General features: G+C 38.1%; 4 protein-coding genes across 4 annotated transcripts; 2 read left to right on the forward strand and 2 right to left on the reverse strand.

Moving 5' to 3' along the window:
- Positions 1-8,117: 8,117 nt before the first annotated feature.
- On the reverse strand, positions 8,118-36,920 carry LOC140137041 (MAM and LDL-receptor class A domain-containing protein 1-like). Its single transcript, XM_072158700.1, has 18 exons — positions 36,854-36,920; positions 36,032-36,217; positions 33,044-33,309; positions 31,745-31,832; positions 30,970-31,107; positions 29,934-30,193; positions 29,083-29,311; positions 27,348-27,470; positions 25,569-25,778; positions 24,284-24,350; positions 23,683-23,744; positions 12,845-12,991; positions 12,395-12,624; positions 11,415-11,499; positions 10,444-10,590; positions 9,634-9,788; positions 8,900-9,086; positions 8,118-8,260 (listed from the first exon to the last, which is right to left on the reverse strand). Exons 1-18 carry the CDS (start codon positions 36,918-36,920, stop codon positions 8,118-8,120), a joined length of 2,790 nt encoding a protein of 929 aa, XP_072014801.1.
- Positions 36,921-37,787: 867 nt separating this feature from the next.
- Positions 37,788-46,534, reverse strand: LOC140137042 (thyroid hormone-induced protein B-like). The gene is made up of 6 exons (XM_072158701.1): positions 46,528-46,534; positions 44,822-44,968; positions 44,343-44,497; positions 39,879-40,065; positions 38,600-38,731; positions 37,788-38,283 (listed from the first exon to the last, which is right to left on the reverse strand). Exons 1-6 carry the CDS (start codon positions 46,532-46,534, stop codon positions 37,913-37,915), a joined length of 999 nt encoding a protein of 332 aa, XP_072014802.1. The 3' UTR covers positions 37,788-37,912.
- A 2,379-nt stretch (positions 46,535-48,913) lies between these two features.
- Positions 48,914-49,447, forward strand: LOC140137043 (uncharacterized). Its single transcript, XM_072158702.1, has one exon. The coding sequence runs from the start codon at positions 48,914-48,916 to the stop codon at positions 49,445-49,447; it is 534 nt and encodes a 177-aa protein (XP_072014803.1).
- Positions 49,448-49,907: 460 nt separating this feature from the next.
- Positions 49,908-51,131, forward strand: LOC140137045 (uncharacterized). The gene has a single exon (XM_072158703.1). The coding sequence runs from the start codon at positions 49,908-49,910 to the stop codon at positions 51,129-51,131; it is 1,224 nt and encodes a 407-aa protein (XP_072014804.1).
- The last annotated feature ends 20,958 nt before the right edge of the window (positions 51,132-72,089 follow it).

Genomic DNA, 72,089 nt, shown 5'->3' on the forward strand with positions numbered 1-72,089 from the left:
AGGGACTCAGGGTTTCAATTGACAAGTGCATTATCAACAGTCTTCATTTTCACGTGCATGAAATCTATAAGCTTAACTACTGAACATACGGGCCTATGCACCCCCCCAATCATAATTACTCACATCACTAGTATCACAGGGTCAGGCTTTCAATTGACAAGTGCATTATCAACAGCCTTGCATTTTCACGTGCATGAAATCTATAAGCTTAAATACTGAATATACAGGCTTATGTACCCCCCCTCAGCACACACACACAATCATAATTACTCGCATCACTAGTATACACAGGGTCAGGCTTTCAATTGACAAGTGCATTATCAACAGTCTTCATTTTCACGTGCATGAAATCTATAAGCTTAACTACTGAACATACGGGCCTATACCCCCCCAATCATAATTACTCACATCACTAGTATCACAGGGTCAGGCTTTCAATTGACAAGTGCATTATCAACAGCCTTGCATGTTCACGTGCATGAAATCTATAAGCTTAAATACTGAATATACAGGCCTATGTGCCCCCCCCCTCAGCACACACACACAATCATAATTACTCACATCACTAGTATCACAGGGTCAGGGTTTCTAGTGACAAGTGCATTATCAACAGCATTGCATTTTCACGTGCATGAAATCTATAAGCTTAACATACAGGTCTATACCCCCCCCCACAAACACACAATCATAATTACTCACATCACTAGTATCACAGACATTCAAATTCCATCATGAAATCTATTCGGCTTTCACAGTACACTGATTTTCAAGTTCAAACGCTAGCTCTTCAAAGGTGCTGAATTCGACCATCGTGCAAATCGCCAGATATCGTATTCAGGAAATTAACATAAGGGCGCACATCACTGAAAATGAAGACAGTTTTTCTCTATAAAAATGCTAATTAAAATCATTTAAACAATTTTTGATATCTGCCATCTGTGATACACTTGTAGGATTTAATATTACTAATCATTACCAATCCAAATTTATGCAAATTTCTGCTCATTTTAATGCTTACTTTTAGAATCTATGTTTTTTCTTAGAATAAAAATAAATTAAGATTTGTTCCAAGTCTACCATGTTACAATACTGATAATTCAATAAAAAAACTTTTTAGACTGCAACAAGTCTGTCCTAAAACATTGTATTTATTTGGATAATGAATTGGAAATTCAAAATCATATTTGCTACACAAAGTAAAATTATTTGAAGTTTGAAATATATAGTGGACAAAATAAAGTCCAATTTGAAAGAATTTAATGTTCTAAGGTGTGTGGCTCAAGGCTTGGATAGCAGTTATCCATGTTTGACCAATGCATGCATGGATAGCCCTAGTGAAATGGAGATTGGATAGCTCTTATCCATAGTGCTGAGTGACCAGCATGGATAATTGCTATCCATTTTGCCTCTCAGTTTACATGTGTTTGGCCCAAGGCTTGGATAGCTCTTATCCATCCCAGTGCTGACCAGCATGGATAATTGCTATCCATTTTGCTTGTCAGATTACATATTACAACAGAGATGATTTTCATTTTGGACTTTACTAAGTCCAGATTAATTTTAAACTTGAAATTAAATTTATTTTGTGTAACAAGTATGATTTTGAATGTCCAATTTATTATCCATTCCAAAAGGAGCACCCCCTTCCAAGGCTATATGATTAGGATTTGGACTAAGGTTAGGAATTGATATAGGATTAGGGTTTGCCTGTTAAGGGTATGTTAGGGTTAAGGTTGGGATTAGGGTTAGGTTAGGGTTAGGATTAGGATTAGGGTTAGGATTAGGGTTAGGATTAGAATTACGGTTAGTGTTATGGCCCATGTTTAGGGTTTAGGGTTATAGGGTACCGTATGTAGGAGGGTCTGCAATTACCTTGGATAAAATACAGTTGTTTGTGGGTGTGTGTACATCTGTACAGGTACATGTATGGCTATGTGAATATAGGCCTGTGATTCATATGAAGAATGTGCATGGTCTTTTTATAGTACAAGGACAAATTGGCCAATGCCAGAGGCTATATGCATACCAATGTGTGTACATCTACAAATGAGAAATTTTTGGTGGTTTGCTTTTCATTGCAAATTGCAGTCATTTGAAATTATCGCAGTTTTTTTAATTGCAACTTCCTACACACAAAATGGCGTTTAATTTACTCGCAACATTACGCGTCTGGTAAAGCCGTGAAATTGTGCCTATTTAGAAGATATCTCATCATTTGTATAATGTACATCATCACTATACTTGTCCATGTTATCAAAGATATGGCTATATGCAGCTGTGAATTTCAGCCCCCCCCCTTATGGCCAGGGTACCACGGGGATGGGTGGCTGGGACTTATACCAGGGCTAAATTTCAAAATGTTAAAACTCCCGGCCAAGTCCCGGACCGACGGGAAACAACACATGGCCGGCCCTACAGGGACAAATTTTGTGTCAATGCCCGTCTGTTATAATAAACTGCCCGGCTATTTTTTCCGGGTACTCTGCACTGCAGCCAGGGGTTGGAGTGGGTCAGGGACTCAGGGTTTCAATTGACAAGTGCATTATCAACAGTCTTCATTTTCACGTGCATGAAATCTATAAGCTTAACTACTGAACATACGGGCCTATGCACCCCCCAATCATAATTACTCACATCACTAGTATCACAGGGTCAGGCTTTCAATTGACAAGTGCATTATCAACAGCCTTGCATTTTCACGTGCATGAAATCTATAAGCTTAAATACTGAATATACAGGCTTATGTACCCCCCCCCCCTCAGCACACACACACAATCATAATTACTCGCATCACTAGTATACACAGGGTCAGGCTTTCAATTGACAAGTGCATTATCAACAGTCTTCATTTTCACGTGCATGAAATCTATAAGCTTAACTACTGAACATACGGGCCTATGCACCCCCCCCCACAATCATAATTACTCACATCACTAGTATCACAGGGTCAGGCTTTCAATTGACAAGTGCATTATCAACAGCCTTGCATGTTCACGTGCATGAAATCTATAAGCTTAAATACTTAACATACGGGTGTATGTCGCCCCCCCCACACACACAATCATAATTACTCACATCACTAGTATCACAGGGTCAGGGTTTCTAGTGACAAGTGCATTATCAACAGCATTGCATTTTCACGTGCATGAAATCTATAAGCTTAACATACAGGTCTATACCCCCCACAAACACACACAATCATAATTACTCACATCACTAGTATCACAGACATTCAAATTCCATCATGAAATCTATTCGGCTTTCACAGTACACTGATTTTCAAGTTCAAACGCTAGCTCTTCAAAGGTGCTGAATTCGACCATCGTGCAAATCGCCAGATATCGTATTCAGGAAATTAACATAAGGGCGCACATCACTGAAAATGATGCCAGTTTTCTCTATAAAAATGCTAATTAAAATCATTTAAACAATTTTTGATATCTGCCATCTGTGATACACTTGTAGGATTTAATATTACTAATCATTACCAATCCAAATTTATGCAAATTTCTGCTCATTTTAATGCTTACTTTTAGAATCTATGTTTTTTCTTAGAATAAAAATAAATTAAGATTTGTTCCAAGTCTACCATGTTACAATACTGATAATTCAATAAAAAAACTTTTTAGACTGCAACAAGTCTGTCCTAAAACATTGTATTTATTTGGATAATGAATTGGAAATTCAAAATCATATTTGCTACACAAAGTAAAATTATTTGAAGTTTGAAATATATAGTGGACAAAATAAAGTCCAATTTGAAAGAATTTAATGTTCTAAGGTGTGTGGCTCAAGGCTTGGATAGCAGTTATCCATGTTTGACCAATGCATGCATGGATAGCCCTAGTGAAATGGAGATTGGATAGCTCTTATCCATAGTGCTGAGTGACCAGCATGGATAATTGCTATCCATTTTGCCTCTCAGTTTACATGTGTTTGGCCCAAGGCTTGGATAGCTCTTATCCATCCCAGTGCTGACCAGCATGGATAATTGCTATCCATTTTGCTTGTCAGATTACATATTACAACAGAGATGATTTTCATTTTGGACTTTACTAAGTCCAGATTAATTTTAAACTTGAAATTAAATTCACTTTGTGTAACAAGTATGATTTTGAATGTCCAATTTATTATCCATTCCAAAAGGAGCACCCCCCCCCAAGGCTATATGATTAGGATTTGGACTAAGGTTAGGAATTGATATAGGATTAGGGTTTGCCTGTTAAGGGTATGTTAGGGTTAAGGTTGGGATTAGGGTTAGGTTAGGGTTAGGATTAGGATTAGGGTTAGGATTAGGGTTAGGATTAGAATTACGGTTAGTGTTATGGCCCATGTTTAGGGTTTAGGGTTATAGGGTACCGTATGTAGGAGGGTCTGCAATTACCTTGGATAAAATACAGTTGTTTGTGTGGGTGTGTGTACATCTGTACAGGTACATGTATGGCTATGTGAATATAGGCCTGTGATTCATATGAAGAATGTGCATGGTCTTTTTATAGTACAAGGACAAATTGGCCAATGCCAGAGGCTATATGCATACCAATGTGTGTACATCTACAAATGAGAAATTTTGGTGGTTTGCTTTTCATTGCAAATTGCAGTCATTTGAAATTATCGCAGTTTTTTTAATTGCAACTTCCTACACACAAAATGGCGTTTAATTTACTCGCAACATTACGCGTCTGGTAAAGCCGTGAAATTGTGCCTATTTAGAAGATATCTCATCATTTGTATAATGTACATCATCACTATACTTGTCCATGTTATCAAAGATATGGCTATATGCAGTTGTGAATTTCAGCCCCCCCCTTATGGCCAGGGTACCACGGGGATGGGTGGCTGGGACTTATACCAGGGCTAAATTTCAAAAATGTTAAAACTCCCGGCCAAGTCCCGGACCGACGGGAAACAACACATGGCCGGCCCTACAGGGACAAATTTTGTGTCAATGCCCGTCTGTTATAATAAACTGCCCGGCTATTTTTTCCGGGTACTCTGCACTGCAGCCAGGGGTTGGAGTGGGTCAGGGACTCAGGGTTTCAATTGACAAGTGCATTATCAACAGTCTTCATTTTCACGTGCATGAAATCTATAAGCTTAACTACTGAACATACGGGCCTATGCACCCCCCCAATCATAATTACTCACATCACTAGTATCACAGGGTCAGGCTTTCAATTGACAAGTGCATTATCAACAGCCTTGCATTTTCACGTGCATGAAATCTATAAGCTTAAATACTGAATATACAGGCTTATGTACCCCCCCCTCAGCACACACACACAATCATCATTACTCGCATCACTAGTATACACAGGGTCAGGCTTTCAATTGACAAGTGCATTATCAACAGTCTTCATTTTCACGTGCATGAAATCTATAAGCTTAACTACTGAACATACGGGCCTATGCACCCCCCCACAATCATAATTACTCACACCACTAGTATCACAGGGTCAGGCTTTCAATTGACAAGTGCATTATCAACAGCCTTGCATGTTCACGTGCATGAAATCTATAAGCTTAAATACTGAATATACAGGCCTATGTACCCCCCCTCAGCACACACACACAATCATAATTACTCACATCACTAGTATCACAGGGTCAGGGTTTCTAGTGACAAGTGCATTATCAACAGCATTGCATTTTCACGTGCATGAAATCTATAAGCTTAACATACAGGTCTATACCCCCCCCACAAACACACAATCATAATTACTCACATCACTAGTATCACAGACATTCAAATTCCATCATGAAATCTATTCGGCTTTCACAGTACACTGATTTTCAAGTTCAAACGCTAGCTCTTCAAAGGTGCTGAATTCGACCATCGTGCAAATCGCCAGATATCGTATTCAGGAAATTAACATAAGGGCGCACATCACTGAAAATGATGCCAGATTTTCTCTATAAAAATGCTAATTAAAATCATTTAAACAATTTTTGATATCTGCCATCTGTGATACACTTGTAGGATTTAATATTACTAATCATTACCAATCCAAATTTATGCAAATTTCTGCTCATTTTAATGCTTACTTTTAGAATCTATGTTTTTTCTTAGAATAAAAATAAATTAAGATTTGTTCCAAGTCTACCATGTTACAATACTGATAATTCAATAAAAAAACTTTTTAGACTGCAACAAGTCTGTCCTAAAACATTGTATTTATTTGGATAATGAATTGGAAATTCAAAATCATATTTGCTACACAAAGTAAAATTATTTGAAGTTTGAAATATATAGTGGACAAAATAAAGTCCAATTTGAAAGAATTTAATGTTATAGACTGATAAAACTTACGAAGATGAACTCCAAGTTGATATATTGAAACAAAAGTCACAGTTTGTTACCCAAATTTGTTGCAATATTGTAACAAATTCAGACTTTGATTGCCAAACGGTGAGGGTGACTTTGTAGAGTCTGCGTTATTTCATGATAAGCAGAAGATACTACCAAAGTTTTTCATAATATAATTCCAACAAAAGACTCACGTTTTCCATATAGTTTCGGCATTCCAGTCTGTTGCCTTTCTCAATGGTGTCTGCCAATCGATCCTTTGTTGGATGGCATGACGTCATCGGGAGATGATGACGCCCTCAGGATTAATTGGTCATAGACGTGACTCAGTTTGTAGGCCCCTGGACTGGATTGCCGAAACTGTATGTTTTTTTATTGGAATTATACTATGAAAACTTTGAAATCTGAATATTGTATTCCTGATGAATCTCATCCAAAAAATATAGAAAAAAAAAGATACTAAACTTCAGAATGTCAAATTTAATTTCGACAGTCAAATGCTAATAGATTGCCTTACTTGTATGATCTAACATGTATGAGTTTACTTTGATCAATTCTCTGTTATTTTAAGTTTAATTAATTGACCTGGAAGTGCTGTGTTTCTGCGAGTTCAATCTGGGCAAATTTCCAATCCGTGCCATCAACACTCTGCTGTCCCGACAAAGACCACCTAACAGTTCTATTAGTGTATTCAACATCTCCTGGAACTCTCATCACATATACAGATAAATCACCTGTATCGTTACCCCACATATGATACCAGAAGGTAAAACACTGGTTAGAGGTAGGGGTTATCACAGGAGATGATAGACGTGCTGTTTCATTAAAGACTCTGGGATCACTTGATTCTGTGTACATGTAGTACCCTGCAATGTATGAATGAGAGATATAGTTAATGAAAGATCACATACCGGTATTATAACTCGATTATAATTAAGAACTATCTAACACACAAAGAAATGAGATCACTGTGCCATATGTATAGACCAGCATTTGTTTGAAGGGAAAGTGAGGGGAGGATGAAGCTCAAAATCTTCAACTATAATACAAACATAGTATTATTTCCCACTTTGCCTGTGTACACGGTGTCCCTGAAAGAGCTATATCGTCGGAAACTTATTTTTGGGGGTATTTTAATGCCCAAACCAAACATAACTAAATAACTGATGTGGTTGATGAATAAATCGGCTACCACATACTTTTTAAATTTTGACAATTGACCCCACTGTTCTTGAAATATAAGAATTTTACGAAACTCGCTCATTTTCAATTCTTACCACGGATTCAAATATCAATTAATGATGTTATATTAGGAGGGCCAATAATACTACGCATAGGCGTTTATTGTCATTGTTTGATATATGTATATCTGTATATCAAAAACAAATTGTCAAAATTCAAAAAGTATGTGATAACTAATTTATGCGTCAACTATATCAACTTCTTAGTTCTGATTGGTTCGGGCATTAAAAAACCCAAAGATTAAAGTTTCCGACGATCTGGTTCATTTAGGATTTTCTAGGGACACCCTTTACCTTAATGTCTCATAAAACAAATTTCGTAACTGAGACTGCAAAAACTCCGCATCGAAAACGTAAGTATAACACTTACACTGCTTGCATTCAAAATGAGCGCGATGACACATGGTGTCCAATCGGACTGACTCACTCATGCAAGAATATAACGCTCGCAAGATCTGTAAACATTCATTTGCAACTATACATATATGCTAGAGATGTTGGATTTTTCCCCTGATTTTGTCTTTCTTATTTTGCTTCCACATTTACCTATAATGTTTCATAGTGTACAGTCAATACCTACCGGATCCCGTTGTATGATCACGAGAAGGACCTGTGTATAAACTGGGTGTACTACCAGTAAAACGTGTCCAGTCAAAGTCATCATCCTCCGATTGTAGCCAGGTACACGTATCATCTTCAAAATCACATTCACCTGAGAACACAATTTGAATCATACAGAAGATCATTGGTTGAGATATGATCAGTGGTGTTGCCAGTGAGCATTTGCCCGAAACCTGTCCTTTCCCTTCCCACCCAACCCTCATTTCCATATAACCCATTCCAAATGGGTCAAAATATCCGTTTGAGGGGTATTCTCCAAATTTGACCTCACAGATAGATTCACTAAGTCATTTTCAAGTTATGAGGCCCAAAAGTTTCCATAATTCCAGAGTTAAGACCCTTAAATGACGTATATGCATACGTAGCGGCAAACGTAAATAGAAAGCAAAATTATACTTCTACGCCACTCAAATTTGGTACACTCACCAGAGCGCTTTCACCGGGTCAACCGGCGTCTTCAGCGGATGTTACTGCTCAGAAGATTTGTTGCTGCTAGCGATAATGAAGGGACACCTCTGATGACGTCACAGGTGTTGATGACGTCAAACAGGAAGATGTTGTGGCGCCCTCTTGGTTTCGGGGGTCAGGAGGTTGTCACAGACAGGGTCGATGTCTAACCATTTGTCACGGCGTGACAGAGCAATAACATCCACTGAAGACGCCGGTTGACACGCTGAAAGCACTCCAGTGAGTGTGGTACAGTGTAGGATGTATGTATGTTATATCTTACCAGGTGGATCACACTTTCCAGCTCTATAATTCACATCATCAATAGCTATATCACTGGTATCTCCTCCAATGGTAGCTTCAAAGACAAGTTGGTATGGTGTGGTATTGTGGACAGTTACAAAGCCAGTAAACCATTTGTTACCTTGGTTACCAGTCCGACTCCATAGATCTGTAGATTGACCATTAAGCTTCAAAAGGAATATTGCATCAATGGACACATTTTACAGTAAGTCATATTATTAATATAAGTCTTGCTGTATCCAGCGTTCGAAATAAGGCGCGTCCTTGCGTCAAATACCCGTGAAAGTAGGCGCGGACCCGCAAATTTCCTACGGTACGGGTCCGCGTGACCCGTAAAAATTGAACTAAGCAAAGAGCACAAAATCCTAAGTTTGTTGTTCCACTGGAAAAACTGGTTCACATAATACGTCCAGCTCCCTGACAACACTTTCGTTTTAGTTTCACATAACGTTTTCAACCCGGGTTTTCAATTTTCTACAATCTACATACCGTGATCGCCTTAGCTAATTCTCTCTCTTGAAATATCAAAGGCAAGGGTCTGGGTCGGACCCTTGAAAATGGGTGAGAACCCTTGAAATTTCAAAGGGTGGATTTTTTCTTATTTCGAGGCCTGGCTGTATCACTATCTGTTTTCCTATAAATATTTTAATCGGTTAATTTAAGAAAGAAAGTACCGATGGCTCCCAGTGGCCTAAAAAACTTATTGTCCCCTACCTTGACACTCAATGAGCCTGTATCTGCCCCATACATATGATATCCAAAAACCCAGCAAACGTCAGGCACACCAGGATCAGGGATAAATGATGGTGCTAAGATCCTGGCTTTATCACCTACAGCTTGTCCAGTAGATTCTGTGTAAATATACTTTCCTGGGGAAAAAAGACAGCATGGTATCATGTATTCATCTATAACAATCCGGAAGGCATCTCAAGTAATATTTAAAATATTACAAATTCTGTTTTAAAAGGGCATTTCGTGATCCACAGCATCATCATCCCACTTTTCACAAAAAAAGTTGAGATTTTTATATCACTGGAAACCTCTGGCTACATAATGTTTATTTACAAAATATTTCTTGCAGATTAATTCGTTTAGCAAAGATATCGTGAAATTTTAATTTCGTTCTGGTGCACCAGAACGAAATTACAACACATTGACTATGGAGCAGTGTAATACACATAATCATGCATAACTCGCAAACGCAAAATCGGAATCAACTGAAATTTTGGGAATAATCTTTTTTCGTGGATATCTACTGAATAATGTCATAAAGAGAGGATGCTAGGATCACGAAATACTCCTTTAAATCACTTTCTAATATAATATCCTTTATTATATTAAGTTCATTGAGATATGATATTGCATATATGATTATTTCATTATTTATGTGTTAATGAGACATCCACCTGTATCAGGTGTAGGTGTGGCGCCACTTAATACTGTCTACTCAAAGTCATCAGTATCATCTTGTGTATAGCCACACAAGATTATATAACAAAACATTGCACAGTATCATTTTCTTACCATAATCAGTTCCGTATGAGACATCGACTGCAGGTCCTGTGTTATTTGTAGGTGTTGCACCACTTAATACTGTCCACTCAAAGTCATCAGTAGCATCTTGTATATAGCCACACAAGGTACTATCCTGGAACTCACATGACTGGGTTCCTGGAAAAAGTAAAGTAATTTAGTCAAAGAAAGTGTCCAGAAAAGTAGACAGACCAGCAACAACATTTATGTGTTATCCCAGCAAACACCAAATATTTTACAGAAAACTGTATCACTCACAGGTAAAGGGTATAAAACGTTTTAATAACATTCAGAAAACATTTTTGAAAACTTTATGCAAAATGTTTTGCAAATATACACTAAGCCAAAAAACAAACTTATAATTTTTCACAAGGTCATTACTTAAAACCCTGTGCATCAAAATGAACCAAAATTGCACACAGGATTACTTCAATACTCTAGTCTAAACAAATGTCAGTAACCAAGCAGTTGTCCAACTGACACAACAGTAAAATGCACTGACATGGAACAACTTCCTGGACCACATTCACAGCACAATAAATGGTCAGATGTTACCATTTTGTTGCATTTTCAGTACAACTCAAAAGATGACACCAGATAGTAGAGAGAATAATAATAACAAATTAAAATAAAAACATGGGATCTCTGTGATTCGTATGTTTAATTATTTTATGACAATTCTCTGTAGGACAGCATTTGTGGTGAACAGCGCAACATACGCTTTTCAAGTTCTTCTAGATCTATGCGCGTACAAGATCCGAACAAAATTAATGTTCTTCATATATATTTTACTTAGATGCTCCCACAGAAGTATCAGTTGTTCGCCCGTGGATATCATAAAGGTCAGTTTTTAGTTTCAAAAAATATATTTCCGTCTATTTGTCGTCGACATATACACATGTGCCAATATGATCAAACTAAATTTCCACTATGTAAACGAAATTTTGCCACTTAATATTCACCTTCACAGTTCCCATAGTAAATGCTCAAATCATCCAAAGCAATGTCACCAAGGTAACTGTCCCCAACAACTCCTTCATACGATACCTGCGAAAAGTAGATATTAAAGACAACTAATTTGGCTGCTTGATGATTATCAAATAAAATTAATGTTGACGTAACGTGGCTATACCTCAGGCTCCTCGGGCCATCCGATATGTCAGGGATTGTTAGGTTCATCGTGTCGCTGATTCAGGACCGCTCAATTTCAAGGAAGGAGGAGGCTCCGTGTGGGCGTGCCGTGGGGCTCTGTACACGCGCATAAGCTTTTCAATATCTGTGTCTCCTACGTTCCTGGGTGAGAATTTCGGCGGTGCTCTTCAGTCCTCACATGGTGTCCCTGGACTTCAAGAGCTTGATGAAGACACCATCAGCTGGCTGTGCAGGGACCTAACTGTCTAGCTACAATGTACATAATAGGTCTCACACGCAAGAAGGAGAAGAAAGATTTTGGTCAATATCCACTTACTCAAGGGTACCATCAAATTTCGACAATTTTGATAACTAGGAACAAGTTCTTTTGTATTTGTTCTTTTCAAATTCCTGATAAAGTTTTAATTTTCCATTTAGAATGTTTGTATTTCAAATTAGGATTTAAAAGATTTTCACTCTTAACAACATGAATAAAAGGATGTAAAAGTAAAATACTGTTCACCATAACGGTTCCTCTGGTACCACTGGAATTGCCAATATCTTATGTAATTTCTTCAATGCTTCAATGATTCCAATATTTCTGACATTCCAACCCTCCATTATGACATTTCTTTCTCCATCTCTCTTTGTAGTTTCCAGCAATGACATCCACCTCTTCATCTCCGAGTTCAACAACAACAACAAGTTCATTTTTGAGTTGGTTTGCAAAAAGCAACATTTTACGATCTTTTAATACATCAAAGCTCAATAACTACCTGGAAATCATCATTTGGTAGATGTAATATCTGGCCTCTGTACCAGCGATCTTTCCTAGTTCCAATTCTCTGCCACACAGGGTACCAAGTTGTCCTGCAATCTTAATGTACACATTCAGAGTGCCTATGCCGTCACCATACATGTGGTACCAGAAATCAACACACATCGTAGGGTAGGAGAAGGGCACATTGGCTGACTCAATACGAGCGTCATCTCCTTTGTAACGTGGTGAGGATGCCTCAATGTAGATATAATAACCCTGATCTGTATCACAAGGATGGGGAAAAAAGAGCATGATTTACGATTTACGATGGTGTTTCCACGCAAGCAAAGAAACTTGGAGCAAAATGGTTTAAAGGTGACCAAAGATGCAAAGTACACCGAAGATAATTGACCTAAAAGTCAAATAAGTAGGCCATACATAGCAAATAAATTATGTTACTTTACAAATAAATTCTATAACGCCACTGGCATACATACTCACCTGTTCCTAAGGTATGATCCTTTGAAGGGCCTGTGTCAGTGGAGCCAGTACCACCTGCATTCCTGGTCCAGTCAAACTTGTCATCCTTTGCTTGGATGTAATTGCAGGTGTCATTCTGCTCAAAGTCACAGTCCCATTGCGTTGTGGCTATGAATTGAAATTAAACAAATACTAAAACGAAGGATGCAACTTCGAAATTTGCCAAGAGATATTTAGATTTAGAATTAAATTTGTTAAATAAGAAGTCTTGTTTTAAAAAAATAGTAAATTTTGGCAATATATCCGATTTAATCTATTTTATGAATACATTTGAATTTGAAAACCTTGTTCGATATTAATGAAACAAACGTATACACTTAATTTAAGAGTGAAAGAGTGATCTCAGGGATCACTTACCAATATGGAGAAAATTTAATTATTTCAACAACAACAACAGATCTGGAAGTAGCATGTGTTTCAATTCCATTTTGAAAGTACATATTATTTTGTCTGAAAGGAGGGTTGACTGCATTGCTTTTCCTGTAAATGTGTCATATTTTACTTTTTTTGCTTCAGGTCACTCCAAAAGATTCCAATACGGGAAAACTGGGAAATGGGAAAGAACTGGGAAAATTTACAGAGCAAGGCATACCAACTTAATATGTGGAAACACATGAAATCAATACAGAAAGAATCCATTGGGAAAATTGTAATCAAAACAAAAAACAAATGTGGGCACCGAAGTAATTATATAGAAAAGTTTAAAGTTACCAACTATAATATCCGTAACACCTTTTTACACCAGAACAATTATACCTTTCCTTCAACATTATGAGTACATACGTGGTGGAACAGATATCACCACCTCGCCTGTTCCCGAATGTGCACCTACTTCCGGTAGATGCAAACAAAGCAAGAAAAGAAGTTCCAAATTAGTCAGCATTGTAATTCCAAAATATCTTATATCCCAAGAAACATTTGCATTTGTTTTTGATACAAATCAATTAATATTGTATACTACGTGATTATTCATTATTATAGTTTATAACCTGCAATTGCTGGCCCTGTATACATAGTATTGCTTTGTGCATTTAACTTTGTACATTTGACTTTGTACGTTGACTTTGTACATTGTAAATACTAACTTGATCTTGTCCATCATAATTGAACAAGATAATCAGTGAATAATACAGGGTGTCCCTGAAAGAACCGTATCGTCGGAAACTTAATTGTTTAAGCATGATGCGTCTGTTTTCATTGATAGATATATTCACTCCGTCGAACGGGTTAAAAATTAAATTAGGTAGTTTCGTAAAATTCGTTTCTTTCAAAACGGAGTGGTCAATTGTCAGGTATGTGATAGCTGATATGTTCCTCAACGATGTATTATCGTTCTAATGTGCACGTGCTCGCATGTATATAGGTCCACTTTGATTTTTTTCCTTTACAATAATTTACTTTTTTGCTCCTTTGCTATCCGACTGATATGAATTGACTTGTTCCTGATTCAACATAGTCAGTCTCGCGTCCTGTCCTGTCCTGTATTGTTCTGTGATGTTTTGTTTTCCCCACCATCTCTCAATTTTTTTTTAGTTTTTGTATTTTATATAAATTTTTTGGTATGATATCACGTACTCTTTGTATTTATTCTGCACTTACATTAAACTCGTATTGAGTGTACCTGTCTTAATTTTGTATTAATTATAGTTTATTACCCAACTCATATTGAGTGTACTTACTTAAAATGCAATCTTACAAAGTGTATCGTGTTTTAATTTATTATACTGTATTATTTATTAACCATTTTCTATTATTGTTGTTGCTATGTAATATGGAAAAGCATATGTGAAGAAAATAATTTGAATTGAATTGAATTAGTTATTTAGTTACGTTTGGTTTATGCGTTAACGTACCCAAAAATCAGTTCCCGACGATACAGTTCTTTGAGGGATACCCTGTATAGGGGTGTTCACATGAGATCATGATAAGTAGTTTCAAACTCGTCATTATTTGATTCCTTTATAGTTTTTCTTATTTTAGTTTTAACTTAATTTAATCCACCAAGGTGACAGAATTTACCTTTTCGGTAAATCACATCAACCTTTGCGGTAGACCTGTGATGTCGTCACGCCGATGCGCACATCGTTACTGCGCACTTCGCGGCTTTGAAATGCGCACGTCACATATCGCCGGATCAGCTCTACGTACAGGAAACGGATGGTATTTCAATAAATTCGTGGTTGTTTATCTCATGTTCTTTTATATTCTGATATCATCCGCCAAATACGTTTCGATGTTTTTCCCAACAAGGTCAAAAATCTTAATTGTTCGTCGGCTTTTCATCCTAGCTACATACACTGTCAACGCTCGCGTTTAACGTCGCAAATGTAACCTTTCTGCTTTTTCGGAGGAAACAACAATTTGCAACTCTTAACTCATTGCTTAAAGGTGGATTTCGTGATCCTAGCATCCTCTTTTTTGACATTTTTCAGTAGATATCCACGAAAAAAGCTTATTCCCAAAATTTCAGTTGATTTTGATTTTGCGTTTGCGAGTTTTGTATGATTATGTGTATTACACTGCTCCATAGGCCACTGTTGTAATTTCGTCCTGGTATACCAGAACGAAATTCAAATTTGACGATATTTTTGCTAAACGAATTAATCTGCAAGACATTTTGGTACATAAACATTATGTAACCAGAGGATTCCAGTGGTATAGAATCTCAACATTTTTTTGTGAAAAAAGTGGAGGGATGAGGCTGTGGATCACGAAATGCCCTTTTAATAATAATACTAAGTTACTTCCTGTCTTACTTCATTGTTGGCAACATTAAATTTGGATACACTATCCCTATGTGAATAAGTAATAGTATTATCAACTGCAATCGAATTTAAGAATGATGGACGTTTTATGATGTCATTAACAAACACATTTAAAGGAGGATTTCGTGATCCTAGCATCCTCTTTTTATGACATTTTCAGTAGATATCCACGAAAAAAGCTTATTTCCAAAATTTCAGTTGATTCCGATTTTGCGTTTGCGAGTTATGCATGATTATGTGTATTACACTGCTCCATAGACAATGTGTTGTAATTTCGTTCTGGTGCACCAGAACGAAATTCAAATTTGGCGATATTTTTGCTAAACGAATTAATCTGCAAGAAATATTTGGTACATAAACATTATGTAGCCAGAGGTATCCAGTGGTGTAAAAATCTCAACTTTTTTGGGAAAAGTGGGGGATGAGGCTGTGGATCACGAAATGCCCTTTAATACAATGAGCCAAGTATTGAACCTGGGGCTATTCCACATATTATATTTTTATACTGAATTATATCAATTTGTAAGCACTCTTTAGAAAAGTCATAGTTCATTGAATTTACAAACGTATGACAAAACAGGCAAAAAAGGTAACTTTTTGCACAATATTTGCAATTTAAAGACAATTGACCATTGTTCATTAAAATGAAGCTAGTATATGGACAATATAAATGTGCTCTTTCATTTAATGACATAAACTCTAAAAAATATTGTATGGAACACTTGAGGTTTTGACTTTAAAAAGCTTAATTTTGGTCAAAAATTGTGCTGGGAACTGGGGCAACAAAGTTACCCTATTCGCCTTGCTATTGAATAATGTTATCTGTTGAGCTAATGAAAAAAAGTGTTTTTATGGGGAAGTGTTAGCTTTTGTTCGATATAAAAACAATTCTGATTGGATGAAGGAAACACCTGAGGTTTAGACAAAAACCAATCACAGATTTCTATTTTCCACTAGATCTCACACAGCTCTTATGATGCTATGCACTCAACCGTGTAGTAAAACACAGTCCGCGTAGAGTCTAAACTCGTTGTGCTTGGGTTGGAAATTTCTGTATGTGTATCGAGGTGGAAACTGCGCGTAGATGCATTTATAAGAGTTTTTGTAGTCAAACGTTTTCATATGGAAACATACACCTGGATATCATCTGCATAAATATGAAAACTTATATGGTTCATACGTAAAATGTCCCCAACTGGATGAGTATATATTGTATATCCCCTGGGTCCTAAGATGGCTCCTTGTGGCAGGCCAAAATTCAAAACATGCTCGTTGGAGAACTGTCCTGAAAAACAAATACGGTTTCTTCTGTTTTTGATATAAGTAGCAAACCATTTTAGAGCGCGACCCTTGATACGAAAAGTATGACAAAGCCTGTTGACAAATATGGCGTGATCGATTGTATCAAATGCAGCCGATAAGTCGAGCATGGCGAGAAAGACTGCATTCTTGTTGTCAATTCTCGCGTTTCACAATAAGGGCGCCGCCAGCAGTTTGCGATGTAATCGTGATGTATCATGGAATTAGGTCGACATCCAAGTCCGCGCAATACGAATATTACCATGCTATTACATAGGAACACGTGACAATATTTTTTAGTTTGTCAATATAACGGTATTACACGTTAATCGATAGAGAAAAAATTAATTGTGCACATTTCAAATTATTAAGTATTATTGAGTATCGATTCGCGTGTAACACCTTTATTTTGACAAACTAAAAAAAGACTGTCACATGTTTCCATGTAATAGCATGGTAATGTTTGCATTGAGCGGGCTTGGATGTCGACTTTTTCCCATGATACATCACGTTTACATCACGATTACATCGCAAACCGCTGGCGGCGCCTTATTGTGAAATGCGAGAATTGCTGAGAAAATGTCATTCTATACCCTAAGCAGGGCCGTGTCGGTAGAATGCAATGGTTTATAAGCAGATTGGAACGATTCATTTAGGTTATTTTGATTGAGATGCTCAGTTGACCTACTAGGCACTACCATTTCAACAACGCAAAGTCAGGGCGCAAATTTAAATAACAATACGCTATTTACATAACAATGGGTCATATGCTAATAAATATCTGTTGCCGAATCCAGGAATTGATCTGTGAACGAAGACCGGTGATTCCGATGTCAATTACGAAAGTTTCAATTCAAATATGGTAACACAAAGCTATGCGCTGACGCACTGCCATGGAGATCGGGATGGGACACTTATCAACAACTGAGAGGGATTGAACTGGCACGCGTCTGATAGACCCGTGGTACGCGCAATATAAAAGGCAACCACGGGGCAACCACTCGATTCCTATTGTCCATATTGCGTATATTGTCGCGTGCGGTTTGCAAATGTTTGCACATTATTTATCTAGGGAAGCCTCTTCAAATATCACCGGGCTGCCAAGCTGCGTTGATTGGTCAGATGCACTATCGTTGTTGTAGTCGCTCACACAAACGTTAATGCAGTGAGAACACGAACGTGGTATATAGAAAAATCGCGTGATCCAGGATCGGTTAAAATGAACTCACGCAAAGTACTGGGAAATGAAGGCAAATTGCTTACAGATTCGAAGGGTCCATGTATTGGGTTAACTTTGAAGTGAGTAAATCCATGAACCCGAGGGAGTGTGTAGCTCAGTGATGAAATTAGGGCATGAATGTCATTTTTAGATACAATATACACATTATTTTCATACAATAAGTTCTATTCTATTGTCATATAATTAGACTACAAAACGAGATAATTCTCTGCGATTATTATACTGTTGATTTCAAATTAATTATAACATTTTTCTTTATTGCATCATATTCTTTTAATATAATGTACCACAGTTTAAAATTCTCCATTCCACTGATTTAGTTCACATATATGTAAAAGCTGACGAATCAGCCTTTCGGCTCAGTGTCGTTATCAACAGTCGGCAAACTGCCACCAATCGTGTACACCGTTTGCTGCAAAATAAAAGTAGTTAAACACAAGGTTAGCAAATACTCTTGCATTCATATTAATGGTATATATCGTTATGATCACCTCATACTGACGAATACTGCCAAACTATAAACCGTCCGCATATCCCTATGTATTGTTCTGACTACAGAGGGCGCCATTATCAATTCTTCAAACTTTATTTAGAACATAGGGAGACAGGCTGTACTTACATCATGTGATGGTGTATAACCATACATATACACAGAGTTGTCCGTTTCACTTTTATACTGACGAATACTGCCCAACTATAAACCGTCCGCATCCCTATGTATTGTTCTGACTACAGAGGGCGCCGTTATCAATTATTCAAACTTTATTTAGAACATAGGGAGACATGCTGTACTTACATCATGTGATGGTGTATAACCATACATATACACAGAGCTGTCCGTGTCACCTTGATAAATTACTTGTGCATCACCAAATTTCCTACAAAAATGTACAAAACAGTTCACAACATCAAATATCTTGTTCAGTGATTACATAAAATCATCAAACGTGAGTGACTTTGACTTTGAAGAAGTACTGTCCAACGTTTCCTGCGGGAATCAAGCGGACAGGAAAATACTGTGCGCCTGTTGTTGGTTTACTTAGTCTTGCTTATAAAGGTGGCTTGTAATTGCTGTTTTAATGGCCCAGTTACAGACCCTTGAGGGAGGCCATACTCCAAATGTATAACTTTCTGATAAGTACCAAATACTAGTATTTTAATTGATCTATTGTCAAGATAGGAGCTATACCAGTCATAATGACTAAAAATGCACCCAGAGTCTAAACTAAATGGCTGAAAATGCATCCCGAATCTACCGCACATCCCCATACCCAGGGGCGTCGCTAGACCAATATGATTCGGGGGTGTACAGCATGTTTTGCCAACGGAAATTATTTTTGGTTGACCCAAAATAATTGTAGTCAGGGCGGCGCTGGTGGTGTGTGGGGGAGGTGTCAAAAAAATTTCTACTAATTTTTTAACTGGTAACTATTATAACATTAATAATAGGTCTATTACGTAACAGCAGCACAATTTCGTAACACGTTAATCATTTATATGACTCTTGCGATTTACCGACAATCACACATAGCTTTGACTACATTTGCCGACAGTCACATGGTTTCGACGACAACAGTCAATTTTGGCTCATTACCCCCCCCCTCTAGCGGCGGCCCTGCCCGTACATCACCTCCACTAAGAACCTCCGAGGCCCTTTCCCCGGGGAAAGTACAAAACGAAAGTAATCAACAAATAATTACGGATAATATACTTACTTTTGTTGCTGCCTTATACATAGATACGTAATTAGAACCAGTAATTGTACAAAACAGACTACAGCAATAACAATCATTGCTATAATCGCTCCATCTGCAATAAATATATCACAATAGATCAAGACAGGCAGACTATGCATGCTACAGCAATGATTGATGCAATCATTCCGTCTAAAATGAGAAGAAATATTTCACTGATTATTAAAGGAACACTCCGGCAATGACATGCCTTATATGTTAGAAAAATATTTATCAAGCACGAATCACGTGGTTTCATTTGTAAAAAATCTCTGACCACGAAATTGCCTGGGCAATGACGTCCCAGTAACACAATAGAGACTGACGACAATTGAACACAAATAACCATGACGTCACTGGCACAGGTAATTTCGGCGCGGGAATTTTGAATATCGCGTGTTAAGAGCCGTATGTTTTTATTCATTTTTATGGTCAATATGAGTTTGTTTTATATAAAACCATGTGATTCGTGCTTGATGTGTTCCTTTAAGTTTATTACCTATCGTACTGAAGGTACAAATGGCACACCCAAAGCAAGGACATGCTCAGAAATCGGGGGCCTGACTTTCCTAAAATATTTATGAACCAAGATGGGTTCAGACAATCAGGAGTAAATATCTTACTCTTTTGTTGATATTAGTCATTGAGACCTTGAAATGGAGTGAAATAATTCCCCCGATCGCGCGCGCATAAAACAATACCTTTTCAGCATCATAATTATACAGTGCAAAGTTCCAATGTATAACAGATGCAGTATAACAGTTATTTGGAGGGCATTGTGAAAAATCTAAACATTTTGCCTTTGGAACCGAGGAATATCCCGAGGGGCGCACCCCCGAGGTATATTCCGAGGTCCAAAGCAAAATGTTTAGATTTTTCACAATGCCCGACATATAACTGATGCAAAGTTATTAACCGAATTCATAACCGTCATTTTTAACTCATTACTCAACCAAATCTCAAGATTTTTTTCTCCAAAATTTGTTGAAATAAACAATTTTTATCGAAACTTATATTTCGCCCTTCAAAAAGTCTATAACGGACTTACCAATTACAGCACTGCGCAATCACGCCATGTGCAAATATGGTAGTTGCGTGCGCGTGAAGTGTTCCGGCGCAACAGATGTCATTGTACCGCGTAAGCATACGCGGAGGTCATTGATGGATATCAATAACCTCCGCGCCGGTGTGCGTATATCATCTAAAGAGCAATTTGATTGGGACGCGCATATGGCGCATAAGGTTATGAATGTATAGTAATATCATTGTGCTATGTAATTTGTTGCAGAAGAAGCATTTTGAAGGTATTTGGTCTCATACTGTGCAAGTGCCTTCGGGTGTGCTATATTATATGTGGCAGAAGATGCCTTTAAAGGTATTCAGTCTCAAACCAGATATTCCCCCTGAATGACCTTTGACCCAAATCTGTGAAGAGCCCATAGACACCGGCAATAATCAATGGAGCAGCCAGCTTTACGGGTCGGGTGTATCATGGCAAAATAAAATATTCTTCCCGGGTTTTGTTGGGGGTGGAGAGACGAAAGAAACTATTCCTGGTTGCATCTTTTTGACCCGGTAATATCCAGGTGCTTTTTAAGAGATAATGTACGACGGTCGGTCAGTATGTAACGAAAGTTGACTTGTGACCCCATTTATGGATTATTTTCATGGTCTTTCTCTATGATCACATAAACACTGTACCTTTGTCTTTCAAACAATAAATATAAAAATGATATCACACACTTGATTACGTAACTGCATTAGCATAAAATCAATAGTCTACAGTCCCCCGCTGAAAATGTGTCGTTTTTGTTAAGGGAAATAAGAGGCTGAAATTAGGTATTGTTGTACATTTTAGATTTTCTCGGCAATTAAAGTATGGAGAGTGCTGCCTTTTGGAATAATAGTAGAACACAAACTTTCAGTTAGCCCATAAAACAATTTTTTTCGTGATGAACAGGTTTTAGGATTTATTTATAACTAGCGGGATACCCGCGCTTCGCGTGGGTCCCCGCTAGATGGGAGCGTTCACCATAACAGGAATAATTACTGAACAGGTAGAATCATTGAAAAGGTACATTTTATTTTTCTAAATCTGTTCTTTCTTACATTTCCCTTTAGCTTCTTTGTTTATTTGCTGCTTGTGATTTCCCGTTTCAATGTTTTTTATTTATCTCTGTTCTCATTATTTTAGCTTCTTTTTTCTTACATTTCCTGATTAGTTTCTTTCCTTCTTTGTTTCGTTCCCGTGTCATTTATTACTTTAACCCGTTGGCCTATTATTCGTACTTTTTTGTCCTCATTTTAATTTTATTTTTCTTTATAGTACCGCTTCATGTTGTTTATACAACAAACATCTTTTTCCCGTATTTATTACGTCCTCTCATATAGCGTGTCTGCGGACGTGTTCACCCGTTATCATAATCCCGTGACCCGTCCATATATACCTTTTTGTCCTTTATTTTTCCTTCTTTCCGTATTATCATGTCCACTGGTCTCTGGCTCGCAGTTGCGTGGCTCTGCGCCGTTTACGCGCCCATTGGCGTAGTGCGCGTTACGCACGAGGCGCCGACGCGCTGCCGGCCAGCTGCAGTGACGCGTAGGCCGACAACCGATTTTCATAACAAAAACCCCGTTTTTACCTATATTTTCACTGTTTTTGCAGCCAATTCTTGACCGTTTTCAACCAAATAAAGTTTAAACACGTTCCCGTATATTCATCGATCTCCCGTATGAATTTGGCGACATTTGGATAGAAACTGACGGAGCCTTTATAGGCATACATAGATACATAGATAGATAGATAGATAGATAGATAGATAGATAGATAGATAGATAGATACAACATTTCCCTATTTATAGTAAGATGTGTGGTCAAATGTGTGTTATTTTTGACAATAAAAGGCTTTTCTTTCTATAAAAATGTTTTTAGACTAGACATATGCACCATGTACTTTCGTTGCTCTCGTACATTCACGTGCCTTCGCTGTAATTTAAAAGGCTTGCCTGTCTATTGATTTTATGCTCATGCTCTTATGTAATCAAGTATATGGTTTAATCTATGTATGAAAGACAATTAGGTACAGTGTTTAAGTTCATCACAATATTCAATAAATGGGGTCATACAAAGGTCAACTTTCATTTACGTACTGACCGTCCCTCGTACATGTCAAGTCTTCTTCTTAAATTTTGGTGGCAAATGGGCAGCGAGGGGGATGCACTTTTCTCTTTCAATGTTTTATCGGGGGCACTCTGGCCCATGCCCATGTCAGCAAAGTAAACAGCGCATACATCATTCTGGTTCTGTACAAATAAATGTTTAAAACGATCATTGTTGCTATTTGACCCAGAGTTTTTCGGAACTAGAGATAGATGCCGTTGGTGGCGTCTGGCCAGATGAAGGGGGCTATACCCGGCTACATGTACATGTATAGACCCGTGACGTCACGCAGACGTGCGACGTCACGGGTCTATTAGATCTGTCGATTAAATGCACTTTTTTGGCCCAGATCTATGCTGTTTCGTATATTAATCAGCGTTTCCAACCCCTTCGAAACCATTCTAAGGCATTCCATGCGCTACAATGTCAAAAGTGTGGCTACATCATAGATATCTCGGGCATCTCAGAACATTACCTGGTTTTTCCACATGAAAGTAATTCAAAGTGTTCCATCAAAGCTTTCGTCGTGTGCTGCCACCTAGCGGTGGTTCCGGGAACTTTGCGTCTAGTGTGGATACACTGATGCACGAATTATATCTTACCTGAAAGACCATCATCTCCTGCCACAGGAGGTAGTCTGGTTACATTTGGCCATGTGGGATTTCTGCAAAGAAAACAAAAAAAAAAAAAGTGTGTGAAAATAAAGGGTGTGCAGAAATACCTAATTAGAACTGCCTAATTTGTATTTTCAATATTTGTCATTTTCGTCTTTGCGAGATGTTTTCATCTCAGAATATTTGTTGTGTTCTGAAATGTGATTGATCAGATTGGTTCATAGCTGCAATAGTTACAAAGAGTATATCCTGCTCCGTGTTGTTTATTTGTATCAGGTAAAGACAAACTTGGGTATACACACGCATCATGAACCCAAACGCACATTAATTTACTGGTTATTTAGTTCAGTTTTAGTTTTAGTTTAATTACCTATAGTTTATTGTACTGACCGTACCAATGGGACACCTCAAATAAGCACTTGTAGGTATCGAAACTCGGGACTGTCTTTATTATGAACCAAGATGGATTGGGATACATTTGAGCAAAGTAAACATGATATCAATCTGGTGCTGACTTTTGATACAAATACATGTATGTACATATTCCAAACGATAATATATTGTTGAAAATATAGGACTTTGGGGAAACACAGGATGCGTAGATAATGTCTTACCCGTTGATGTCTGAGGAAGTCTGGTTGGCATTGTGGTAATTTCTGAAAGAAAACATAAGAAAACATGTTTGAAAACTTACTTGTCATTTTCGTCTTTGCGAGATATTCACATCTCAGAATATTTTATGTGTTCTGTATTGTAATCGTATTTGTCAGATTGGTTCATAGCTGCAATGAGTTTATCCTACTCAGGTCGTCCGATGGAAAAGACCATTAAGAGTCGCGTGTCTGTGTGTATGTCCGTCAACAATTTTGGTTAAAATTTGCTTTCATATGAACAGTTAAAATCCTATTACAAGCATTATTATGTTTTGATGAATACAAGTGTGGGAATATATTGGATCCAAAACATAATGATAAAATTGGATGCTTTACGCCCAATATATATAGCTCGACCAATACATATGGGCTCAATCGATCCAATTTTATATCAAACTTGTGTCATAGTTACACTATGGGATCCTTCGTGTATTAGTGGTGTTCAGGGTCATATACAGGGGTCAAAGGTCATTTGAGGTCAACTTGTAAAATAGCATTGTGTACGACTTTTAGATAAAATTTGGTCTCATATATGAAAAGATTACATCATATTTAAACCAAACTTTTTTGCCCATTGAACAAATTTTAATCTTTCCCCAGTGCAGCCAGCACACATAAACGTTGAAAAACCATGTCCCCTCTGAAAAAGTGTGGGGAGTCAGTGGAGCAAGTGTGAACAAAGTAAACAGGACACACATCAATCTACTAGTGCCAACACAGATAATTATGTTTCAAGCAAAATTCAATTGTTGAAAGTATATACATAAGGGGGCATACTGGATGTATAAATAACATGTTACCATCTGATGTCTGAGGCTGCCTGGTTGTGCCTGCAATGCCTTATTTGTATTTTCAATATTTGTCATTATTGTCTTTGAACGATAGCTGCATCACAAAATAATTGTCGTAATCTGTAATGTGCTCGGATTGGTCAGAGCATAGTTGCCGCATATCTTGCTCTGTGTTGTTTATTTGAATTCAGATAATGGTAAACCTGGATACATGTGTATAATGCACCCCATACACCCAAACACACACCCTGTACACCCCCACATACGCACCCCTACCCCCAAACATCGACACACATAAATGTATTACCTTTTCTTCACTGATTGCTAAACTCAAAATAGGAGGGTGATCTATGTCTATGACATACTATGCAGCATCTTATTCGTATTCTCTTTCACCTATAATAGCAACTAACAGTAACAAGAAACTTACTATGGCACAACCCGTTTACCAATGCTGTGTCATCAATCGCAATATCACTAGCATAATTAAAATTCTGCCTAACTTCAATCTGTATCTGGTATTCAGTGTCACTGATTACATCGATTTGAGCCCCATACCAGTTTTCTCCATGATTACCAGAATCTGTGTAGAGTAGTGTTTTGGATGAGTCTACCTTGTAGACATTCAAAGTGCCCACACCTGTAGTCAGAGAAGTTACAATCATTCAATACAACTGCAGTGGTAAGTAAACCTAGAGTCTCAGTAGAAAAAGGCACATTTATGAATACCTGAATACGAAACCCACCCAAAATAACAGTCAAAGATTGCCAACGTCTTTGGATGGGTAATTTCAATTGCAATAAAATGGTCACGTGGTAACTCCATAAAGGACATAATGAACAAACACATAATGAACACACAAGACAATGTTTTTGAAGCGATTCAGGGTCATCCGGTGCCTTATTGGGTAGCCAAGTGACCTTTTTTTCTTCTGAGTCCCCCAAAACCTTAAAGGAGCTTTGTCTTCTAGGGGGTGCTGGTAAATTCTTCCGCCCAACTATGAATCATTTTCCCACTATCATTTTTCTAATACCTTGCAAAAAGCAACTAAACCATTTGGCGACCATTCTAAGGCATCTGAACATTTTGTATACTAAAGTTTCTTCGTGTCTGCATTCAAACGAATTTCCGTCTAACCGCCATTGTAAACACTGGAACAGGCGCGCGTGATGTCACCACAAGTGACACATTCCATCTCATTTAATAGCCTAATCTTACTTATTTCATGCAACTTATAATTAAAGACCGTATTAAAAAGGCTAGTTTGCGTCTGACGTCAGTGCAAAGGCGCGGCGTGATTGGTTGCTGACCTGCGCAGTACGGCATTTATGGTCTGGTTGACAGGACGTCATACGCAAACTAGTCTTTTTAATTCGGTCTTTAATTATAACATTTCCATCCAGTACGTCATGTAAAATTTACCGGATATTGGGATCAATATTCAACTTAATGTTTGCGGAATTCATCTTTTTGTTCAGCAATGTTGCAAGTTTTGTGTAGTGTGTGTATGACATGACCATAGGCAGGAATACCATTAAAAAACCTATGCTGTTTGCGAGTGCTTGGTACATGTATGACATGACCATAAGCAGGATAACCATCAAGAACCCTATGCTGGTTGCCACTGCTTGGTATAACATGATAACAGGATAACTATCCAAAACCCTATTCTGTTTGCGGCTGCTTTAAATATTATGATGTGATCATTAGCAGGAATACCATCCAAAACCCTATGCTGGTTGCCACTGCTTGGTATGACATGACCATATGCAGGACAACCATCAAAAACCCTATTCTGTTTGCGGCTGCTTTAACTATTATGATGTGATCATTAGAAGGAATACCATCCAAAACCCTATGCTGGTTGCCACTGCTTGGTATGACATGACCATATGCAGGACAACCATCAAAAACCCTATTCTGTTTGCGGCTGCTTTAAATATTATGATGTGATCATTAGAAGGAATACCATCCAAAACCCTATGCTGGTTGCCACTGCTTGGTATGACATGACCATATGCAGGATAAGCATCAAAAACCATATTCTGTTTGCGACTGCTTAGGCATCACGTTTAGTTTGGTTCTCTAGCTCTATTGGTGCACCGATATAAAGAGCCATCGGTATCCATCGGGCACCGATACCGATATAGGACCAAGCTATATACGGTGCCTTAGTATATGATACACCCATACAAGCATAATACTGACCGTATCCATACATGTGGTAGTAGAACATGAAGCAGGATCCTGTAGTGGGATCCAAATGTTCACTGTTCAGCCAGCCCACATCTCCATATATTAAGTTACCAATATCAACAAACATATAAAAACCTGGCAAAGCAAAAGAAATGTAAAATTACAGCATTTGAGTCTCACACAGATGCGATAAGCTTGTTTTTGTAGGCCTCAACAAAACACATGGCAACTTTCAATATCTCAATGAGTCTTTACATTCAAGATCATCTCGGACGACCAGAACGAGAAAGTCACATAAATATAACTTAAGTTAAAAAATCAGACTTGGTTTTCGCATGTTCCTGACAATTTATTGGCCAGCTGGTTTCCTCTCTGTTAGTATGAGGGAAGAAATGTGCCTTAAAGCCTTAATGTACGATCTTTTTACATTTTTAGATTTTTCTTTTTTTCTTCCAAAATGATAATATGCAATCATTATGAAAGTTCGCAATACATTTGGACGCGAAAAACATTGGGAATTTGCAAAGAAACAACATCATAAACTTCACCTCTATCACTCGAAACATTTCGCACTATTTGGATTAGGACAGCGAGTGCGGCCTCAGAGTTAGTCTCCTACGCGGCCAGTTTGGTTACGCTCCCTGCACATGTGGAGGGAGCGTAACCAAACTAGTTTTGTAGGAGACTACGGTTTACGATCGTGGCCGACATATAAATCATAATCTAAAAAATTATGATTTTATGTCGGACCAACAGAAAATCTTCCCGTTTTACTATAAATAGGGCTAATTTGACAGTTTGCTCATAGATTTAGTTAGAACATGTTTTAGTATTACAAATATGCCAAAAAATCGGGTTTGAAAAAAATAAAGGTAAATTCTGAAAAAAGATCGTACATTAAGGCTTTAATAGTCCATAGATCGATTACATCAACGCGCTGAAGCTTTAATTCTATCAAAAGCCAAACGTGTTGCACCATACATTCCCTGTGATGAAACATTCACATCGTTTGTCCAAAATATTGATGGACGTCTCCTTCCACGATGGCCTTCCCTGGCTCCCTGAAGAATCTGTTTCTCAACTCCGCCATCCTTTCTTACAATGTGGCCAAAGTAGTGCAATTTCCTCTCAATGATGGACTTTCTGATGTTTAAGTCTGTGCAAATCTTATTCAGGACCCAGATGTTTGTCTTCTTGTCTTTCCAAGATACTCCCAAAAGCCTCCTATAGCACCACATCTCAAATGCATCTATCCTCTTCCTGTCATTCTTTGTCATTGCCCAGGATTCGCACCCATATGTAGCAATTGAGAAGACTGTTGCACGCAGTAACCGTACCTTGAGGTTGATTGATAAACCACCACTCTTCCAGATCTTTGACATTAATTCAGCTATTGTTCCATTTTGAGCGCTGACATATTGGAAAATATCGCCAATCAATATTCATAAGATTGCATAATCAGCATCAACGTCTAAAATGGCGGAACCCTTTTGTCCGAAATAAAATGTTCTACGTTCTATGGAAATCTAGTCGGCAAATCAAGTTGGCATAAAATCCTTGGATTCCACGGACATTCAAACTAAACAGTATTTTATACGCATACTTTATTGACATGAGGAAAGAAATTATGTTATAATGAAATAATTGTAAAGTATCATTGCATAGACTCTATATCTTGCAGTATAAATTCATGTTTTGTTCAGGAACTGTCATTAAATCTTTTCTTTATTTGGCAATAGCAACTTACCAAATTTAGTGCCAGTTGTGTGATCATATATAGGATAAAATTCACCACTGGGTGTGTGCCCTCTGAGTCTCAACCAATCAAAGTCATCTCCATCTACATTCACCCAGCCACACCGACCGTCGTTGAAATCACAATAGCCTGGAGGGTCACATGGCCCCTCTGTTATATCAATGTCATCAATAGCGATGGTATCTGCTGTAGTTGAACCAAGGGTGCCTTCAAATGCAACCTGTTATGGAACATTTGCTTGTTTATCTTTCTTTTTTTATTATTGCACTGTTCAAATAATTTTTTATGCTACATCAGAGATCAAACGCCCATAGCGATTGGAATGACCATTCAGTTGTTAAATTAGTATTTCGTGATCCTAGCATTGCGTTTGCGAGTTATGCATGATTATGTGTATTACCATAGACAATGTGTTGTAATTTTTACCAGAACGAAATTCAAATTTCACGATATCTTTGCTAAACGAATTAATCTGCAAGAATTTTTTTGCACATAAACATTATGTAGCCAGAGGTTATCAGTGATATTAAAATCTTAACTTTTTGAGAAAATTGGGGGGATGAGGCTGTGGATCACGAAATGCCCTTTTAAGTAACTAGCTGTAAAACGTTCCCTTGAAGTCAACCCCCTGGTAGCAATATGGGACATGCTAGCTATATCTGCCTATTTGGCACTCGCATTTCTGATCAAGTGACGGGTGGAGATGCAAAAAATGTCATTACAAATTTTACGCTCGATGTGATTGCTTTTCAGGCTTGCATAAGACAACCAAAATAGACGTATATATTGTTGATATGCTACTTATAATATAACATTAGTTCACCATAAGCAACCATACTTACTCTAAAATCATCATTAGCAGTAATTGAAATGTACCCATATCTCCATAATGCCCCCTGGTCACCATTCTTACTCCACAAAGGTCCTTCAAGCTTTCCTCCCATAGAACGCCATATAGCCAAGGTACCAGCACCAAATCCACTCATGTAATACCAGAATTTCACACAGTCACCAGTCAGGGTTGGTTCATAGCTACCTGAATATAAGACGGCTTTGTCACCTGGTGCGTGCGGTGGTGCGGGCTTGAGATACATCAAATAGCCTGCAAATGTAAGTAAATTATGGGTAGTAAGTTTATTATCTTGAAATCTAGAGTTACGACACAGGAACTCTTTGCTTTGGAACTATATTTTTACTGGTATAGACTAGTCCAACGAGCCAAGTGATTCATTCGGCCATTACTGGGGTCCATCCGCATCAAACTGGTCATGTGACTGAACAATTGGGTGGATAAAAGCTGCTTAAAATCGATCTTATATTATATTGCGTTGTAAACTTTCAAGTACCTCGAGAAAGACTGAGAGGGAGATGATAACATCAGAGATACTATAATAATGAGATAAGACACTCTCTACAAACTGCCTATACCATGCTATACCGCAGTTGAAGACAGGAAATTTGCAAGCGTCGTCGCCGGCCAAGTCTTACTACGAACGTGTAATGAGAAGATACCATAGAGTCCTACATAGAGGTCTGAGGAAGAGACGGTCCGAATTGACCTACCATGACCTATAATTAATAAGAGAATCACATGTTTGTACCGCTCACCAAACAAAGAGTATAAGTCCGCCCACCGCTGTCAATCATTCTAATGAACAAATAAACAAGCTCTGGCAATGACGTAATCATAATTATAAATGAGAAAATCACATTGTACATGTACTGTCTGCTGTACTAGATGTCTTCCAACAAGTGCCGGAGTGTCGCGGTCCTGATAACATGTGTTGAAGGATAGACGTGACACGATGAGAAAACATAGCTAGAAAGTGAGAAGAGAGAAGAGATTGAACCATAATCCTATTTAATTATTCTTCTTACCAGTTGTTGTCTGTGTTGTCTTGTCACTTATTGGTCCTGTTGCTATGTCTTTACCCATACTTCTTTCCCAATCAAGATCATCAGCACCAGATTGCTCTTGTATAAAGTCACACATGTCATATTCAAAATCACATGTTCCTGTAGGAAAAAAAACTCCCCTTATTATAAAAAATAAACGAAACTTGTTTACAACTTACAACGCGATACGCATACAACGCGATACATACACGCACCAACAATAACGCGTGTTACGTGTTATTAACACTCATGATGAAGTGGGGTCCTCTACGGCCTGATAGACGGCACCCGAAATCATGCGAAATGCGATTCTCCAATCAGATTATGTGTCTACGAACTAGACCACTCCCACTGACTAAGAATGGCATATAATAGTAGGGGTGTCCACTGTTAATACATTGGCTACTAGGACGGTTTCCTATTTACTGTTGTGTGCACTCACCCATGTATTGTCAATGCAAACACAAATCAATGCAGGAAGTCTCATGGTATGCAGTACTTGCATTGGCCCGATTTAGACCTAAAACAGGTTGTTTCAAGAAAACATTAACCAAACTCTTTCCTGATTGGTTAGTAAATAGAGCTTCCTTTATCAAGGGATCAACTTTTTTTAAACTAAAGACAAAAATAATTAGATGAGAACTACAACAGGTTGAAGTGACACCATTCTGTGCATCAGGTCTTGAAACGCAATTATCAAAGGTGTTTCATATGGCATTTTGTAGGGTATGACCGTATGACAGTGTACATTACTTACTGAGGTCCGCGCATTCTCCAGATGTGTACAGCACGTCGTCTATTGCCATATCGCTGAGATCACCACCGATAATGCCCTCAATTATGATCTATAAACAACAACAACAACAAACACTTAAAATAATTGCAGGTTTATGCCTGGTATATTCCTATTTTATTTGTGTCTTACTTTTGTCTTAGAGTGGTAAAACTTTATTTTGGTCTAAAAATGAAAGCTAAAACGTGGATTGGATTTTCATCTCGTACCATATTTGTTGTATTTTTTATAAACATCTCAAAACGGGCTATTGTATTACAAATCTATCAAATGCGTATGAAGCAGAATTTATTCCTGTGTATTTTGACACCTCATTTGATACGATAGCCTAGAAAACAATAAAACACCGGTCAATTTAATGTAGTGAGGTCCGGATTTGAAAGTTGCACTTACAACAATACAAAAACACTCAGAAAACATAACACAGATTTCCTTCCATTATACTTGAATATAATTCAATAGATTTTACTGAAACTTTCAAATCTTGGGTTACATTGATTTAAATGTACGGTGCGACGTCAATATTTAAACAATTGCTACAAATGAGGTGTCAAAATATGCAGAAATAAATTCTGCTTCCAACACATTTTACAGATTTGTAATACAATCGCCCGTTTTTGAATAATGACCATTATTCAAGGGGTTTCTTACTTTTTTTGAGATGTTTATTAACAAAGAAGAGCTGCTATAATTTGAAAGTTGACTCAAAAGCAAGACTGTAATGTTTCATTGCCAAAGGCGTAGATCGAGGGGTGGATAAATCCCCAATATTTTTTATAAGGGGTGGTCCATACAATCACCCCCCCCCCCCATGTTGACGAATGTATGTTGGTTTCTGTTCAAATTAACTTAACATATTTGACCATTTTTAACCTAAACAAGTGCCAATTTTTGCGCACTTCGTGCAAAGTGAAGTTATCCCATATTTGTACCATATTTCACCAGTTTAGTTTCAATATAGCAGAAAAATCGCATTTGTACCATAAACGCCAAAAGGTTCACTATACTTCAAGAAAATTTTCCAACCCCATCCAACATGTCAAAAAGAAATATGTACCACTAATCATTGCAGCCGTAGTATCAATGAGCCATGGTGGTCTGACCAACAACATGCTGAAATGGTTCCGTTGTACGTGAACTTTGCCCTATTATTGAAAGACGTTTCACTTGACACTGAGTGACAACATTTTGCTGAACTAATGTTGTTGAATACAAAAACTGAATCTATCTATCACTACTCAGTGATTCAGAAACCTACAGTACCTGGAAATTGGTGGTGATATTGGTGAGAGTCTTCCTAGCAAGAATCCACATATCATCCCTGTCGATGTCATTCGTCCAAAACAAAGTCTCATTTCCCTGCAGATCTGACCAGTAGATATTGAGAATACCCATACTGGAACCATACATATGATACCACACTTCAAAGCAGTTACCTCCTGGATCGGTGGGTGGTTGTTGGAAAGAGAGAAGGCGGGAGAATTCGCCTGGTGTGCGAGGAGGGGATGATTCAGTGTACATGTAGTAACCTATTAAATGAAAACAACATTTAGGCCATGCACAGGGCTATTCCAGTGAAAATGTATGCACCCACATGGAAGACATCACCTTAATCTCCTACACAGGGTGTGCGAGTTTCAAGTGGTGTTAACTGAAATGTGTTAACTCCCTGTGTGAGAGAATAAGGTCACGTCTTCCTTAGTGGTGTATGGATTTCAACTGGAACAGTGGTGATTCATTTTTTGACATGTTTCAGGATCTTTTGCAAAGTTCACGGTAGCAGTTTTTAAACAGTGTTCATAGAAGCCTAGAAATTCACATAATGCACTTTCAGCCAACATGGCCAAATAGGTCTTGCATATTTTGGGATGTGTCAAAATATGAAATACTTTAATTCTATGATGGTTTTCCTTTAAGATGCACAAATCCACAAATGAATATAAGCACTCCTTACGGACAAGTAAAGATACTGGAACATACGGAAAGATTTCTATACAAAAACGATTCTCTTATAAATCATCATGCGCACAGTTTCCACCTCGATACACCTAAGCACATATTTTCGTCCAAGAGCTCTCAAGCAAGCAGTGAATTATCTCCGCACAGTCTTTGAGTACACTACACGGTTGAGTGCATAGCAATGTAAGAGCTGCTGTGGAGCTTCTAGCTGAAAAATGGGCCTCTTTGATTGGTTTTTGTCGAAACCGCAAGTGTTCCTTTATCCAATCAGATTTTTTTTTTATATCAAACGAAAGCTAACACTGTTTTGACAGTAATTTGTATTAAAAATATTTATAAACAGCCATAAGAAATGTAATATATTGCCAAAAATATATCATTGGTAATCAGCAGTAATAAAAGAACGAGCCAACACATAGCCAGTCATATTAATAACTCATGTCACACCAATTACTTCTACATGAATAAGTCACTGTTGACTAACCTGTAGTAAATAGATTTAATGTTTTATCATACTATGCAACATTTTCTTTCAATACTAATAACAATGTGCTACAATTCATTGTCACATCATACCAGCATCTATTCAAATTATCCCAAGCTACGAGTGGCTTATTTTAGCAAGTGTGAGGTACGCACAGAAATCTAGAGTTTCTATCCACTGGTGTACTCTCCAGACGAAATGTCTTTCCGCAGTAACAATTGTTGAATTTTTAGTAAATAATACTAACTTGAACCCTATTTATTTACTTCAATATCATCTATAATACCTTTAACCAGTTTTAATCAACTTTTCAACATCAAAACATTGCTGGAAAATAACCAAACAAACTTTCTTATGATTTCATGAAAAACCTGTACCAAATCCCATAGGAAAAATGGCGGCGCTGTGCTTAATTAGCTAATTATGACGTCAGTCTTTAACGCCCACCATAACAACAGATGCAGATGACGCCCGGGGTATTTGAACTCTTTTTTAAAACATATGATGCATAACAAATGATCAAGGTTATGAATTGTGATAATAGAGGAATAAAGGTATCCCATGATTACAATGGATTAGTAATTGTTATGCGATTATGTTATTTGCCACGATCCAAAAGAGATAACTTCCATTCAGTTAATATCATGCAGCCTCACTACAGGGATTTCATATCTAGCAGCGCATATAGCAGTATGCATTCTTTTTATTAGACGTACAATATTGTATGTAATATATCTACGTTATTTAATCTATTGCCATTCTATCTAACGAATGTTTGATGACGTTAAATCGATAATATATTTCTACCAGATATTATACGCAACATATTATCGATTTTATAAATGAGGGTTCCAGGTTCCTGCAATTATGACTATTATCGATCAAAGGGTTTATATTTTAGTGACAGTTTGATGCGTTTTCCATTTGTAGTATTATTACAGGTTAACATTTTGCGGTGCGGAAAGACATTTCGTCGGGAGAGTAATTCACTTGCTATATTAAAATGGCCGACAAATATGCAGGCAGTAAGCCTAAAATACAAACAAATTGAGAATCCTCTCTACAAGGGACGGTGACAACTTGGCAATGGCGCAGATATTACCTGACTTTTCTAGAAAACCCTTGGCAACAGAAGCAGTTACATTTGTAATAAATGTCATGTGATAATAGAAAAATGGGGCTGATGAACAAAAGCAGAGTGTAAAAAAAACTTGAAGCAACTGATGGACGGTATGCATTATAGCCTACTTTATTTGACATCTGCATCAAACTTCCCATCCCGTTCATGTACGGTCGGACTACCAACGATGTGTATTAAAAGATCTCTGAGTTTGTGCCTTGCACCTTGATAGACATAACAAAACAAATAACTGCTAGTCTCCAACTACTGTCAGATAAGGAAGCAACCAGTTGCTTGCTAGATATCCTTGAAAAGAACACAGTCGATTGCAGAAGCTGTACTTGGCATTCGAGAATTTGAGCGATGTGGACAGGATGGACAGGATTTCAGACATGGACAGGATGGATACATATGCAATTTGAGGACATGGAGAGTCACCGAACATCTAGCAACCACAGCATCATATCAGCACTAGCCCTGTTCTGGATAAACTGATGCAAATTGATTTACTTTGTTGCAATTGCAAACCACACAAACAATATCAGTATCTCGTTTGTACTGGCTTATTGAGGCTAACAAATTCAATTTCAAAACCAGGAGCTCAACAATTTTCATCCAAACTGAAACATGACAAAATTGAAAAGGTGTAGCAAATTTCTGGTACACTGTAGAATCAAAATATGCTTACCATAATCGTTCTGCGACGTGTGATCCCAGCCAGGTCCTGTCCTAATCCAGTCAGGTCCTGCAGAACCTGCGTTCCTTGTCCAATCAAAATCATCATTTACATCCTGTTCCCACAAGCACAGAAGACCATCAAAGTCACAGGTACAGTTGTCCTTGTAAGTATCTGGATCTGCTTCAACGGGTAATGCTAAGGTAGAACCAAGACAACAGTGTGCGATATAGTCATTGACCTATTTAACTATTATTTATTGTGCTTAATGGTTTACTAATTCATAGAGATAACTTTAATCAGTGATATTATCAAGTTTAAATTGGGATTCTTTAAAGCACCTGATTAATTGTAGTACAATGCTACACACTTAGGGTAACTTCGGATAATATAGTCCGTTGGGGTAATATGGCCCCTATATGAAAATCTGCTTGTAGAGATGTCACAGACGAAAAGGACAAATGTTTTCATGTTTGAGCACTCTTATACCTACCAGATTTTTAAATTCAAGTGTTTTACATTCAAAGTTAATGAACTGTCAATTAATTTGCATAAAAAATATGAATATATATGAATATATCGTTAATAGCAAAATATAATTGATATTTTTCATCATGTTTGTGTTAAAATAAAAGTTCTTGAAACCCTACATTATTAGTATGAGTTATGCGTATGTGGTCCATATTACCCCAAGTTACCCTATACCCTGGCCTAATCTTTAATCTCTGAATGTATTACCTCTATACCCTTATCCTATAAACCCTAATAATAACCGTAAAATTAGCCATAATAAAGAGTAGTTAAAAGAGACTCGATCATCTAGGCCAAACATACTTTCACAATATAAATCCTCGAGGAGAGTGTCATCTATAGCAACGTCACCTAAGTAACTTATTCCCATTATACCCTCGATATAGATCTGTAAAACAAGAAAGACAGACAAAACTTATGAAGATGAACTCAGAGATGATATATTGAAACAAAGGTCATAGTTTGTTAACTACATTAGTTGCAATATTGTAACAAATTCAGACTCTACATGCCAAACCGTGAAGATGAGTTTGTGGAGGGAGGGGAAGGAGAAAGGATGAGTGAGCGAGTGAGGATGAGCGGAAGGGAAGAAGAGGGTGAATGACCGTGTTATTTCAAGCAAAGGTGCTACCAACTTGTAGAACGCACACCTAGGTTTCATTATCATTGAAGTATAGGACTTCTTATTTTTTCGGGTTGCATGCGCGTATTTAGGGGGACTTCGGTGCGCGAGCCCCCGGGGTAAAAAGCAGGGGCGGCCAAAATTAAGGGCGGCGGAAGAAGAAGGTGGCAAAAACAGGGGCGGCAAAAACTAAAGGGGCGGCAAAAAGAAATAGTACAGAAAAAGGGTGGAATTTTTTTTTAAAGGTATAAAAAAATGGTACTTTACATCAAAATGTGTTGACTTTAGGGCGCTAGCGCCCAAAATCCTTTTTTTTTTTCTCTTCACTTTTTCAAACCACCGACAACAATTGGGTCAACCTTTTCAGGCTGTTGGGGAAGGAGCGGCAAAATTGAATTTTCTTCAGCCCCCCCCCCCGGGTTAGGGGCGGCCACGGTACGCCACTGAGTAGGGCAATTACTTAATTATATGTCTACATGTAGCATGGGTCACTTTTTTAAATAACATTTTTGTTACTAAAATGGGGGTTATAGCACCCTCAAAGGGCACTCTCTGCATAGGGCAACATTTAAAGCCCAGTTATAGAAAAATGGCTCTAAAATAAAAATGCCCCATTCATTTTTCCTCATATTTTGCATTATGATGTATATTTAACATCTGGAATGTAATGCAAGTGGTGTCGTTGCTGCTCTTCTAAATTCATTTATAAAAGGTATGATCATAATGATCCATCGATCTGATTATACATACAACTCCTCTTGTAAACAAATCAATATTGGGTAAGAATTAAGTTTACTTATATCTATATTTGGGTTTTTTAAAGTGACCTGGAAGGGTTGTGCCTCTGCGATTCCAATCTGGGCAAATTTCCAATCCGTGCCATTAACACTCTGCTGCCCCTTCAAAGACCATCTAACATTTCTAATGCCGTATTCAAAAACACCTTCTGGAGCATTCAGCACATACACAGATAAATCACCAGTATTATTACCCAACATGTGATACCAGAAGGTAAAACACTGGTTAGAGGCAGGGGTGATGATAGGAGAAGTTAGAGCTGCTTTTTCACCAAAGACTCTGGGTGCACTGGCTTCTGTGTACATATAGTACCCTGTAAAGTAGGAATGAGAGAAGATGCACAGGGCAGTTATTCATGTTATTGGTTTGTTATGTTTTATAAATCCAAAATTTTATTTATTTTATTTATTTTTTTATGTCTTCTGTTAGGATTTTTAGGGGCATATCAACACTAAAGAACCCCCCCCCACACACACACACACACACCAATGAATTTCTGAACATTCCCTACAAGGTCTGTAAACATTATTTACATGCAAGTACTTGCTAGAGATGTTAGATTTTGCCGGCTTCTGACTATTTTGCTTTCACATTTGCCTATGTTTCATATTTGTACAGTCAATACCTACCGGATCCCGTTGTGTGGTCACGCGAAGGACCTGTGTAGTAACTGGGTGTACTGCCAGTAAAACGTGTCCAGTCAAAGTCATCATCCTGTAGTTGTCGCCAGTCACACGTATCATCATCAAAATCACATTCGCCTGAAGCACAATCAAACAGAAGATAGATTTTGAGAAGAGACATCGGAAATAGTCTTGGTCCCAGCCGATTTGTGTTCCTTCGTCACTAAACAATCCGTCTGGCGACAACCTCATAGTACGTCTTTTCTGATTGGCCAATCATCATCATCATAAAATGTTAAGATGAAAATTGGCTGTCAATCAGCGCTGGGCTTCGGCGCCTGCAGCGGTTGATGCCACACAACATACGTGAGTCCGCGCTGCGAGTCGCCGACATGATAGCGATATCAGACGATTGGCGCCTTAGTGGCTGCTAAGCTAGCGTATATTTTGCGTTTGTGGTATCTACCAAACGTGGAGCCTATAATGTTTAGTGTCACTTACACAAGCCACGTCCGATGGCCAATTGAATTGAGTTTTATTTGGAATTTCATTAACCAATCAGCGATCGTCATTTCACATGTTGTCGCCAGACGGTTTGTTTAGTGACGTGACGGAGGAACACAAGCCGGCTGGGACCGAGACAAAAACGGAGTGAGACGTGATCATTGGTTGAGATGTGATCAGCAGTGGTGCCAGAAGGCATTTGCCCCAAACTTCTGCTTCCCCTCCCTAGCCTGCCATACACCACCACCCCACCCCGTCAGAACAAAATATCATTGAAAAATCTACTAAATGGGTAAAAATGGCACACTTTTACGAAATGGTCAGATTCCCCTTCCCCACTGCACTGTGTGCCCCATCTCCACGGACATGATTGTGGTTGAATCATTTCAAATGAACATGGCATATTAAAGCCCCCATCTATTCGCTGTATCTAAATATCTAAAGATCATAAATCTACATTTTCATTTGTAGCATAGGGGTACTAAAATGGCCTGAATGTCATATAGCTGAATAACATGAATGCAGCAGCGTAGACAGGATTTTAGTCTGTGGGGGCAAAGGCAAATTTGTGTCCCCCTGCCGCCCCCGTACTTCCCTGCCTGCATGCACTCTACCACTTTTTGTGGACAATATCCAGGCACGGGCACTGCCCAGCTCCCGGGTCAAGCTCTATAATTCACATCATCAATAGCAATATCACTGGCATCACCTCCAATGGTGGCTTCAATGACAAGCTGGTATGGTGTGGTACGGTGTACGGTGTGTGTATGTTATATCTTACCAGGTAGAGGGCAACTTCCAGCTCTATAATTCACATCATCAATAGCTATATCACTGGCATCTCCTCCAATAGTGGCTTCAAAGACAAGCTGGTATGGTGTGGTATTGTTGACAGTTACAAAGCCAGTAAACCATGTGTCACCTTGGTTACTAGTCTTGCTCCACAGATCTGTAGATTGACCATAAACCTTCAAAAGAAAATTGAATTAATTGACAAATTAATTCACATTAAAAGAGCATTTCGTGATCCACATGTAACGGGATTTCACCCCTCTATAAATAGCGTGTTTTGCACTATTTTACAAGTCAAATAATCACGTATTTTGCGGCGAGCATCAAGGTATTTTTGTACCATACTTAAAAGTTGTTTTTAAGTTTTACATTGTATTCAGCGAGTATTGGTAACGTTAATCAGGAAGCGGCTTCGCCTTTGTGAGGATTTAGCAATCGAGCGCGCTGATTGGTTAAAAGTCAGCTGATCAAGATTTTGGCGTGGGTTCGACGTGCGCGATTTGAGAAACTTGTCAGACCAGGGGACTGATGCAGGACGATTAAGACCGATTCTGGAGACCAACAGACCGATCCGTGATGTGAGACTGACGACGACCGTGTGCAGACCGTGTTACGTGATGGATAGGTGAGTAGAAAGCGACAAGAGAAGACAATTTCGACAAATGGACAGATAATATTACTTTTGTATGTTTTTCTGGAGGAGTAAGACGAGAGTTTGGAAGAGATGGAGATTACTGTGACAATACTTTTGTGTGTAAAAGACCGAGCAAAATTGACAGCAGCGAATGGACGATACAAATTTACCAAGTTTGACGAGTTGTAACTTCGTAGTATGCTGAGAAATGGAGAAAGATTCACATTTTCCTTTTTATTTGAGTGGATATTATCGCCTAGATTGGAGTTATATCTTCAATGGAGTTTTGGCAGCTCATGACGCACGCAATGGACATGATATTTTAATGATAATAGTGATTTAGCGAAGACGCCATTTTCTTCCAACGCATGTATGTCTGCAATGGACATTTCGCAATTAAAAAGCTTGCCAGCAAAATGTCGGATTTTAATTACTTCGAAAGTGCACTGCGCGACAACGACGGACAAGCATGATCGACAGGCGACGACATGGGACATTGTGTTTATATTTTTAATGTGAGTTTGTGATTTCATGATTTTGATATGCATATCTAAATGTAAACAAACAATTTGTGCTTCTTGAGGGGGGATGCGTTAAACAAAATGTTTGCCAAATTGAGATGTGTTTTGAGCAATGTTTTGGCTTGCATTTGTTTGGACATTGTTTTGAGAGTAAAAATATCTGAAATTGGGTCAGAGTTCAAGTTCAGGTCATTGTTTGGCAGGGATTGGGACAAAACCTTGTGGAAAGTAAATTGGGTTAAAATATCATGTTTTTGCAGAACAAGCAGCACAGATGATTGCAAATTAACATGACATGTTGTGTACAGAAAGTTGAACTTTGTGTAAATAAGCTATTTTATCATGTTGATTGACATTTTGTAGCAAAAGTATGGTGCGCCAAAAGCGTCATAATTGTGATTGTGAGCATGGTTCAGATATTGTGCACTTTGCGTAAAAAGTAGGTCAGGGTAAAATAATGTGTGACTTTAAATAACATGTAGTTGCATAATTTACCAGATTTGTGCATGCTGATTGCGTAATCATATTTTGGTTTAGACTAAATGCTCTGTGTATAATAGTGCACCATTTGATTCAAGATTTGTAGGCCTATAAAATATGTGTTGATAGAAATGTGTATTCATGCTTTGTCAATAAATTTTGTACAAGTAACAAACTATATTGTGTACTTTGGCAAAACACTTTAGCATATACAATTGTGTATTTATAACTTGAGTATGGCAAGCCATTGTTGACAAAATTAGCACTGAAATTGATGATTGGTGTGTGACAAAAATAGATCATTAAAAATGTGATAAATGATGCAGCCATTGTTGAAACCTTGTATTTGTGTGTGTTGAAATCTGTTAAGTCGAGAATTGGATAAAATTACACGGGATTTGTGTACCAACTCAAAAATGTGTGTTCAGTAAACAGGTTGTATTTCATTAAAGACACGCAGAGGACAGAAGAGACCCGAAGTAGTAGTGACACTGACGAGTGGCTACGGCGTATTACTGCTATACCGGAAGTTTCACTGACTTCTATTTAAGGGGGCACTACACCCCTGCCCAATTTTGTGCCTATTTTTGTATTTTTCTCAAAAATTATAGCGCATTGGGGAAAAGTAAGATATGTATATTATAGGGGCAAGGACTACAGCTACTGCACTGGAAAATTTATTTCAGCACAGACAACTGTTGTGGAGTTACAGTCAAAAATGAGGGAAAACCAATATTTGATCAATAAATCAATAACTACTTGCTTTGAGTTGCTGAATTTTCAGTGCAGTAGTTGTAGTCCTTGCCCCTATAATATACATATCTTACTTGTCACCAATGTGCTATAATTTGTGAGAAAAATGCAAAAATAGGCACAAAATTGACCAGGGGTGTAGTACCTCCTTAAGGCTATGCAGACTCCTCGTGCACTTTGAAGTCTGTGGTGGCCCTAATGTGTCATTGTATAAAAAGCTTGTTTTTGTATAAAAAGATTGTCTTTCAAGTGGAAATCTGCGCAGTGGTGCAGAATGTGTTGATGTGGCTCCCAGCATCAGCTCCCGAAGGTTGTGCGCAACATAGATTTCCATGAGGACATTCGTATTTAAATGTGTATTCAGTGTGTAGGCGTAATATGGTTTCAAAAATAATGCTTGTAGTGTGCATTCATAATGTCATTTTTGGTAAATAATTATAAAATGTAATATTAATGTTGGCAATTGCACTTTTGTAGTTTATGTATTTAGGAGTTGCAGATTAGGCGAGTTGTGAGAGAGCTTTAGTGAGAGTTTAGAGACGCGAAGGTTTTACGCGCTCAAATTGCGAGTTAACATTTGTGTACAATGATAGAGTGGTGTATTGCATGGGATTGTGGATTAAAACAGTTATCGCGGGTACGGATTTAATAATGAAAATGGTTTGATTCATATGTTCGGCAAACTTTCGGGTCATGTGACCATTAAAATGATTCAACCTACGTGTTTTAATTAACTTTCAGGTGTGACATTAAACATGGTTCGACCCACGCATTTTTGCCAACTTCCGGGTGAGACCATTAAAATAGTTTAGGCCCAGGTGTTGCGGGTAAAATTATTGAAGGAAAGAAAGGTGATGAAGTTTCGAAACAAGGGTTTCGGGCGAGAACGAGAAGTGCAGTTGTAGTAGAAGCCATATTGGGTATAAGAGTAAGGTAAAAATCAATTGTTGGAGGTTTGCCATTTCAAATAGTTTGTGCATGAAGTTAATAGTGCAGTGACCTTTTGTTTATGTATTTACTTGTGTCAGGTGCTTTGATGAATCTAAAAAAAGGTACCATGTACTGTAACTTGTCATTGTATAGGATGCTTTGATGAACCCTATAAGAAGTATTCTTTGTCTATGTAAATTGTGAAACTTTATGTAAAATGATGTAATGTGTTAAACAACATAAAATATGGCAGGCCATTTGCGTCATAATAAAGTATGGTAGGCCATTTGCGTCATAACACAGCAGATAAAACACACTGTTGCTAATTGTTTAATTAAACAGTTGTGCATTGTAAAATCAAATCATTTCTTTCAGCCAGGTATGGTAAGCCATTTGTGACATAAACTATTATTCATGTAGTAGATTAAGATGCATTTTGTAGAGTAAGAACTTTTAATAAAACTTGTTAACAAATAATAATATTCATTGTTTATTGTGTTTTTAAGCCTGACCAGGATTCCTTTGACGGATACCTCGGTGTGTTCTGCCACATCACCTTACCCTGATGGGGGCAATATTTCTGTTCGCATAAATCTGCGCTTTTAGAAACCAGCCTTCGCTACTTTTATTATTTTCTCTTAAAAGGAGGGGTGGCGCTGCTCCAATTATTGTGGCAAATCCGCTCGGCCATTCAAACAAAGATGTAAGCCAGCGACAACACCCCGCGTTCCTTTCACACACAGCATCATCCCCCCACTTTTCTCAAAAAAAGTTGAGATTTTTATATCAATGGAAACCTCTGGCTACATAATGTTTATGTACAAAATATTTCTTGCAGATTAATTCGTTTAGCAAAGATATCGTGAAATTTGAATTTCGTTCTGGTGCACCAGAACGAAATTACAACGTATTGTCTATGGAGCAGTGTAATACACAAAATCATGCATAACTCGCAAACGCAATATCGGAATCAACTGAAATTTTGGGAATATGCTTTTTTCGTGGATATGTACTGAAAAATGTCATAAAAAGAGGATGCTAGGATCACGAAATACTCCTTTAAGAGAGAAAGTACCATTGGGTCCCAGTTCATAAATTAATGGCCTAAAAACTTCACATAACAAATGTCTCATACCTTGACACTCAGTGAGCCCGTATCAGCACCATACATATGATATTCAAATTTCCAGCAAACTTCAGGCACACCAGGATCAGGGATAAATGAAGGTGTTAAGATCCTGGCTTTATCACCTACAGCTTGTCCAGTAGCTTCCGTGTAAATATACTTTCCTGAAAAAAAAACATGGTTCTTTTTAACAATTCCGGTGACGTTTCACCACTACACTAGTGGTTTTATCATTGCCAGTCTGATGAAACCACTAGTGTAGTGGTGAAATGTCAATAAAAATGTGAGTACACAACAACATTGTGTATTTGACTCATTATATAAAATATGCAAATATCAGCTATTGTATTATATTAAATTTGAACAAATGAAATTCAATTGAGAAAAAACTTACTATTTTGGTCATTAGTGAGACATTAGTTTATTATCTCAAGTTCATTGAGATATGATATTGCATATATGATTATTTCATTATTTATATTTATTACCATAATCAGTTCCGTATGAGACATCCACTGTGGGTCCTGTCTTATTTGTAGGTGTTGCACCACTTAATACTGTCCACTCAAAGTCATCAGTATCATCTTGTATATAGCCACACAAGGTACTGTCCTGGAATTCACACGACTGGGTTGCTGGGAAAGGAAAGGTAGTTTAGTCAGAGAACGTGTCCAGAAAAGTTGTTCACCAGTCACACAACCCTGGCGATCCCTAAAAAGGGAAAAAGAGAGAAAGGAACAGAAAGAAAGAAAGGAGAGAGAAGGAAGAAGGGGAAAGAGAGAGAAGGGATAAGGGGAAGAGAGGTACGTAGAAGAGGGGTGAGGGTATTGGGCTATTCCAGAAAATAGATGCACACCCCCTATAGAGGAGTTCGGATATCCGGACTTTTGTCCAGTCGTGATTGTTGGAAATCCAGACTTTAAAGTGCCCAAAGGTAAAAAAAATCCGGCAAAAAATAGTTTAAAATCAGAAATCCTCAATTTGAGAGCTCATTTTCAACATTTCCGTGATTTTTCCTTCATTTGATTGGATTTCCAAGCTTTTTCCAGTAACATTGGTAACTGGAAATCCAGTCGTTTTCAGAAAGCAGACTTGGAAATCCGGACATTTCTTTGATTGAAAATTTACTCCTCTTTAGGGGGTGTGCACCTATTTTCTGGAATAGCCCATTGTCTCTCACATCATGTGAGAGACAGGGGTAAAACAATCAACCACAATTCATTATGCCCTACTGTGCCTATGTTGGCCAAGAGCGTTTTAGGTGATCATGTGGTCCTGGTCCAGGTGCATCCGTTTTCCGTAAATGTGACTGGACACTACGAATCAGCCGTAAACTCGGCCCCGGTCAATTTTGTTTTATTTCGTGTTTAAAAAATATATATCATAAGCTTTAAAATAGTATATCATTTGACTTCAAACGATATCCAGAAGCGGGGTTATGGTTTGTTGAACTCTGCTCCTTCAATAAACTGGTACCCTTTTCGGTTCTATATGTGTCTCTTTTTCCACTTTGCTGGTAATAAAGTCATAATTGGCGGTCATTTAAAATCATCCCTGAGTCAACGAGGTACAGGAATGTCCTCTCATTGTTAATTGTTGGTTATACATACCCAGCCAAAATACAATGCAATTGTAACGCACCACTTGAACAGGATTTAGCCAAAGCAAACAAAGACTAGAGCTATTTCATGATTTTATATGTAGAAGATAATTATCCTCTTCAGCAATAGGATTATTGATTGGTTTAAACGCTATCAAATGAGAAACATGTCGCGCCTAATTGAGACACCTATGAATACGTCTTGCGGCACATTTTGCACTGTATCTCAGAATACAATGTGCCGAGTTTACGGCTCATTCGTAGTGTCCACTCACAAATGTAAGCAGCTATTTTAGAATACACACATATGCGTTACTCCAAAAAGACTTAATAAAAACCTAATGATTTTGCAAGATAGACAAAATATGTGTGCGTCCTATCACCCCTCCACAACGCACCCGTTCATCAGTATTAATGGAGTTGTATCGCCATGGGTCAGGGTGGCAAGTTCCCCTCCCCTGCCCAGTCGACAGAAATATTGGGACAAAATTTAATGATCATATTTAAAATTGATCAATACAACAAATATTACATTCAAGGACGTACGTCCCCATACCCATTCAAGTGATGAAGATGGAAATAACACTAACATACTTTTCATCTTATTTTTACGCCAAAATATGGCTCAAAAACGCAAAATTTCAATCATTTTGATAGCAAAATTGCACAAAATAACATTTTCCTAATTTCGAGGCATTCAATTAAGAACTGTTATTATTTGAAGTCTTTTTGGAGTAACGCACATGTGTGTATTCTAAAATGACTGCTTACATGAATTGAATTGAAATCAAGATTGGTCGCGGAAATTGATTATTTCAGCATTTTATTGGTCGGAATCATTTCAAAGTTAATACCATGTGGTGATGCAAGTGGGTTAAGATATTACAGGTATATTAGCATGTTACCTCAAGGAACTAGATTCTAATTTTTAGCATCCTCACTATTTCGGGTCGTTAGCATTTTTTATTTGAAATTTTAGACCGTTAGGTCACATTGCAGTTTTTTACGATCTCGTTGGCGCATCATATAATGTGACCTGGACCTTTGATGAAAGCGCCCTCATACCAATTTCATGACATTCGCCACTAAGATCCCATAAAAGTAATAAGTCTACATTCAAGAACACCAAGCTCTATAACAAATGCAAGTATGACATTGTTGGGATCTGGTTGGTGCATAGAGATAATACAAATAAAAGGTCACATGTTACCATTTTGTTACAGTTTCGGATTTTCGTTTTGTTGCGCGCCAACAAGCAACATCCATCAGTGCAACTCAAATGACACCAGATGGTAGAGAGACATACCCTATAATACTTAATAGCAAATTCCATAGGCTTAGAACCCGGGGGGAGGACAAACCCCCCCCCAATATTTTGCTAGGGGGGATGGTCCATACAATACCCCCCCCCCCTCAATGTTGACGCCTGATAATGGGTTTCTGACCAAATTAACCTCATATTGGCCCATTTTAGCCCCTAAAGTGCCCATTTTCGTGCGCTTCACGCGCATATTTTCTACTTTTACACCATATTTAATCAGTTTAGCTTCAAAATAGTAAAAGTTTTCGCGCGCAATTGTACCATAAACTTATTCTGTCGCCAAAAGGTGCTGGATTGACTATACTTGAAGAATTTTTTCCAACTCCATCCCCCAATGTCAAAAAGAAATCTACGCCACTGGCAAATTCAAGTAAAGACGTTAAAACTCTGTGATTCCCAAAGGCCAGCATTTAAAGTTCTAGTAGATCTAAACGCTTACAAAATTCCAAGAAATTAAGGGCTGGGGTATGAGCGACCTTGAAATACCGGTATCTGGAGAGGGGAAGCAATGAGTTACCCCAAATCACAGCGGCAGGTAGTGACTGGGCCGCCGAGTGCTAATATATATTTATTTTGGAAGGTTCGTGTTTGTTTTAAATTTTGGGGCGTTTTTCCAAAATTTGATATTTTTGGTGATATTTCAAAAAAGCGACATGCCAAAGACAACTCTTTGGGCACATAGTTTGTTATTGTTATTGCAGTTCTTTTCCACATACCTACGTTAACATTCGATTGGGTGATTTACTAATATTATATATTTTATGACTGCAATTTGGCGTTTTCAATGCGTTTTACACGTATCATGAAATTAACGCAAATATCTAGTCACGCTGCTTTTAGAATTTTTACCTGATCGTCGGCTTTTGCAGGCAACAGAATGCAGATTGGGTCACGATAGATGTCGTATTCCTCTATGTGGTTCACTCATTTATAAAATGAATTTGCATTCCTTGTAACAACACACACATTGCCGTCTGGAAACCGGGTCTGGTACTGATTTTGGGACAGCCAATAGACTTCAGCGCCGTATCAAATCTCATAAAAACCACACGACTGACGACTATGTGTTTATGTTTCCGCACGAAAGCTTGTGTCTACATCTATTACTATACTTCTTTGGAAACGTTGACCTTTGACCATTCTTTGTATAACGCCCTGATATGACCTTGATATGTTCGCCTGATTGGGTACGTTATAGCATCCATTTCATTGAGTTATTAGGACTTGGTCAGTAGATAATACTTGCAGGGATACAATAGTTTAACATGGTGTGTGAGCATGGTGAAAGACTCATTATTGATTAGGCGCGGACATATTAAAGGCACAGGTCCTTTGCGTGTATAGCAGAAAATTATAATAGAATGTGTGAATATAATGCTGAAGAAAGTCTAGCGAATTGCAGACAGAAAGCTACCAAAAGGTGAGCTAATTTAGCTGTTTGAGAATAAAGATCTGTTCAATATGGATTTACCGCAGCAAGAACATTTGTTTAAACGTGTGGAACATGATTATGGAAAGTTTTTCCTACACAAAGCGCGCTGTTGGGAAAGATCGGCGAGGAAATCTGCTCGGTGGAAAAATCATCTGTGTTATCTATTGAGATGCCGGAGCACAGGACTGACCCCCCCTAGTATAAAATTGAAATCATCGGTAAAAGGGATGGAAGCGTCTAACATCTTGAGAAAGACTGAATCGAAACTTCTAGGGGAGAGGATCAGGCAGACTGTTTTTACGTTAGGAGTGATTAAACGCCAGTGTGAGGAGTTGGAAACAACAATTAGATCTCAAGTTTCGCGCGATTTGGCCAATAGATTGGCGGAAGTAGTGGAAAGGTCGCGTGAATCGGAACACCGGAAGTGCAAGATGCGTCAAGTAAACAAATATGATCGGCTACGGGAAAAGTCATCGCCTGTGTTAGATACCACGTTGAGTCAACAACAAGAACGTTGGGTGGTAAATAAGTCGGATCGTGAGTTGAATGACGATGAAAAGAGCCTGTTAGCTAAAGGTATGAACTATGCTGTTTCCCCCACATCTATCCCCACCATTGATTTGATCACTGGTGTTGAACTGGCATGTAATAAGCTTACTGATAAGACTGAAAAAGACCAAGTCAGAGCCGAGGCTGTGAAAGTCATAGGGTCTAGTCATGCACCCAAAAGTAACTTGACCCTGGTGAAAGAAAAGCCATGAAAGATCTCCGTACTGATGAGAGTGTTACTATATTACCCAGTGACAAAGGTCGGTGTACAGTTGTCCTTAATACCACAGACTATAAGCAAAAAGTTGATGATCTGTTGAGCGATGCTAACACTTATACCCTTCTCAAGCGAGACCCCACTAGGAAGTACAAAGAACAATTAAGAGGGATCTTGAAAAGACTTTGTGATAGTGATCGTATTACGAAGGCTCAATACTACCTTCTCATGCCCTCGTCTGATACTGTGCCTCGCTTTTATGGCTTACCGAAGGTACACAAACCATTGTGCCCTCTGCGCCCCATCGTCTCGTCAATTGGGTCGGTCACTTACCAAGTGGCAAAATTTGTTGCGGACATTATTGCACCACTAGTAGGCCAATCCCACATCACATTAAGAACTCTGCGGATTTCGCTGAAAGAGTGGGGAACCTCACACTACATGAAGGTGAAATCATGGTGTCGTACGATGTTACCGGACTGTTTACTAACACTCCAGTTCCGGATGCCCTCCGCGTTATCAGGAGGAGATTGGAGGAAGACGTCACCCTCCCTGATCGCACTACACTGTCTGTTGATGATGTTATGGAACTTCTTACGTTTTGCGCCACCTCCACATACATGATGGGATTGGGCAAAATCTACCAACAAAGAGAAGGTTTCGCGATGGGATCTCCGGTCTCGCCGCTCGCATCCAACATTTTCATGGAATGGTTTGAGGTCCGCGCACTAGATACTGCTCCCCACGTACCATCCTTCTGGGCCCGTTACGTCGATGATACTTTCGTTGTAATTCGCGAGGAATATATCGACGAATTCACCACCCACATCAACAATATTTCGCCCACCATCAAGTTCACTATGGAACGGGAGGAAAACCATCAGCTTCCTATGCTCGACACCCTTATTCACAGAAAGGACACTGGCTCTACTAAAATTACCATCTACCGCAAGCCCACACACACCGACCAGTATCTGCTCATGGATTCGCACCACCCACTTCAACATAAGTTGGGGGTCATCAGAACATTGGTTCATAGAGCAGAGTCTTTAGTCACAGAAGAAGAGGATAAAGTCCTGGAGTTGGAAAAGATCCAGAAAGCGCTAGGTGTGTGTGGCTACAAACGGTCACATTTCGCAGTTGCAAATACACACAATCCTCCTAACCGTCAACCTTCAACTACTGCTGTTTCCAAGGGTTCCATCACCCTTCCCTATGTTAGGGGAGCGTCTGAAGGACTTCGCCGCATTCTGTGCAAACGCGGTATACAAGTGCATTTTAAGCCAAGAAATACTCTTCGGCAATTCCTAGTATCACCAAAGGACAAAATCAACAAGACTGAAAAGTGCCATACTGTGTATAATATCCAGTGCCAGAATTGCAATGCTGCTTATATCGGCGAGACCAAGCGTCCCCTAGGCATCAGAGCTTCGGAGCATAGGCGGGAGCCCTCACCTGTAGCGGAACACGCCAAGAAAACCGGTCACTCTATTCCTACAACGGATGCAAAAATCCTGGATACAGACCCTTCATGGGTGGGCAGAGGAGTCCGGGAAGCGGCTCACATCAGACAGAGCAGGAGTAGCTTGAACAGGGACGGCGGCCGGTACTACCTACCAGCAGTTTACACCTCGCTATTGAGACGTCCTGCACCGTCTGACGGTGCTGAGTCTCAATAGCACACCCAACAGCGCCCCACGTGTTTATTGGGGCTGAAGAAAGTCTAGCGAATTGCAGACAGAAAGCTACCAAAAGGTGAGCTAATTTAGCTGTTTGAGAATAAAGATCTGTTCAATGTGTGAATATAATGTTTGGAATTTTGCAACTAAAATACTAACTGCATTCTGAATTATGTATTTATTTATTTATTTAGGCCTATGCCTATTTATTTATTTACTGACTTATTTATTTATTTTATTTATTTGGTATATTAGTTAGTAGGCCTAGTTAGTAATATTCCATGATAGGCCTACGTCGGTTTATTATTGATTGTTGATAACTTGACAACTTGATTGATTGATCGATTGATAGTCATTTCACATTATATTCCTAGTTTATAGGCCAATTTGAATAGCATCGTACATTAGATAAATAGACCTATCAGTATTGAAAGGTCAGAGGTCACTTGTATAGTTGATACGTGTTGTGGATATACGCTATTAAATATCACATTATTTCACCGTATTAACGAATCCATCTGTTAATAAAACCTTGATTTATACTCAACGGAACATCTATAGAGTTCAGTGAACATTGTGTTTACTTTTCCAAGTCAAGGATTTACGAGATATTTTGGGATTTTATCGTGTGTGGTGTCATCGCTATACTGTCAATTTAAATATGGCGCCGACCGTAAGTACAACGAACAGTGACACAGCTGACTTGATAAAAGACATTAAACTATGGGTGCGTATCAATATACCACGCTTTATACGTGTGAGTGAATGCGAGGTAGCTTCGGCTATACTTGCCGCCGCTAATACAGAAGAAGATGGTTTCTTAAGTGCTAAAGACATTTTAGGGGTGCAATACATGTCGGGTGCACAGCCGTTTTGGATTGTCAACCTCAGATCTATTCAAGCCAAAGCCCGTGTACTAGCTGCTGGCAGTGTGGAATTGAAAGAGAAATCACTTCAAATATCAGATTTTTCTGCCGCCCAGTCTGCACACCCCAAGAAAGCTAACAATATAAGACTAAGTATTCACGGCATTCCACAGAATGTTCCTGATGCTGAGGTTGAAAGTTGGGTTGGTGGTTTTGCTACCCTCGCTAGCCCTATCTTTCGCCATAAGAGTAAAGAAAAAGGTGATAACAATGAATTTGCACACCTGTTAACTGGACATAGATACTGTTTTGTTAGCAAGATACTTGAAGAACAACCCAGATATTCAAAGATGGCGATACCAGATCCATTGGATCCAAAATCGTTGACTGATGTAGAAGTTGTCCTATATTACAATGGACAAACCAAGGCCAATTGCAGATATTGCCATGGTACAGGTCACACCATATCATCGTGCCCTGTGAAGCCCAAGCCAAAATGTTACCATTGTGGTGTTGTAGGTCATGTGAAGCAGCGATGTCCAGACCTGGCAAAGGGTCCTAAATGTTTCAAATGTTCCAATTATGGACACAAGAGTTTTGAATGTAGCGGTGCTGTTGATCAAGATCAAGACCTGCAAACTCCAAAAGCAACAAGACCTGCTGGTAAAGACGACAAAGTAGCAGAAGCTTCAGCGTTAGCGCAAGAGCTGATCGACCACTGTCTGCAGCATGATAGCAGTAAATCGCCAGAACTTTTGAACAAGGTAAAGGCCCTACTGAACTTTGATGTTGTAAGCGAGGAAAATGAAGATGATTTCCCATCGTTGTCTGAGCAAAATACTAAACCTAAGAAGAAAGGTGGTAAAAAGAAATCAAAAGTACCGGTAAATAAAAAGAACCCTCCTCCTAATACCACAGCCGGTATATCAAATAAAACGAGGCAATCCTCAATGAAAGACTACGGTAGGCCTACGGCCTCGCAAACGCTTGCCTCAAATAAACGTAAAAACCTGTCTCCGGCATCAGCAGACTCTAAACAACCGGATAAAAGAGACAGGCGCGAACGGTTATCGCAGGAGGATAAGGGGGTTCCTAGTTCAAGTAAAATTCAGGAAAGTGCCTGCACAGAACCAGGAAACTCCTCTGTACAGTAGTTTTTCACAATATTATGTTTGTATGTTTGTTTTTTACTGATGAACTCAATATTTTTATGCATTTATCATGTTTAATCTTGTTACATTTAATGTTCGTGGTTTGCGAAACCAGAAAAACGCAAGACCATTTTTCACTGGTTGAACACCAAACAATGTGATGTCTGTTTTCTACAGGAAGTCTATTGCTGTCAAAATGATATTGATACCTGGGAAAAAGAATACAGTGGTACCTTTTATAGTAGTACAGGTACAAATCATAGTAAAGGTATTTTGATTGGTATTTCTAATAAATTTGATTTACCAACTGATGTTGAAAAAATCTATGCTGATAATGAAGGTAGAATACTTGGTATAAAACTTTCTATTAATGATGTCAATTACAATTTGTGGAATGTGTATGCACCTAATGATATTCCAGATAGAAAATTATTCTTTGAGCATGTGCGCAATATTATTGATAAATACAGTGTAGGGGGTCACACAATTTTGGGTGGTGATTTCAACACTGTCCTGAACCCACTGTTAGACAAAATAGGTGGTAATATTCCAAATCGTGCTTGTTCTGATATTATTAAAACAATGTTGGATGATTATGAGTTAAATGATATTTGGAGGCTAAGAAATGGTGATAAAAAAGATTCACCTGGGCACAAAAATCTCCTCCAGTTAAGTGCACACTTGACTATTGGTTTATTCCTAATGCTATTGAGCACACAGTGAGAAAAATTGATATCATATCTGCACCTAGATCAGACCATTAACTGTATTTTTAACTATTTGTCACAATGATATTGTGAAAGGTAATGGTTATTGGAAACTGAACAATACATGGTTACAAAATTCTGATTACGACCATGGCATTAACAAACTTATTGATGAATGTGTTGTTGATTATGGTGATGTATTGTCCCCTAAACATTTCTGGGACTTATGTAAAACTAAAATCCGGTGTTTTACAATTGATTTTGCAAAAGGCTCACAAAAGCAGAGGATGAGTGCGCTAAAGCAAATTGAATGTAAACTACAAAAGCTTTATGAAAATTGCATCAATCAGACGGATGATGAGAACCTGAAATTGCAGTATAATGCTTGTAAACTGGAGTATGAAGTTATGTACAGTCATTTTATGAAAGGGTTACAAATAAGATCTAAAGAGAAATGGATTGAAGAAGGTGAGAAATGTACTAAATATTTTCTGAATTTGGAGAAAAAAATGCTTCTAAGAAGTCAATCAACAAACTTCAGTGTAGTAATGGTGTGATGACAACTGATCAATCTGTTATTTTAAATGAAGAGGTTGTCTATTTTTCTGATTTGTTTAAAAGCAAAGTTGATGTGTCTGAAATAGAATTGGATGAGTTTTTTCGAGATACAATTTTTCCTACTCTGACTAATGATCAGAGTGAAAGCTGTGAGGGTATCTTGACAGCAGAAGAATGTGTAGGCGCGCTCAATTCTATGCCTAAAAAATAAAAGCCCTGGTTATGATGGTCTCACGGTAGAGTTCTATCAGCACTTTTGGCCAAAGATTGGTCCCATTGTTGTTACGGCGCTTAATGATGCGTATCTTTCTGGGTCACTTACCACCATCAGAATCGTGGCATAATCTCCCTCATTCATAAAGGTAAAGGGCTTCCCCGGGATTCCCTTAATAACTGGCGTCCAATTGCTTTGTTGAATATTGATTATAAGATAGCCACTAAAGCATTGGCTGCTCGTATTAAAAACATTCTTCAGTCTGTTGTGAATACTGATCAGAATGGTTTTGTTAAGGGTAGAAGTATACACGAAAATATCCGCCTTATTGAAGATGTTTTAAGATATGTTGATAATAATAATTTACCTGGTGTTATGATGTGTATTGATTTTAAAAAGCATTCGACAGTATAGAACGTGACTTTATATTTTATGCGCTCAGAAAATTGAATTTTGGTTCAATGTTCAGAAAATGGATTTCAGTTATTTTTCCAATACCACTAATTGTATTATTAATAATGGTCACATCTCAAGTTCCTTTGATGTAAATTGCGGCGTACGTCAGGGTTGCCCGATTTCGCCTTTGATCTTCGTCCTTAGTGTGGAGTTGCTCGCTTGTAAAATTCGTCAATCCAAGCAAATCCAGGGTATTACTTTACCATTTGAGAACTATGAACGTAAAGAAATTCGCATCTCTACTTTTGCAGATGATACTACCATTTTTGTAAAAGACCCTGAATGTGTTAAAACGGTTATGGATGTATTTGATAACTTTTCAAGATTATCTGGTCTTTCAGTAAATCATGCCAAAAGTGATGCCGTATGGATTGGGTCCTTGAAAATAATAATTTCGGCATCGGAAATGTTAACTGGAAATTAGCGCCAAATAACACTGTTAAAATCCTTGGTGTGTATTTCTCCCCAAGTATCTCAATAAATCATTTGTCTTGTAATTGGGAGGATAAAATGAATAAGATCGAGTGTTCAATCCGTGCATGGAAGATGCGAGGCCTATCAATGGTTGGTAGAAACTTGATCGTGAAAACATTGTTGGCTTCACAACTTTCATACATTGCTCCAGTTGTAGACCTTCCTGAGAGAGTTGTAAAGAAATTAAACACTATGTTTTTATTTTTTTTTTGAATAGAGTGGAAGCGGTGAAGCGGAACACCATTATTGCAGATTATGAAAGAGGTGGTATAAACATATTTCAGGTTGAGATGTTTTTCAATGCTTTAAAGATGTCTTGGATCAAAAAACTAAACAATTCTAGTCCTGCTTGCTGGAAGAACATTCCACTTTACTATGTCAACAAGTTTGGTTTGGGTATGAATGTGTTTATTTGTAATTGTAGCTTCAACCAAATCAACACTGTATGCAAGAATGTTATTGACACCTTTCCTGTTTTTTATAACAACATGTTTAAAGTCTGGTTCAATACTAAATGTACTTCAAATAAAGCTGACATATCTGATTACTACAATCAAATCATTTGGAACAATGATGCTGTAACTGTTAACAAGAAAACACTTTTCTATAGAGACTGGATTGAAGCTGGCTTTATTTTTATAAAAGATCTTTTTGATGATGATGGTTCAATCTACTCACTTGAGTATTTTAGGCACCGCATTCCACGCACTGGCAACATTCTTTTTCAGTACTTCGCTCTTTGCAATGCTCTGCCGAATGATTGGAAGAATGCACCAATTCTAGACCAAATTAGGACTGAATCGATTGTCTTTAATGCAGTCCCTATAGAAGCCTGTTCTTCAAAGTTTTTTAGACATGCCATGGTTGATAAGATTTATGTTCCACCAATTTGTATGAACTATTGGTGTAGAAGATTCCCAATTACAATTTTGATTGGGAAAAGATTTGGGGTTCAATACCATGTTGTACCAGTGAGGCCAGACTTATTTCACTTAATTGGAAAATTATTCATAACATTTATCCCACAAAAGTTTTATTATGTAAAATGGGGAAAGAAGATAAAAATTTGTGCAATTCCTGTAATGCTGTTGATCATCCAGAGCACTTCTTTTTTCATTGTAATAAGACCACTCCTATTTGGGAATTTGCTAACAGGGTTATTACACAAAGGCTTGGTAAGAACTTTAGGCTTTCTGTTGAAAATGTTTTATTTAATTATCATAATGACATTACCAGCGATCGGTCAAAATATATCAATTATGTTATATGTGTTGGCAAAATGTGCATTGGCAAATACAGATACGGGGATCATCCTTGTCTTCTGTTCCTCTTCAGGCAGGAACTTCGTATGAGAGGTTTGGTCTGCGATGACTTTAGCTAGTTGATCGCAGATGAACAGTTACTTGGATGACTTCCGTGTCTGTTCTTGGCTCTGTCATTTTGCTTAAATTATTTGTTTGATTTTCTTATTATATACATGTATGTAAATTTGTTTTTATAACATCTACTATTATATATGGATTATGTGCAGTGCAATAACTTTTGTTGTTATAATATTTATAGTGTATTTAATGTGAATAAAAGGCATTTTGCCTGACATACTATGTCAAAAGATAAAAGTATTGATTTATTCTATTCAGCAATATCAAGGATTACTATCAAACTTCTCATAGCTGATTGTCAGTTGGCTCAGTGGTAACGCAGTAGGTTTTACAACACCGAGGTCCCGGGTTCAAGATAGAAAAGTAGACATGTGCCAATGATCCCACTGACTAACCTGTGTAAAATTAATTTTCCACTTAATATTTTACCTTCACAGTTGCCATAGTAAATGCTCAAATCATCCAAAGCGATGTCACCACGGTAACTGTCCCCAATAATTCCTTCATATGATACCTGCAAAAAGACAAATATAAATGACAACTAATTATTTGGATGTATATCAAATATCCACCTACTCATGGGTACCAACAAATTTCGAATTTGATTTAAGATATTTTTCACACTTAACATGAATGAAGTGATGAAAAAGTGAAATACACTTTCCCATAACAATATGTCTAGTAGTAGCAGTACCATTTCGGCTGGAATTGTCAATATCTGCTGTAGTTTCTTTTCCGAATGCTTCATTGATCCCAATATTTCTGATATTCCAACAATCCATTATGACATCTCTCTCCCCGTCTCACCATCTCTCCTCTCTTTGTAGTTATTGACATCCACATAAATCTCCAAGCTAACAACTTAGCAGCTGGGATTGATGGAATCTCAAGCCACATCTTGAAAGGCACGCGGTGGTTTCTGACTCGTAGATTCTCTCTGATCTATTCAACTTAAGACTCATAACTGCCAGCATTCCTGTTGCATGGAAACTCTCTCGAGTGACCCGATCCCTGTTTTCAAGTCCGTGATCCTCATGCTGCCGCTATAACTACAGATTGGAACCAATTTGCGATAAGCTTCTGGCGAATATTAATCATAGTCAGGCTCTTCAGCACCTCATTAGCAAAAACATCTTCACCAACAGACAGTTTGGTTTCTTACACAAATCTTCAACAACAGATGCACTCACAACCGCTTTCTATCCTTGAGGATAGCAAAAGCATCGCCATGGCTCATTTTGTTCTATCCAAAGCCTTTGATCGCATCCCCAATAGTCCTCTGCTCCAAACACTCAGAGATGTAAGTATATCCGGTCTGCTTTCTTGGTTCAGGTCTTGCCCGTTCAACAGGTCCCAGTTGGGTGTTATCCGAGATGTGGATTCTATTATTTCTTGTTTAATAATGACATGTGTCTTTCTTCCTTTTCTTGTGCTTTAAACTTTATGCTGATACTCTCGTCAAACTTAACTCTGCTTGCTTGACAAATCCATTTTCCTATACACAATACACAGTGCTCTCACCATTGACGTGTGACCTCTACAAACAGTGTATGTTAGAGGTATAGGGCATTGCCTAGTTAACGTCACTGTGTGAAAACTAACCGGCCAATATTTTTGTACTCTCTGAAATTCTAGAAAATATAATTTTATAATATGTTTTAGCTAATTTAGATGTTTGGAAATATTCGCTCTTTTGTGTTTTAGTAAGGAAGGGCACGCCATGGCCTGCAAAATTCCCTGTGTAAATCGAATGCAACTTTTAGTGACTATCACTCATTTTGTGGACCGCTCTCTCCCGAAGGGCATGAAAACTAAACCACTTGACGGATATTTCTTGTACTAGATGTCAATCAAGAATAATGTATACATTACATGTAGGCTAAAAACTGAGTATGTGGGGCATCTGAAAATGGCCGTACCTTCCTGATATGTGACAGATAACCGCAAAAACAACTCCCAAATCTGTCCATAACTTTGGTCAGTGGAGAGAGCCAGGGGATTTCAAGTGGGTGATTATTTGTTTGTCATTTACCTGTGTGATACAATCACATTTACTTTGACAAGTTTGACATGAGTTGTACCATCAACAAAGTTGGTTAACAATATGCAGACTATTGTTCTCATTTGGGAAACAAAGGCCACGCACAGTATTGTTACCGTGTGTTTGCTTTGTAATGGTGCATCCAACTGAAATTATAATACCTATTTCATCACAGCCCATTGCGATATCGCACAGGTAAATCAGAAACATGTGTTTGTGGATTTAACCAGGGATATGAGACACATCCCTGATTTAACATAGTTGAGCTTTTTATGAGTTTTTATCTTGGTTTGATGGGGTTTAAGTCCTGCAAAGGTCGTGGTGAATTCTGCTGTAGGCATAACTGCATAATGCTGCCCATTTAACGTGTGTCTTCTGCTAAATTTCCTGGTGTCTGGCTTGCCTGACAAGCTTTTCTGGAATCTTCACATCGATCACATATGCAAAAATGCTCACAAAATTATTGGCTTCATTCATATATCTTGTCAATCGCCCCCTTTCAGCACTCGTCGCTCTTTGTTCCTGGCCCTGGTTCGTCAAATCCTGGATATCTCCCACACGTATACGCAGCCTCAATTCACGCGCTGTTGTGGTTCCTTTTCATCGGCTTTTATTGTCCCAGAGATCATTTTATCCAGATCCAGAGATCGTTTGCCATCCATTTGGAATTCTCTCCCTGAGGTCATTGTCAATGCAATTTACCTCCAGTCCTTTAAATTGGCCATTCAATCTCACCTCCTCTAGCCTGTTCGCCTTAATTTATGTTTTGTTACCTAGCCGGGACACCGGCTAGGTCTTGTGATGCTATCGGATCTTTCTTACCTAGCCGGGACACCGGCTAGGTCCTGTGATGCTATCGGATCTTTCTTCTTCTGGCAACAAATTTCAAAATGCTTCTTCTCTTACATGTTACATCGTACAATGACGTCACTTGCACATATGCATCGGCTATATCCAGTGTCTATAGGGTGTTCACAAATTTGGGGTCAAAGGTCATTAAGGGGTCATTTCCGGTATAAAACCAAATATCTTCAAAATGCTTCTTCTTCCACAAATTACATAGTACGATGATGTCACTTGCACATATGCATCGGCTATATACAGTGTCTATAGGGTGTTCACAGAATTTGGGTCAAAGGTCATTAAGGGGGTCATTTCCGGTCTGAAAGCTAAAAATATTCAAAAAATCACTGTTTTTACAAATTACATAGCAGAGTGTTGTCATTAGCACACATGCATTGCTACCAACCAGGGTCATTGGGGTGTCTACAGTTTCGGGGTCAAAGGTCATTAAGGGGTCGCTTACGAACAAAAACCAAAAATCATCAAATATGTTCATTTTTTTTTATCTTAAAACGTAACCAGACCAGAGTGACATAAACTTCATATATGCATTAGTGTTACCCGATGTATGCACGGTATTTTTATTTTTTTGGTCAAAGGTCATTTAGACGTCATTTCCGGTTTTAAGCAAAATAAATTTAAGAATTTTTATCTCCATAACTAAGCATAGTAGATTTTTTTTATTTAAACTGTAACAATGCATTTTCGCGGTGTATATAAGGTTTTTTTTATATTGGGGTCAAAGGTCATTAAGGATGTCAAAACGTCAAATTTGCAAAAAATGTTTAAAATTACGGAAAAGTAGCTATATATCAGCCTATGGAAGACGGATAAAGCCCCTACATGCTATGTACATTGATGCACCATTAAGGTAATACACTATTTTAAAGTGTTGCGATTTGGTAGTTCACAACATCTTGCGAATGGTAATGAGCTTTGGCAAAAATTGCATTGCTCATTTCCTTGCGAGAGTGTAGAAGAATTCAAATATCACAGAAATAATTTTGTAGGTCCTGTGGTTCTTGAGTTATGTTGTAAAGAGGGCTGAAACAACAACACTTTTGTAAAATGTACATAACTCATTAACAACAATAAATTAAGCAAGTTTTCAAATTATATAATTTGTAGAATGAACTTTTGCAAAACATCAAGGTGTTATTTGTGAATAATTTATTGATCTAGAGAATGAAAATCGATTTTTTGGTTGCTTCGACCAACAACACCTCGTCTACCCTTAATGGTGTGAGATGTCCATAAACTTTAAGACTGGCCGCTGATTGGTTAATGAATTTCCAAATAAAACTGTTTTCAATTGGCTATAGGACGTGACTTGTGTAAGTGACACTAAACAGCGTAGGCCCCTCACTGTTTGTAGATACCGCAAACGCAAAATATACGCTAGCTCATTGGCCACTGAGGCGCCAATCGTCTGATATCGCCTTTCATGTCAGCGACTCACAGCGCGTACCAAGCACGTTATCTGGATTTATGTAACCGCATAGCTGTCACTCAACCGTTGCATGTAATGAAGCCCGACACTGATTGACAGCAATTCTCAATCAGAAGATTTTCTTCTGACGATGATTGGCCAATCAGAAAAGACGCGCTATGAGGTTGTCGCCAGACGGTTTGTTTAGTGACGAAGGAGCACAAACCGGCTGGGACCTAGACAAAACCAAACCGTGCACATATCGGAGAGTTTTGCAGCTTCATATAGGCCCAGACTTTGATTTAAATTTGATGAAATAAATAAAAACAGGATGACAAGCCGCAATTTCTTTAAAAAATAAATATCAAGTGTTCGCTCATAGATTTAAACATTTATGGTTCATACAAGCTAGTGCGTATCGGCGGGTGTGTGTGTGTGGGGGGGTGGGGTGGGTGTGGGGGTGTAGCTGGGTCCCTGGTCAAGGAATTGAAAGAAATTGAGAAAAAGTATCTAATTATTGTATGTCTGGATTCTGGTTTATGTCGTAATGCTAATATTTTTGTTTATACTTCTACAGCACTTGTATCATCACCATGATGATGATGATGATGATGATGATGATGATGATGATGATGATGATGATGATGATATCGCCTCCCCCTCTCGTAACCATATAGGCTTGGCTAAATAAAAAATCTCAAAAACAAGCGGAAGAACTAATATTTGTATCAGGAAAGTCAAATTATAATACAGAAAACATGCAACCTCTTCAGTGGTGTAGCCATGATTTTTTGCGGGGGGGGGGGTGATTTTGAAAAAGTGAAATTTTGGACTTTCTTGACCAGGAAAGTATAAACAGGGATATGAAGAAGCTCATTTTTTGTTGTGAACTCCCGTCGTTGAAAGCCTACTTTCACACAATTCAGTTTTATTTATCTGACCTTTTTATATTTATTTAATTATTTCTTTGTTTTAGTTATCATTAACTTATTTACGTGTATTATTTACTTCATCATTTCTAGCAGTTATAGCAGCGGCTATGATTCTTCTCAGTTTTATCTTTTGCTCAATTAGATAAATATTTTACCAATTTCACGACATCTGATGTGCGGGAATAGGAGGTAGGGGTGTGTGTGTGTGTGTGGTCGACAATGCAGTGTTTAGTGTTATTTTACAGCCGACATCACGCATAGTACATTCGGCGAAACACAAAGGGGTTGTGTGCGTGCATACGTGCGTAGTACACAATACAATGTCTATGTCAGTAAAGTGATGTGGGCGTGGTTTTGGTGAGTGAAAACAGGTTGGTGCACGCAGACCTGCTTTGATAGCCATGGGAAAATTATTTTCCCAGTGTGTCTGTGGCGTTGCTCTGAAAAAGACACGTTTGTGATTGCTCGTATAAAAACCTCGTGTAACGTGAACGTGAAATAAGAAAATTACTTGCTTGTTTTCTTATTTCTTAATTTCTTGCTTGTTTCCTTCCTTCATTCATTCATTTACCCGATCATTCATTTACTCATCTCATTCATTCTTTTATTCTTCCCATCTCTTTTCTCTGCCTTCTTTCTTTCCGTTTGAGACCGAAGTTGCCTAGCTTCAGGTGCCTACCCCAGGCTGTGGGGCCACATAAACGTAGCCAGGACGATAACCAACTTGAGTGCAAGAACTTGATATATACTTATACTTTATACATACTTATATACTTTTATATATTATAAGAACTGATATACATTTGATTTTCTCTGCATTCTTGCTTTATTTCTTTCCGTTTGAAACCTATAAGTTACCTAGCTTCCGGGTGCCTACCCCAGGCTGTGGGGATTACGACGAAAACAAACTTCTGCAAGAACTTGATATACTGTTACTGAAGGACAAAACGATTGTATTTGAATAAATTGAATAGGCCTAACTAACAAATATGCCACGCAAATCGAGAAAGTCCCGTGCGAAGTCGGAACAGCAGGCAAAGAAAAAGCTTGGTACAAGTTTAGAAAGGCATGAAGCAGGGTTAACAAATAAGGTCTTTGGAAACTTCCACCAAGGTGATGAGCGTTTTTCCCCACTATCAAGAGCAAAACAGTGCTCGTGTAACAGTTTAGCGATGCTCTGTAGTATCGAGCCTGTTGAGAGCATATTGAATTCATCTCATATAGACGAAATGTTGATACATGGAGATGCCTTATATAAGACTACCTCTACCAAACTAGAAGCATGTTTTGAGCTTGCTAATGACGGAATTTTGACCAATGATCAATTGCCAACTAATTTTGCTCTTGGTAATAGCACTTACACAGTTTGTTACGAAACTATAAGGTACGGGAGGCTTGATGACAGCTCAAACACTGAACGCAACCCGCTTACTATTGAATTGGAAATATCATTCAATATTACAAATAAGGTAATTTTCAATGTTGATTGCTACATGATGGCCATTTACAAGAATCCAGAGACTGGCGGTTTTATATTTTTTGATTCTCATTCACGAGATCAGTCTGGTTTCCCTATTGCAGACGGCACTGCCATTGCATTGTTTTTTAAAGACCTTCAACATTTGCATGCATACTTGAATTGTTTGGCTAACAAATTGCACTTGGCTGAAAGAATGTTTTACATTATACCCATTGCTACTAATGAAGATACACATACAGAAAGTGACCCAGGGTGTTCCTTCTTTCCAACACGGACAAATGACTCATCAGATCAAAAGGACACGGAAAACACAAGCTCTCTAAATGAAATGAGTGAGCCAAGTCCCAGACTCTCGAGATGGCAAACTTGGTATCAAGGGCTTTCCGAAGAAAAGAAAAGTGACCTTCTTGCCAAAAAGCGAAAACGTGCAAGAGAAGATTATGATTCGATAGAAAGACGTGAAAGAAAGAAACAACAAGCGCGTGAAGCATATCAGAATCCAGATATAGCTGAAAGAAAGAAACAAGAAGCACATGAAGCATACCAAAATCCAGAGAAAGGACGACGTAAACGTACTCAAGCCCGCGAAAGATCTAAAGATGCTTATAACGACCCTCAAAAGAAAGTATTAAAAATCCAGGAAAACCAATTACGTAGGTCAAGAAAGTCTTCTGATATTGACACGGTAATTTCACGATTCAAATTATTTTGCAAAGAAGGTATGCAGCTGGTATTTGTATGTCAAATATGTCAAAGAATAAACTTCAGACACCAGGTTAAAATACTCAGAAAAGAAAACTACAATCAACGGATTCTACTCAAGAGTCTCCCTCCTGGCATGTCCATTGAAGATATAAATGTAGTGGAAGATAGGGATGACAGCAAAACATGGATTTGTAATACCTGTCATGCAAGTATGAAAGCTAAACGTATGCCAACAATAGCAACAGTTAACGGGTTGGAAATACAGGAACAGCCTCCCGAACTTTCGCATTTGAATATGCTAGAAAGGCACCTAATAGCTCCAGCAATACCTTTCATGAAGATGATATCTCTAATTAAGGGTGCTCAAAAAGGAGTTCATGGCCAGATAGTGTGTGTAAAAGCTGATGTTAACTCAGTTGCCCAAAGTTTACCAAGACTGCCAACGGACCATAGTCTGATCAGAGTAAAACTGAAAAGAAAACTGGAATATAAAGGACACCACATGTGCCAAGATGTCAATCCAAGTAAAATAAGATCAGCACTTGTTTGGTTGAAAGAAAACAACCCTGAATACGAAGATATTGACATTAACTTTGAAGCTTTTGACAACATGTTAGATGACCAGTTAATTCACAGTGACCACTCCGATGATAATGAAGATGAGATACCAGATTCAGGAGATGAATGTACACAAGGTGACAGTGATACCTCCCCCAATGTAAATCATATCCAAGATAATGATGATGTTGCTTATGCTCATGACTTTGACAACGATCTCAATGATGAATCGGTCAATCACGCTGATGACAATATTATGAATGTAGATAATGTCACTGATGAGTGTGGAGATGATATAAGTTTGCGACACTCCCATGATGGCAACGAAGACGATCATTCTGATAATGAAGATCAGACCAGAGATGACAATGTTGATGATCTAGATAACATTCCAAGTAATGAAGTCAATGAAAATGAACATGATGTTACAAACACGTCAGCACCGCTGTATTCATTCTTACATGCTGTAGATTTTGCACAGTACGCAGCAGACAAGAGTGATAGCACTATTTTGTCAGTGGCTCCAGGACAAGGCAATAAGCCAGAACACGTTTTAGAAATGGAACCGAAGTGCTTCCCAGTAGAATTTCCAGATGGTTCTAATACTTATAACGAGAGCCGAGAACAAAAGCTGTCGCCTTCTAGATATTTCAATGCCAGGCTCTTTTCAGCTGATAATAGATTTGCCAGGAACCCGGAATATATATTTTTTTTTCTCTACTGCACAGAAGTACATCAAATTCATTCAAATGTATCTATTGCTACCAGAATAGGTTGCACAAAAACTTCAGATGGAAGAAAAATCACAGCATCTATGTTACGAGACCACGAACAGGTGAAGCAACTTATTAAAAGAGACGAAGGTTACCGATTCCTGGCTCAACTTAGAGGAACCCCTGCATACTGGGAAAAATCGAAGAAAGATATCTTTGCAATGATTCGTCAACTAGGAATACCTACTTTCTTTGTGACATTTAGTGCTGCTGATAGACGATGGATCGAAATACATAATTCTATCCTTAAGATGTTAGGAAAACCACCAATGACACCAGAGGAACATAAGAATATGTCATGGGATGAACATTGCGATATCATCATGTCCAATCCAGTTGCAGCTGCCAAACTGTTTCAGGAAAGACTACACACATTTATCAATGACGTGATTATGTCACCAGCTAATCCTATTGGCAAAGTCAAAGACTACTTCTACAGGACAGAATTCCAGCAACGTGGCTGGCCGCATATTCACATGGTTGCGTGGGTTGAAAATGCCCCCCCAAATGGGTGAAGATCCAGATAATGAGGTCCTAGAATTCGTTGATAGATACATATCATGCGAAATTCCACCAGAAACTGATCCTGAATTACATGAAATTGTTACGAGTGTGCAAGTTCACAGTAAAAATCACACAAGATCGTGCAGAAAAACCGGGAAAACATGCCGGTTTAATTTTCCAAAACCACCATCAGACAGAACATTCATTTGTACTCCAACAGCAGAAAGAGATGAAAATGATGAAGAACATCAGAAAACCCTAGATCGTGAAACCAAAGCAAAAAATATGCTGAACAACATTTGGGAACTTTTGCAGAATCCTGATCATGACTTTGCAGATTTTTATGACGTTCTTTGTTTAGCTGGAATTGGACAAGACGAATTTGAACAGGCACTAGAGACGCTTTCAAAGCGGCAAACCATGTACCTAAGAAGGCGTCTTGAAGACCAATGGATCAACAATTACAATCCAGACCTGATTCGCTGCTGGAATGGCAACATGGATATTCAATATGTACTCGATCCATATGCATGCGTTATGTATATTGTTTCCTACATTACTAAATCAGAAAGAGAAATGGGTGACTTGCTCAGAAATGCCCAGAAAGAAGCAGCACAAGGAAACAATGATGCCATACAGCAATTACGAAAGCTTGGAAGTATCTACCTCCAAAACAGAGAAGTTAGTGTCATGGGAGCAGTCTACCTTATCTGCAGTATGCCTTTGCGAAATAGCACACGAAAAGTAATGTTTCTGCAAACTGCGTTAGACGGACAACGGATATCTCTACCTCTGACACAACTACAAGCAAATGCAGGTAATTCTGAGCAAGTATGGCAGACTACCCAAATTGAAAAATATCTTGATAGACCAAGTACGTCAAAGTACAACAACATGTGCATGGCCACGTTTTACTCAACTCACTATCAAGTGTCGGCCAAATCGGACAATATCAATAGAGACCCAGATGATAACGTAGATGATGAAACCGATGATGACGAAGCGTCTGATCGTCGTGATAAACTAATACAGTTGAACACCTATGGCATCAAGATGAAAGAACGTAAAGGAAAGCCAGCTGTCATTCGTTACCAAAAAATATAAAAAAAGAAAGACAGTGAGAGGTATCATATGAATATGCTACGTTTGTACCTTCCTCATAGGAGTCCAAATATCAAGCCAGATAGTTTTCCCACCTACGAAAGTTATCATATGACTGGATACACAACTATCAACAATGACAGACTACGAGTTAAAGACGTGGTTGAACAAAACATGTCAGAATTCGAACCGAAAACAGATGAACTAGATGAAGCGTGGGAAGTACTTCAAGAAGTAGAAAATATGGAAGATGCTTGGGCAGGAATTGCTCCACAGTCTGAGCAGCAACGTATTGATGATAGATTAAAAGATGTCAGAATCGAAGAATCAGATGATGACTTAGCTGAAATTGAAGTTCCTGAACTTCAACCAGGAAATAGACCTGGCCAACGTGATGCAGGTTTACCAAGGTGTGCTATTGAAACCCGTAATCCAGATATAACTGAAGAACAGGCAGAGACTATGATGCGTCAGCTTAATGATAAGCAACGACAGTTATTTAATCATGTTGCTAAATGGTGCGATGAAAAAGCCAGAAATCACAGAATAGACCCATTTCATATCTTCCTCACTGGAGGTGCAGGAACTGGAAAATCGCATGTGATCAGATGCATCAGTTACTATGCTCAAAAGAAATTTGCAACAATGACCGAGTCCGCTGATGATGTAACTGTGCTATTAATGTCACATCTTGGAACAGCTGCATATAACATTTCTGGTCAAACCATCTGTACAGCCTTAAAAACAGGTATTAGAATGGCCAAAGATTACAAACCTCTTGGAGAACAAAGTCTCAGCACGCTCCGCACAAAGTATCAACACGTACAGCTTGTAATTATAGATGAAATATCTATGGTTAGTGCTACTCAGCTATCGTACATTCACGGACGATTACAACAAATCAAAGGAACATCATACACTTCCTACTTTGGCAATGTCTCTATCCTGGCAGTAGGAGATTTCTTTCAATTACCACCGATAAGTCCACCCACACCTTTGTGTTTCCCACACGAAGAACCCTTGAAAGACTTGTGGAATTCACTGTTTGAGAAAGTTGAACTAACTGAAATAATGCGACAGCGGGATGATGCAATATTTGCCCAAATGTTGAACCGACTTCGCGTGCGGAAAAAAACGAACCACTAGAAGAAGCAGACAAGGAACTCTTACGTTCCCGCATAGTTCATGAGCACATTCGTCAAGCACCTTCTGACGCGTTACACTTGTTTTACCTCAACGTGGATGTTGACAGTCACAATGAAACAAAGTTAGCTTCACTAAACACGGAAACATTTACTATCAAAGCAGAAGACGTTGACCAAAAGGGTGGCAGAGTGATCAAAGTCCACGAAACACCACATGACACATCACGTCGAAAAGACGACACATCACTTGTACCTTATCTGAAGTTAGCAGTAGGTGCTAGAACTATGCTAATAGCTAACATTGATGTTCCTGATGGTCTTTGTAATGGAGTATCTGGTACCATTAAAGGAATTGAATTCGGTAACTCCAAGAACATGCCACAGGCTGTCTATGTCAGGTTTGACAGTGACAAAATTGGAAGGAAGGCTCGATCATCACAAGTTATACCACCTGAGTATGTATCGTGTGTCGCTATAATGCCACGCAAGGAAACATTTCAATTGAAAGGAAGAAACTTCACTACCACAAGAGAACAGATTCCATTGAAACTTGCTTGGGCTGTTACTGTTCACAAAGTCCAAGGACTGACAACTGAACAAGCTGTGATTTCTATGAAATGTTTCAAAGAATCAATGGCATACGTTGCACTTAGTCGAGTGACAACTTTAGAGGGAATGCATTTAACCAACTGTGATTTTTCCCGGATCTATTGCAATCCAGATGTAGCACGATATGTTGCAGAGATGCCTACTTGTGATCTATCCAATGCCAATCCTATGCTACCCATCGATCAGAATAAGTATTTCATAATTGCTCATCATAATATACAGAGCTTACATCGACACATCGAAGACATGAAGAGCAATACAGAAATTAGGAAAGCACATGTTATTTGTTTATCAGAAACATGGTTGACAGACAGTAGTAGCCTAGACTCTCTTGTAATAGAAGGCTACTCTTTAGAAGCAATACATTCTACTCGAGGCAGAGGTGTGGCAATTTACATTCAAAATGGTGTCAACTACACAGTAGTGCCAATTCCAAACAATGTATGTGATGCACTTGCAATTAGGACACATGGAAACACAAACATGCTAATTACCGTAATATACAAACCCATTGGAACTAGTGCGGGCACATTTTGTACAGAAATGAATAACATCACTGCACAAACTGATTTACTGGATACAGATTATACAGTATTTGTTGGCGACTTCAATCACAATTTAATGGGAGGTAGAGCAAATGATTTCCAGTCCTTAAGCCAATACCATCAAGTTATCACAGATCCTACCACTGCTGGTGGCACTCTTCTTGATCATATCTACGTAAAACCATGTCCCGCATTATATTATGCATCTGTACTTAATACATATTATTCGTACCACAATCCAACATTCATCGCGATTAGGTATTAGCAATCTGGTAATCAGGAACCTGAAGAACAGACACTTCATGGATGAAATGTCAGGAACAGGATAGTGGAAATTAAGGACATAGAAATAGGAACATACTTTTTAAAAGAATTTTGAATAATGAACAATCGATATGGTATGGAAGAGTTAGAAAACTGAGTTTGAATAACTAACATTGATATTATTACTGTAGTAGAAATTAAATTAGGGACAAAGAGTTAGAAGATTGAGTTTGAATAACGAACATTGATATTATTACAGAAAAGATACTTGAAGAACAGAAACTTTACCAATGAAATATCAAGAACAGGAACAAGTACAAGGTAGTGGCAATTAAATAAGGAACATAGAAATAGGAACATGGTACCTGAAGGAATTTTGAATAATATATATATGAATTAAATTAGAAACATAGAAATAGGAACATGATATTTAAAGGAATTTGAATAATTTATATGAATTAAATTTTGATCAATGAACAAACGAAATAGTGTAGAAGAGTTAGAAGACTGTGTTTGAATAACGAACATTGATATTGTTACTGTATAAAGAAATTTGAAGAACAAAAACTTTACCAATGAAATGTCAAGAACAGGAACAGGGTAGTGGAAATTGGAAATTACCCCCTCCCCCCCCCCTCCCTTCCATTCACCACCGCCGCGCCGCAACGAGACCCCATCACCTGGCAAGATTTTCAGCCTTGAAAAGGCAGGAGTATAGGCCACATCTCAATAACAACCACAGACATATCGGCTCAGCTCCCAGGGGACATGGCACAGTCGACAGCTTTGGTATCGTACGATGCTATATACGATCTTCTACCTCATCGGACAGAAGAAGGCCACACCAAGACTATGGAATACTACAACGGGGCAGGTCATCGACCAAACATGCTACAAATATTGACAATAACATACTATAGAATGAGATTTGAGGATGAAATTCTGTTTCGACGCATGCAGTACCAAGAATACAATGGCCAATTTACATGTATGTTGTAAGTACATTTTGATTATGTTGACTAATATGACTTTATAACCCATTTAATACCAAGACCAATTCCGGGAGTTAAAACTTGCAAAATACTCTTTCTTTTAATATTCAATGAATAGTCCAACTGCAGCCCTGATTAAAACCTTAAACAGTATGAGTATAGAGGCTGCAATGACCATTATACTTCGTTGTTTTGATTAATAAAAATCATAGATAGGCCTACAATTACATTGTCCATTTCCAAAACTAAAATGAATCTGTTCATAAAATAACCTGTGTCTTCAGAGATACTACTGTAATCTTAGATTTGTTCTGATATCAAATTATATTTGTGTCCAAATCCCTGATATTGGTTAAAATTTTATATTACATTTACCTTTTTTTCAGGTTTCCTTAAAGGTTTTCCAGACCAACACACGTCCATGAGACCAGGGCTAAGCCTATAGAACTTCATATGAACCAGACCAAGGCCTTATCATGAATATAGGTCCTATAATATATAGGCCTACTAGGCTACAAACTTGATGAGAATTCGGTCAATATAGGTCCCTATGTTTATAGCCTTTCCACGTTTACGGAATATGCTCTGCAACTAAGCAAGTCTTCAAATTGGGATTTCAAGATCATTCAAGAAAATCTGTCACAAAAGAATAACCAAAGATTCGAGGAATGTTTTACAAATCAGACTCTCGAGGACCAAATTCTAATAGCACATCAGTACCAAGACATAAAACCCAGCATGACCTGCAAAAATATTTTGTAAGTACACTTTTTCATTTGAATAATTACAGTTATAATTGATTGATATGATTAATTCCTCAGTGAAACCTGAAAGACATCCAGATTCTTTCCAAGGTCAATAAAAAATGTTGACCAAATTTTTGAAAATTCCACCAAAAGTCATCAAGAAATGCTAAATTTTGCTCAAAAATCATTAAAAAAACCTGTTTTCGCCCAAATATTTTTTGTGAAGTTGATCCTAGATACTTCTAGTTTTTAATATTTTTTTAGGATTTTCTCAAGAAATTAGCATTTTTACCTCCCAGATGGATTCATCAAGTCTTTTCTATTAAAATATGTATTATGTATACTGTCGATCAACAATTTAGCAGAAAATTTATGAGGCACAACATTTTCCATAATATTATTCCAGTGTTAAGACCACCTTTCAGTGACTAGATATTGAAAAAATGGAATTTTCATGTTCGCGGGCATGTTCGACATGTTGAA

This window comes from Amphiura filiformis, chromosome 17 (genome assembly GCF_039555335.1).
Source record: "Amphiura filiformis chromosome 17, Afil_fr2py, whole genome shotgun sequence".
Taxonomy (NCBI): domain Eukaryota; kingdom Metazoa; phylum Echinodermata; class Ophiuroidea; order Amphilepidida; family Amphiuridae; genus Amphiura; species Amphiura filiformis.

Coding starts and splice junctions, on each gene's coding strand:
- LOC140137041 (XM_072158700.1), bottom strand. CDS start 36,920: ATGGGAATAAGTTACTTAGGTGACGTTGCTATAGATGACACTCTCCTC. Junction 23,745..24,283: donor ACATTATCTACGCATCCTGT/GTTTCCCCAAAG, acceptor TTTTCTTTGCAG/AAATCCCACATGGCCAAATG. Junction 12,992..23,682: donor AGGAGATGATGGTCTTTCAG/GTAAGATATAAT, acceptor TTCAATTCATAG/CCACAACGCAATGGGACTGT.
- LOC140137042 (XM_072158701.1), bottom strand. Junction 44,498..44,821: donor CTCATACGGAACTGATTATG/GTAATAAATATA, acceptor TTTTTTTTTCAG/GAAAGTATATTTACACGGAA. Junction 38,732..39,878: donor TGGAAGTTGCCCTCTACCTG/GTAAGATATAAC, acceptor ATTGTGCTTCAG/GCGAATGTGATTTTGATGAT.
- LOC140137043 (XM_072158702.1), top strand. CDS start 48,914: ATGGAAGCGTCTAACATCTTGAGAAAGACTGAATCGAAACTTCTAGGG.
- LOC140137045 (XM_072158703.1), top strand. CDS start 49,908: ATGGTGTCGTACGATGTTACCGGACTGTTTACTAACACTCCAGTTCCG.